The 60,315-nt window shown below is 45.0% G+C and overlaps 2 protein-coding genes across 3 annotated transcripts in view; one reads left to right on the plus strand and one right to left on the minus strand.

Moving 5' to 3' along the window:
- Positions 1-117, plus strand: part of LOC121272672 — an 8,713-nt gene extending 8,596 nt beyond the window's left edge. For both annotated transcript variants that reach the window (XM_041179389.1, XM_041179390.1), the window contains exon 5: positions 1-117. This exon is cut by the window's left edge and continues 463 nt beyond it. The gene's annotated coding sequence lies outside the window, so the exon portion shown is untranslated.
- Positions 118-12,334: 12,217 nt separating this feature from the next.
- paf1 (PAF1 homolog, Paf1/RNA polymerase II complex component) lies at positions 12,335-54,978 on the minus strand. The gene is made up of 14 exons (XM_041179505.1): positions 54,850-54,978; positions 44,396-44,425; positions 42,299-42,391; positions 38,184-38,305; positions 37,147-37,213; positions 36,618-36,719; positions 35,826-35,931; positions 34,777-34,845; positions 30,645-30,748; positions 28,020-28,136; positions 23,300-23,428; positions 22,683-22,794; positions 16,476-16,557; positions 12,335-13,370 (listed from the first exon to the last, which is right to left on the minus strand). Exons 1-14 carry the CDS (start codon positions 54,891-54,893, stop codon positions 12,952-12,954), a joined length of 1,596 nt encoding a protein of 531 aa, XP_041035439.1. The 5' UTR covers positions 54,894-54,978; the 3' UTR covers positions 12,335-12,951.
- Between the last annotated feature and the right edge of the window lie 5,337 nt (positions 54,979-60,315).

The raw sequence follows: 60,315 nt of genomic DNA on the forward strand, positions 1-60,315 counted from the left end.
TATGAACAGCGAAGAACTGACAGCAGCTCAGGGAGGGATTTGCATTGGCACTTCCAACTGAACTGTTAATTAAACAGGCCACAATGTAATTTTAATTGCAGTAAAATTGTTTGATGATCTGTGCCAGCTGTTTAATACTCTGATTACTTCTTTATAGTTCCCTGAAACTCTCATCAGCACTTGCTACCAGCTTCCTCATCCATTTCTGTTTGTGGTGCTTTTGTCTCTGCTTTCCTCCTCAAGAAATTGACCCTGCAGCTGTCTTCCACGGCTCTTGGGGCTGGAATTACAGCTTGCTTTTTGTGTTCTGTATATTTTGGGATGTTGGCAGGCAGCTTGATTCTTCTCGTGAGCACTCACCTACTGGAATGAGAAACCTGGTGAGGTCTGGCCCAGCCCCCTCGGAAAAATGACAGAACGATACTGTCATTCCAGGAGCAAATTCAAGGAGCCTCTTACCCCAAGGAAATAGAGCCTGGTGGGTTTGTGCTGATCTCTACATAACCAGCAGGAGGCAATTACAGTTTAGTGCTCGAAATATTTCCATAACCTTTTCTAAAAATAAAACTGGTTAGTATAAATAAAAACATTCCAATTTGTTTTATACATAGTACACAGATGTCAAATCAATTTGATGACAGAAAACTGGAGGAACTGAGCAATGACTTTGAAAAAAAAACAGGAGCAGGAATGGAAGTAGAGATGCAACTGAGTCGGAGTGCACCACAGCGTGGCTAGGTTTGAAGAACCAGGTGCTGAAAGCAGAAGCTGAGCAGAGAAAACATACTGGGAGTTGTTTGGCTGGGACCATCCAGGGGAGCTCGAGGCAATATAGTGCTTTGGAACATCTGCAAGCTTAACCAGGACGGGCTTGGAGATAGAGAAGTCAGCAAGCAGTCTGGGGGAAGGTGGGATGGATGGGGGAGAGATCTGAACAAAGCCAGGGCCTAGTCCGCAGAGGGGAGTGACTATATCCCAAAATGAACAGTTGAGTGTTTAATCTGTTTATATGGCATGGTACTGGATCGGGGGGAGAATGCCGACCAGGCTATCTACTGAACTCCCTGCTCTTTAAAGAGTGCTGTGGGATCTTCCATCTGAGCCATGTAAAATTCAGTCAAATGCTTCACACTAAGAATACTAGCTGAGCAAGGCCCCAAGAGTGACACAACAATCTGTAGGTTGTTGTGAACAGTTGAGTGTCACTATATTGGGCGGACAGAGTTCCGAGAAAATAGGGTTCTGATACAGCTACCAACTACGGTTGACCACATTCAACACATGACCGCCTGTCTCCAACTGCCCCACCCTATCGTCCCATTGAGCACCCGACATGTCCAACCTCATGGCACATTGCCTTCCTATGGCCAATCAAAAAGCAGACAGTCTCATCATCCGAAATAAAAACAAAATGGTGGAAAAAAAAGCCCAGCAGGTCAGGCAGCATCTTTGTAGAGAGAGAGAAACAGAGTGAATGTTTCAGACATGTGACCTTTCATCAGGACTGGGAAAAGTTCGACATGTAACAGGTTTTGAGCCAGGGGTGGGTGGGATAAGGACAAAAGGAAGGTCTGCGATAGGGTGAAAGTCAGGAGAGATTGAATGACGGAAGAGTTCGTCTTCCAGGGCCAAAGGGAAGGTGATGGGGCAAGAAAAGAAATAGCGAAATAAAAGATAAGCCTAGAGCAGGTGTGCTGCTGTCTGAAAGGGAAAAAAAAAACCGAAACAAGCAAAGAAAAGGAAATAAATTGGAGGAGAGAGTTTCTGGTCTGAAGTTGTTGAACTCAATGTTGATTCCAGAAGACCGTAAAGTGCCTAATCGGAAGATGAGGCGCTGTTCCTCAAGCTTACGTTGAGCCTCACTAGAACAGTGCAGCAGGCCGAGGACAGAGATGTCAGCGTCAGAGCAAGGTGGAGAATTAAAATGGCAGGCCCCTGTGAAGCTTGGGATCGTGCTTGCAAACTGAACGGAGGTGTTCCGCAAAGCAGTAATCCAATATGCATTTAATATAGAGGAGCCCACACTGTGAGCAGTGAACACAGTAGACTAGATTGAAGGAAGGGTCATGTTGAAGGGTCATGAGGACTCGAAACGTCAGCTTTGCTCTTCTTGGCCGATGCTGCCAGACCTGCTGAGTTTTTCCAGGTATTTCTGTTTTTGTTTTGGATTTCCAGCATCCGCAGTTTTTGTTTTTATATAGCTTGAAAGAAGTTCAGCTAAGGAATGTTTGGGGGCCTTGGATGGTGAGGAGAGAGGAGGTAAAAGGGCAGGTTTCATTATCTGATTGGCTGACGGTCAGTAAAACAGCCTTTATCCCATCACAGATATTTTTATAATTAAGAAGCAGAAGTATTGTTTAATGCCCACTGATCTTCTCCAGGTTGTTCATAGGCCAATCTTGGTGGGCTGGTAATCCTGTTGGGGATCATCGCCACTAATGAAAGATTCCAGCTACATCAGGCAAGATGCTGCTTTAAGATACAGGGTGAGTGATCAGTCAGATGGTCCGTTTGCCTTAGCGCTTTGCTACTAGGACAGAGCTAACCCTGACAGAACAGATACAATGAGAAATGTGCCCGTAGTTGGTTACAAACGTATTGACGCTGGAACAAGTTCATCAGTCTTGTGCTAAGCAGGGCCCTGTTAACTTAATGGCAAAAAGGAACATGTTTAGTGAAAGCAGCACTTGAGACCTTTTTGGAGCAATTAAAACCTGACACAAGGGTAGATTATGATACACAGGATGCATGGTGAAGCCGGGAGGGGCATCACAGTACTGAATGAGGGCCAGTGAATTGTATCAATAGGTAAATAATCAGTTGATTAAGGTGTAAAGTCATGCTCCCCATGTCGGTGGCAACTGTCCTGTGCACCCCACGAGCCCCAAAAAGGCAACGATAGCAGCAGGTAGAAGGGAAAACCTAAACATGCGTGGACGGGAGGGAGTGTGACGCTGGGCAAGGGGAAGAAAGGTGATGCTGGGCAAAGGGAGGGAGGGAGGGAGCAAACATGGGCAGTGGGACGGATGATGCTGCTAGACACCGTGGATCCTGACCACAAGGGGTTAGGGGAGCAAAGTTGGAGAGTGACAAACTGGGATGAAAGAAGGGGAGATTGAAGAAAGCTGAAATGGGGAGGGTACGAGTGTTCCAGTGGGAGACACATCTACTTCAGCAGCAAAAAAAAAGTGCATAAAAGAGACTTTTTTTTCAGTTGCCTTTTTAAAAAAAAAAGTATATTTCTAGATTCAGTTTGTAGGGAATTAACTGCACACAAGACCAACAAGTCTGCTAGAATCCTGAAAGCTCACTGGGCTCAAATAATGATGACTTGAGTGGTAATCTTGGCATAATGTTGCTTATTTAAGTGAATTAAGCTGAGAAACCCACCCAATTACCTGTAGCAGTCCCATCCACACACTTTCTCGGTCTTTAATTTTACAAATGCCTCTATTTAATGCTAGTGCAATCCCATTCTGGCCGAATTAAATCCTGAGGGTATATTACCTATCCATGGTACTGGGAGCTGTTCTAAGACTGCGCTGAGAAGAGGTTTCCCTCTCTCTCGCTCTCTTACACACAGTGGCCTCTCCGCCAGCAGAAAAGGACTGTATATTTTCTGATTATAACCCTTGGAGCATCTTGAGACATTTTCCTACATGTCAAGGTGCTACATAAATGCAAGTCATTGTTGTTGTAAAGTCTAACAACATTTGCTACCATAATTCTTTGAAATTAAGCTAAGTCTTCTGCCTTGGAACACACATTTGGATGAAACATGTTACACACATACACACTTCTATAAGCAGTGGTGTGTTATGGCCTGGATTACCTTCCCCAGTACACCCCACTAACCCCATCCCCTTCCCACCATCCCGCCCCTCACTAGAGAAGGGATTGTTGGGCAGATGGTCTGCCTATCTGTCCATCTCACTCCAGCTTCCCCCCTTAGGTCTCACTTAATGTGCAGGGTTGGCTTAAGAGCATTCCACCCAAAGGATGGCTGCCAGTGCAAAGAAGGGAAATGCAGGGATAAATGCTGAGGGTCACCCATGGCAGCACCAGTGGGAGTTGTGTAGGAGGGAGAGCAGCTGGAGTGTGGCAGCTGCAGAAACAAGGCTGCTCGGTTTCCAACATAAAATCAATTTTGTTCAAGATGTTTTCAACCAGGCTCCAACTAAATGTGCCCAAAAGCCTTTGAGAGTTGAATTGATTTGAATCAAACTCAGTGTGAAACCATGTATGCTTCCTCTTTTACGATCAGCCAACTTGACCTTCTTTATAACTTTCAGAGTGTAAATGTTTCCGTGTTGTTCACCTTTGCAAGATTAAATTTCCAAAGCAAGTGCTTGTCCTGCAAATGGAAACTCTTAATCTCTCCTGTGCCTTTCACACTCCAATCACCTTCCACCGCCCACACCCCCACCCCCACCAACAGCACAGGGTAACAAGCATCTCTTTTGGTCTCACCTCCTTTCACACAGCTGTCCCTTACTGATCAACTGGAACCTAGAGTCAGGGGCTGCCCATCGAGTGTCAAACTTGACCCAGTCACCTCCAGACTTATCACTGCTCTCGAAACTCCCCCTACCTTCACAGTCTAGACCTACTACTTTTTGGGTCATTTTAACAGAGAGCAGGAATAACACCAGGCTCCTGCAGAACCAGTCATCTCCAGACACCAGGCTCCTGCACAACCAGTCATCTCCAGACACCAGACACAAAGAGCATAACGTTTTCCTTGTCCTTTAAATATTTTCAAAACCTAGGGCATCAGCTCTGCTGTTACTGTATCCTCCAATCCTTCTCAATCGGTCATGTAGCACTCCATCCAATCCCTTACTCCACAGATTCCCGTCAAACTTCACACCTACCAATCACTGCTCTCATTCAACTTAAGCCAGGATTTACCACCGATGTGCTGGCTACACCTCTACAAGTGAAAGGCTCATGAGGGAAATAGTTCACCAGGGAGACAGCAACGCTGGTGTGCGCCTCGCACGGGGTTGCTAACAAAGTGGAGGCTCGTGGCTTTAGTAATTGTAATGGCTGCCTCAGCCTACATTAGATGCCAAGGCTCGAGTGCAAACCTAGGCCACTGCTTCACGCTACATGTTCACCATGACTCAAGGCTTCACTGCCCAGAATCCTGCTCCATGCAGATTATTGCATATGCTGTGATTGCCCGGCAGGGCATACCCTGGTAAACTGCTGTAGAAACACCAGCAGCTGCTCCCTCCCCCCACCAAACCCCAGCTGTTCAGATAACGCAGGCCAGAAAGCGGGCACAGCGAGAATGAGGCAGCATGCTTATCTCCTTCTCCAGCACAAGTATAAGGCCACTTCAATCCCTGGCAGCTTGAATTGAGATCTGCCATCAGACTCTCTGTTCCTGCTACAGGTAGTATGCCAATTAGCAAGAGTAATTAAATAGCAAGGGCACAAAGTGTATCCGAGGGCCAAGAAGCTGATATGGCTCCTGTAGGAGAATAAACTGATCTCATTTCATTGCGGCTTGAGTGTCTGCTTGATGATGCTGTGTAGGCCATAGCACAGCAAAGGATGGGCATGCAGTGGTGGCTCTGCAGAGGGCAATGGTGGCAGGCTATGAGATTGTGTACATGGATATGAGGATTAAAGGGTAACTTGCAGATAACCGAATGCCTTGTGTACTGAAGTGTTGCAGCAATATCCTCTTGGTTTATGTCATCCTTCTTCAGGGCTCTTATTATTTCATAGATTTGTAGCCTTCAGTAGATTGTCCTCTGAGATGATAGGGTGAGGTGATGAGAGGCTGAGTAAATTGGGCCAATACTCTCTGCAGTTTAGATGAATAAGAGCTGATTTCATTGTAACACACGAGGTTCTGAAGGGGCTTGACAAGGTAGACTCAAAGGTTGTTTCCTCTGGCTGGGGAACCTGGAACATGGGGGCAGAGTCTCAGAATAAGGGGGCGATCATTTAGGACTGAGGTGAGTCTTCACTCAAGAAGTTTGTAAATTGTTGGAATTTTCTACCCCAGAGGGTTGCAGATGCTCTAACGTCAAGTGTATTCAAGATTGAGATAGGCAGAGTTTAGGTCTCTCAGGGAATCAAGGGATATGGAAGTGGCAGGGAAAGAGGAGCTGAGACAGAAGATTGGCCATGATTGTAGTGAATGGCAGAGCAGGCTCCTACTCCTATTTCTTAAGTTCTTATGAATATGGAAAGCTGAGCAGGGTTGCTCAGTCCCTGATTGGTTGAAATAGATGATTCTCTGAAAATAAGGCAGGATCTGGCCAAGATAGACTACTGGGAACAGCTACTTGTCGGGAAATCTACAGAGGAGCAGTGGGTGAGGGAGGGGGGGTGTTCAAAAAGGAAATGGGGAGGCTACAGGTTCAACATGTTCCCTCTAGGGTGATTGGAAGGAGTAACAAGCCTAGAGAACCATGGATGACCAGAAATATTCAGGATACGATGAGAAGGAGAAGAGAGGCTTTTAGCAGATACAAGGGAAGCAAATCAGCAGAGGCATTAGTGGAGTACAGAATGTGAAGGGTGGAGCTTAAGAAAGCAATTAGCAGAGCAAAGAGGGGATATGAGAAAGCTCTGGCTGGTAAAAGCAGGGAAAATCCCAAGATATTCTACAAGTATATCAATGGGAAGAGGATAACCAGGGAAAGAGTAGGGCCCATTAGGGACCAAGGAGGCAATCTATGGGTGGAGCCAGAAGACATCGGTAGAGCGTTGAACGAATACCTCACATCCATCTTCACCCAAGAGAATGAGGATGAAGGTATCGAACTCAGGGAGAGAGATTGAGAGGTTCTTGAGCAAATTGATATAGGGAGTGACAAGGTATCGGAGGTGTTGGCAGGCTTAAAAGTGGACAAATCTCTAGGTCCGGATGATTTGTGTCCCAGACTGCTGAAGGAGGCAAGTGAGGAGATCATGTGGGTTCTGACGCAAATTTTTAATTCCTCTCTGGCCATGGGGAAGGTGCCAGAGGACTGGAGAACAGCTAATGTGGTTCCGCTATTTAAGAAGGGCTGTAGAGATAAGCCAGGGAACTACAGGCCAGTGAGTCTCACGTCAGTGGTAGGGAAACTATTGGAGAAAATTCTGAAGGAGAGAATCTATCTCCACTTGGAGAGGCAAGGTTTGATCAGGGATAGTCAGCATGGCTTTGTCAGAGGGAGGTCATGCCTAACAAATTTGATTGAATTTTTTTGAGGAAGTGACCAGGTGTGTAGATGAGGGTAGTGCAGTTGACGTAGTTTATATGGATTTCAGCAAAGCCTTTGACAAGGTCCCACATGGGAGACTTATAAAGAAGGCAAATGCACATGGGATACAGGGTAATTTTGATAAGGTGGATTCAAAATTGGCTTAGTTGTAGGAGACAGAGGGTGATGACAGAAGGAAGCTTTAGTGACTGGAAGCCAGTGTCTAGTGGCGTACTATAGGGATCTGTGCTGGGTCCCCTATTATTCGTCATTTATATAAACGACATTGATGACTATGCGGGGGGTAGGATTAGTAAGTTTGCGGTTGACACAAAGATTGGCTGGGCGGTTAACAGTGAGGTTGTGTCTTGGGCTACAGGAAGATGTAGACGGGATGGTCAAATAGGCAGAGAAGTGGCAGATGGAATTTAACCCTGAAAAGTGAGAGGTGATACACTTTGGAAGGAGTAATCTGATAATGAAGTACTCAATGAACGGCATAACAGTTCATTATGAGGAACAAAGGGACCTTGGCGTGTGTGTCCATAGATCTCTGAAGGCAGAGGGGCATGTTAGTGGGGTGGTGAAAAAGGCATATGGGACACTTGCCTTTATCAATCGAGGCATAGATTACAAAAGTAGGGAGATCATGTTGGAGTTGCACAGAACCTTGGTGAAGCCACAGCTGGAGTATCGTGTGCAGTTCTGGTCGCCACATTATAGGAAGGATGTGATAGCACTGGAGGGGGTGCAGAGGAGATTCACCAGGATGTTGCCTGGGATAAAACATTTAAGTTTTGAAGAGAGGTTGGATAGACTTGGGTTGTTTTCGTTGGAGCAGAGAAGACTGAGGGGTCAACCTGATGGAGTTGTACAAGATTATGAGGGGCATGGACAGGGTGGATAGGGAGCAGCTGTTCCCCTTAGTTGAAGGGTCAGTCACGAGGAGACATAAGTTCAAGGTGAGGGGCAGGAGGTTTAGGGGGGATGCGAGGAAAAACATTTTTACCCAGAGGGTGGTGACGGTCTGGAATGAGCTGCCTGGGAGGGTGGTGGAGGCGGGTTGCCTCTCATCCTTTAGAAAGTACCAGGATGAGCACTAGGCATGTCATAACATTCAAGGCTATGGGCCAAGTGCTGATAAACGGGATTAGGTAGGTAGGTCAGGTGTTTCTCAAGTGTTGGGGCAGACTCGATGGGCCGAAGGGCCTCTTCTGCACTGTGCGATTCTGTGAATCTCTGTTTTGTGATCCAATGATGGGACTCTCTAATGATCGCCACTGTACAGCAGGAATACTGGCCAACTGTGTCATGCTGCTATTGCCATTCAGCAAGGAAGGGGTTGTGAATGATGAATCAGTCACTGGGTCAATGAAGATGTAGCATTGTCCATTATTGTGGATAACCCCTGTGCCAGTGTGGAAGGAGGCAATGTCATAACAGTTGAGGGAAGAGTTAGTCACTGACAGCACCCTCACTGTTTTGGTAGCTGTTTGCAGTGCCTTAGCGCCAGGTCCCAGTGTGACAGTAGTCTGCAAGCTACCACTGAGTTACTGCCATGAAGAGTAACAGCTCCTGCAGATACAGCTAAAAGCATAAAGGTGAGTGCATGCTTAGCTATTTGGACACCATTTTCACAGTAAAGATGGTGCCCGTTCTCCCTCCCTACATTCAGTACTGTCCAACCATTTCACCTACTGTTTAAGCTCTTTACATATGTTATCTAACTCAGTCCATGTCTCTTTGAATTCACTGCCCCTGCTACTTTATCATCTCTAAACTTAATCATTCAACCCGGTTTCTGAATCCAAAATACTGGTGTAAGTTTGAAAAAGCAATGGCCCCAGCACCGAGCCTTGGAGACCACACTCAATACTCTGACCCATTCCTCCTCTAATGACTTTCTACCCTTTGGATAGTTTCTGATCCACTCCCAAAGTTTTCTCCAACTCCCTATGACTTTTAAGTTCAACTAACATGTTTCAAACATGGACAAAACATCTGAACTCCTGAGGTGGGTTGACAGTGACTGCCCTTGACATCAAGGCTGCATTTGGTCGAGAGTGGCATCAAGGAGCCCTAGCAAAACAGGAGTCAATGGGAATAAGGGGGGAAACTCTCCACTGGTTGGAGTCATACCTAGCACAAAGGAAGATGGTTGTGGTTGTTAAAGGTCAGTCATCTCAGCTCTAGGACATCACCGGAGGAGGTCCTCAGGCTAGTGTCCTCCAACCATCTTCAGCTGCTTCATCAATGACCTCCCTTCCATCATGAGGTCAGAAGTGGGGATGTTCGCTGATGATTGCAGAATGTTCAGCACCATTCGCAACTCCTTGAATCTGAAGCAGTCCATGTCCAAATGCAACAAGACCTGGACAATATCCAGGCTTGGGCTGTCAAGCGGCAAGTAACATTCGCACCACGCATGTGCCAGGCAATGGCCATCTCCAACAAGAGAGAATCTAAACATTTCCCCTTGACGTTCAACGGTATTACCATCACTGAATCCCCCATTATCACATCCTGGGGGTTACCATGACCAAACACTGGACTGGACTAGCCATATAAATACTGTGGCTACAAGAGCAGGTCAGAGGCTAGGAATCCTGCGATGAGTAACTCACCTTCTGACTCCCCAAAGCCTGTCTACAAGGCACAAGTCAAGAGTGTGATGGAATACTCACCACTCGCCTGGATGAGTGCAGCTCCAACAACACTCAAGAAGCTGGACACCGTCCAGGACAAAGCAGCCCGCTTGATTGGCACCACATCCACAAACATTCACTCCCTCCACCACTGATGCACAGTAGCAGCAGCGTGTACCATCTACAAGATGCACTGCAGGAATTCACCAAGGGTGACAGCACCTTCCAAACCCACAACCACTACTATCTAGAAGGATAAGGGCAGCAGATAGATGGGGACACCACCATCTGGAGGTTCCCCTCCAAGACACTCACCATCCTGACTTAGAAATATATCACCGTTCCTTCACTGTTGCTGGGTCAAAATCCTGGAACTCCCTCCCTAACAGCACTGTGGATATACCTACAACACATAGACTGCAATGGTTCAAGAAGGCAGTTCACTATCACCTTCTCAAGAGCAACTAGGAATGGGCAATAAATGCTGACCCAGCCAGCAAACCCCACATCCCATGAATGAATAATAAAAAAAAACAGCCTTTCACATGGGACTTTATCAAATGTCTTTTGAAAAATCGAGGTTCAGCAGGTTGCACATTCTAATTGGGTTATCCCAGAAACAGAATTGTTAAAGCACAGACGAAGGCCATTCAGCCCATAATGCCTGCACCAGCTCCCTGAATGAGCAATTGACTTAGTGCCATTATCCCGCTTTCTCCTCGTAGCCCTGCACATTCTTCCTTTTCAGATAACAATCTAATTCCCTTTTGAATGCCTAGATTGAACCTGCCTCCACCACACTCTCAGGCAGTGCATTCCAGACCTTAACCATTCACTGCGTGAAAACATTCCTCCTCATGTTGTTTTTGCTTCTTTTACCAATCACTTTTAATCTGTGCCCTCTCGTTCTTGACCCGTTCATGAGTGGGAACAGTTTCGCCCTATCTACTCTGTCCAGAACCCTCATGATTTTGAACACCTCCATCTAATCTCCTCTCAGCCTTCTTTTCTCCAAAGAAAAAAATCCCAACTTCTTCAATCTATCTTCATAACTGAAGTTTCTCATCTCTGAAACCATTCTCGTGAATCTAATCACTTCCTGATACAAGTTATTTGTACAACGCGCTGAAGGAGAGCAGTCAACATGGATTGAGACCTGACTTTGACCAAGTGGACAGTGCTATACCCCAATCCCCAATGGGCATTTTATGAAGTTCCACATGAAAGGCTATTAGTAAAACCCAAAGCTGTGGGGCATCAGGATAAATCCTGAGGATAGGTAAGAAATTGGGTGAACAGGGGAAGTGAATGCTTGTTACAGAGGTTACAGTGGTGAGCCAACAAGTGGGGTGCAACAAGGCTTAGAGTTAGTGCTAGTATGGTTTCCAATTTCTATGAATGACCTGAGCCGAGAAACTCGGCATAAAGTAATCAAATTTGTATGGCAAATTGTTGGACAAAATATGTAAGCGGGTCGAACAGTGGCAGATGGAATTTAATTGAGAAAATGACAGGTACTAAACATAGGAAAGATAGGCAATCCACATGCTGCATGAATGGGGTCAGAACAGCAGTGGATGGAGCTGAAAGAGACCTTGGAGTCTTAGCATTCAAAACTCAACATGTTCAAAAAAATGCAGCAGAAACCAATAGACCCAATACAACACTGAACAAGAATCAGCACAGCATAGTAAAAGCCAAGGCAAAGTGAAACTATCTACAGCGCACTTGCCAGACCACATAGAGCACTGTGTCACTTGCTGGTCTCCAGGACCAGGAAGGAAATGAACATTGCAAGCAATGCAGGCATGAGCCATGGGGGTTGGTCCCTTGTTGCAGAGATATCAATCATGATGAAAGATTAGAGAAACTCAGGATTTTCAGCCCAGAAATTTGGCATAGGATTTGTAGAAATATTGGAGCTAGCTAATGGAATGGAAAGAGCAAATTCAGAACTTTACTTTAAAGCAAATTAAAAGTATGGGACATGGAGATATAGAGTAAAATATGCAAAAGACGTATGTGGAGTCGAAGTCAGGAAGTTCATCACTCCAAGAGTAACCAACATGTCAAATCATTAACTGATACAGCAAAAGAGAAACGTTTAGGCTACTTATGGTTGCATGAACTATGATGGGCTGAATGGCCCCAGGCCTCTGTAATTATCTTGTGATTTGGTGGTTACTATCCTCTAGGGATGCTGCAATTTTAATTTCATTTACATTTACATGAACTGGGATATTAACAAATAACAGGTCTAGATGAGCGCCACTTTTTGCACCTTCAACATTGCATAGAACACATAAACAATGGAATGAAGGGCTGGCTGGTAAAGTTCCCATTCATAGCAGGGGCATCTCTCTCTGTAACATGAACTCACGCAGCTCATGGTGTCTAACCTTCAACTGTCAAAACTCTTTCAAACTCTCCCAACCTCACTGAAGAGCTGGAAAAGATGCAGAGATCACACAAAACCATGAATAAATGGAGCATTCTTTTTAACCCAATCATAAAACGTAACAATCAGGTCAAGCCCGGAACCTGCGACAAGTATGTTCCAATCACATCCAGAATTGGAATCAGCACTAAAACTGTTCCACAAAGTTCCATACTGTACAAATTTCAGAAAATTTAGTACAAAAGTAGATGAGCTTCTTGCCAACAGGAATATTTCAATTCTCAAATGCAGTGTCTGGTCTGAAACTGGGAACTCAGGTCCCCAAATGTCTCCTTTTGTATTTTAACTGTGCACATTCCGCTGTCACCCCGCCCCCACAGTGTCAGGTTTAACACAATGGGTTTTTATTCTCTATTTAAGGATGTCACAGAATGTTGCAATTTTATACAAATGCTTATAAAAATGAGCTTAAACAACAGCAGTTAGCCAAGTGTTAAAATCTTGCACATCTGCTATGTACCTGGGTCAGTGCTCGAGGCTTCAACATACAGAACTGTGCTATCTTTACTCACCAAGTGCATAAACAGATAGAGAGGGGAGGGGAGGGTCACTGATATCCCAAATTATCAGTGAATCTATAAGATGATGTCCCAATCCATTCGAACCCACCACAGCCAGCCAGTAGAGGGCTGAACTCTTTTCAGTCACTCTCGCTGCCACTCCCCTCATTCTCGCTCGAATCCGTACCCTGCTCACTGCCACTTTGTGCAGCATGTTGGTTCTCATTGTCAGACTGCTCGCTGCCGCTATTGGATGCGCTCCTGCTGCGGCTTCTGCGCTCTTCCTCCTCACTCTGCTGCTCATCGTCACTGCCACTCTCCTCCCGACCACTCTCATTCTGCTGATCCTCGTTGTCACTGTCATCGTCACTACCAAAGATTTCCTCCTCATCACGGGCCTCGCGAGCCTGCCGCTCGTCCCCACTGTTGCTTTCCGCATCGCTCCCACTCTTGTTGCTAGCTTTTTCCTCCTTGTCCTCTTCCCGTTCACTTTCACTTGCTGAGTGCTCGTCCGCACTGTCTGCCTTCTCACTGCCACTCTCCTTGTCTTTTTCATCTTCTAATGAGAAAAAAAGAAAGACTTGCAGTTATATAGTGCCTTTCATAACCACTGGACATCGCAAAGTACTTTACAGTCAACGAGGTACTTTAGAAGCAAGCTCCCACAAACAGCAATGCGATAATGTGATGTTAATCGAGGGATAAATATTGGCCAGGACACCAGAGAGAACTCCCCAGCTCTTCTTGGAAATAGTGCCATGGGATCTTTTACTTCCACCTGAGAGAGAGCAGACAGGGCTCAGTTTAACGTCTCATTTGAAAGACAGTGCTGCATTCCCTCAGTACTAAACTGGAGCGTCAGCCTAAATTTTGTGCTCAAGTCCTGGAGTGGAATTTGAACCCAGAACCTTGGGTCCGAGGTGAGAGTGGTATCCATTGAGCCACAGCTGACAAAGTATCAGTCAGGCAGAGAATTCAGATCCCACGACATTACTCCATCCTCCCACATTGAACTGAAGCAATATACTCCTGCAGGGGCACAGCTTATTACACAAAATACTCAAAGCAAGTTTGTTGCAACCATCAAAATATTAATAAAAGTAACATAAGTCCACAAATGCTTAGGGGCTTGGTGCATGTGAGCAGTCAGTGATTTACATTAACTTTTCAGGAAGTTGACACACTGAAAGGTGGAAGTCATCAGGTGAATTGATGACCATCAGCTCCTCATTAGCTTAGTCGCAACAGGCACTGTGGACCCAAGCCATACACCAGAAGGTGCACCATTGATACTGGGAGAGCTCATATCAGGCAGGACAGCCACACTCCACCAGCTAATTATTGTCCTACCAAATCACACCTACGTACCTCAGGCAACACCTTCAGGGGAGGAGGGGGAAAAAGAACCATAACCGGGAGGGAGCTTCACAACCTCTAGCCTGGGCCTGAAGCCAGACACCAGGGTCCCACAGACTGGGGGCTGGGGGTGGCAGCAGAAAGTAGCAGCCCAAACTAGGATTGTCAACAGGAGATAGGTCGAGTGTAATGGAAGCAGTGCTAAAGTTACACATTGAACTGCATCATGATGTGCAGAGCAACTTCAATGAAGTGCAGGAGATAGGACAGTGACAAGTTAGTCAGTAACCATGGGATGAGCCAGCATAGTGAATGCCAATACACCATACACCAGTGCAGGGAATCACTGTCAAATCCCATCCCATCCTCAAGCAACATCTCCTTCACAAACTTCTGACCACCACACTTTAAAGCTAAGGTTGTTCTCCTTGGAGCAAAGGAGATCGAGGGGAGATCTGATAGAGGCATAGGGAAGTATGACAGGTTTCGATAAGGTGTGCAACGTTGACATCAGCTGTTGGTACAAGAACGAATGTAAGGCTTTTGGCAAGAAGTAAGGGGCAGGGGTAGGTGAGGAAGAATTTGTTTTACCATTGAGTGGTGACGACCTGGAACTGACTGCATGCCAAGGTGGTGAATGGTGAATTAATGTTTTCAAAAGGAAATTGGATAGGCAATTGAGGGAAATAAACTTACAGGGTTAGGTGATAGAGCAGGGGAATAGGACTGACTGGTTTGCTCTAGTAAGCTGGCATGGACTCAATGAATAGCCTTCTCCTGTGTCTATAGATACTTTCCAACTGCTATTAGCATAGTTGCAGAAAGAACACAAGAATTAGGAGCAGAAGGAGGCCATTCAGCCCCTCAAGCCTATTCCACCTTTCGATAAGATCATGGCTGATCTGACTGTGGCCTTAACTCCACTTTTCTGTCTTCCCCACATAACCCTTGACTTCCTCGCTGATCAAAAATCTGTCTAACTCAGTCTTGAATATATTCAATGACCCAGCCTCCACTGCTCTCTGTGGAAGAGAATTCCACAGACATTCTACAATTCCAATGACCCTCCAAGAGAAAATATTCCTTCTTATCTCAGTCTTAAATGGAAGATCCCTGGTTCTAGATTCCACCACAAGATGAAACATCCTCTCAGTATCCACTCTGTCAAGTCCCCTCAGGGGACTTATATGTTTTGATCTGATCACCTCTCGTTACTCTAAACTCCAATGAGTATAGGCCTGACCTGCTCAACTTTTCCCTCATAAAATAACCTATTCACCCCAGGAATGTATTGAGTGAACCTTCTCTGAACTGCTTCTAATGCAACTGTATCCTTTGTTAAGTAAGAAGACTAAAGCTATACACAGTACTCAAGATGTGGTCTTACCAACTATAGCATAGCTTCCCTACTTTTATATTCCATTCCACTTGTAATAAACAACACCATTCCATTTGCCTTCTTAACCGCATTCCAATATTTTGTAATTCATGTACCAGGACAACCAGAACCCTGCATAACGTAGAGTTCCACAGTCTCCCTCTATTCAAATAATATACTGCTTTTCTATTTTTCATACCAAAGTGGACAAGTTCACATTTTCCCACATTATACTCCATTCACCAATTTTTTGCCCATCCCCTGTGGTGCTCCACTAGTAACTGCCTGCCAACTGAAAAATGACCCATTTATTCCTTGTCTCTGCCTTCTGTTTAACTAACCAACCCTCTCTATCCATGCTAATATGTTACCCCCTACACCACAAGCTCTTATTTTGTGAAGTAAGCTTTTATGTAGCAACTTGTCAAATGCCTTTTGGAAATCCAAGTACACCACATCTACAGGTTCCCCTCTGTCCATGTTGATTGTTACTTCCTCAAAGAATTCTAATAAATTAGTCATATACAATTTCCCTTTCAGAAATCCTTGTTGACTCTGTCTGATTGCTTTATGATTTTCTAAATGTCCTATTTCCTCCTTAATAATAGATTCTAGCATTTTCCCTATGACATGTTATGTTAATTTGCCTATAGTTTCCTACTTTTGGTCTCCCTCCTTTCTTGAATAAATGTGTTACATTTTCCAATCTGATGGGCCCCTTCTAGAATCTAGGGCCAAACTGATAGCCAGCAATGGTACAGGAGTGGCCTAATCCAGGGATGGAGGGGTGGTGGAATGGTCAGCGGACAGGAGACTTGGAGACAGATTATTGTGGGGGAGAGCTGCAAGTTGCAAATTTCATTGCAAGGAGTGCGCACCCTTTGCCTGCACCTTCACTGATCAATGAAAGGAAACTCCATCTGGACAAACCTGATCCCGGGATCTCTGTTCCATGGTCCATTTCCTCTTCATCCTCTGGCTCGTGATTCTCCAGCTGAGCCCGCCTGGCTTCCTGTGGGATAAGAGCACAAGGTATTCAGGCAACGATCTCCAGCCTCTGACTTCTGGATCCTCAGCAAGGCTGCACATTATCTCCACCCTCCTCCCCCTGCTCTAAAGTTTACCGCTGTGCAACTGCATCAGCTTTGAATTAACCCCAATTTGATTTTACAGATCTCACTGGGCATCATGACATCCTAACACTGAAACAGGCCATACAGCCCAACCAGTCCTTATCAGTGTTTGCCCTCAACATGAGCAAGTTGTCCCACTCCATTCCTATATCCCCTTTACTCTTCATCCATCTATCCAATTCGTTATGGAATGCTGAGTTTTTGCCTCAACCACTTGCAAGTGAATTCCAAAGCTTCACAACACTCTGTAAAGAAGATTTTCCTGCCTTAAATCTCCACATTTAATCCTGTATTATTAAAAAAAGATTTGTATTTATATAGTGCCTTTCACGACTGCCGTGCATCTCAAAGCGCTTTATGGCCAATAAAATACTATTGAAGCATAGCCACAGCTGTAATGTAGGAAACATTAGAGGATGTCATCCTAACCCTTCAACTGCCAGAAACAATTTACTTCTACCTCAAATAATTTTAAACATAGGATTTAGAAGCCAGAGTAGGCCATTCAGACTTTCGATCATGAAATACAAAATCTATCACATGATATTGTTCTCATTGGTGGAAGGGTCGAGAACTAGAGGACACCAATTTAAAGTGATGACAAAAAAAGCAATGGCAACATGAGGAAATGCTCTTACATAGCAACTGGTTAGGTCTGGAATACACAGCATAAGAATGTGGTGGAGGCAGATTCAAAAGGGTATTAGGTAATTAACTGTCACATGATTTGGGACATGTCCATCACTTTTAATCAAACTTTTATTAAATTTTTTAAAAACCCTCATGAAACCTCATCCCGCCCGTGGGTGAGGTTTCATGCTTTCTCTGAAGCCTGCCAGGGCTCCCGGCCTGCCCGCTGACCTTAAGGCTGGACGGGCAGGTCCGTTAATTACTTCAATTAGTTTTTAAATGGCCTCAATTGGCTGTTGACAAGTCAGCGGGCGCACAGCTGATTCAGCTGCGCTCCCGCCGACCTGAGAATTGAAATGAGGCGGGGTGATGTCGGGAGTTCCGCCTGATGTCATCACGTGTCAGTGAGCAGGCCCCGCTCCCCTGACCTAAATATCGTGGCCACGGAGTCATGCACCAATCAAATATATCACTGTTAGGCCAAGATATTCTCAGTTATACATGGGGATATTGTCTACGGTGTTTGAGAGGGTCAAGTCTTTTGAATGTTGCTGTCCGGATATTGCTTTGGGCCAGGTTCAAAGAAGCAGGGCTGGTTATATAACATGAACAGCCAAGTTGTGCAATTGTCTGACAAAGCCATGGTGCATCACATTGAAACCTGAGCCTTCAATGGGTTTCACAAATAGATGCACAGAGTGCAAAAGACAAGAAGTTTTGCTAAACTTATATAAAACACTTCAACCCCACAGTGACGATGGTTCCCAGTTCTGGACACTGGAAAGATGTGAGGAGGGAGGATTAAAGGGGGAGGGGGAGGGGGGAGTGGGGGGGAAGAGAAATAGGGGGCCCGGAAAAAGGTGCAGCACCACAGCCAAAATTTTTAATCCTGGCTCTGGCTATTTTACCCTGGAATCTGTGTTGTTCTTGCAAAATCTTGCATAAAAATCTTGTCCTGCTGGCACAATGTATCTACATGTTTGGATCCACCATCCACTGAAATGCTGGTCTACCCTCATCCCAGCTTGCCAGCATTTGCTGATGGCAGTTGTAGTGAAGGCCAAGGGGTTGCAAGCAGCAGAGAGGTGAGGTACTGTTTCTGAAGCTTGCACTGAGCTTCTGTGTAACAGTGTAGGAGACCATGGATAGAGGGGGAGTGGGGGGCAGAATTAAAGTAATGAGTTTAAGGAAGCCTGGGGTCACACTTGCAGACAGGGAGGAGCAACCGCCCAATTTCTCCAGTGTAGAGGTCACACTGTGAGCAGCGAACACAGTGTACTGAGGGGGAAGACCTACTACATCACACTGTGAGCAGCAAACACAGTGTACTGAGGGGGAGGACCTACTAGATCACACTGTGAGCAGCGAACACAGTGTACTGAGGGGGAGGACCTACTAGATCAAGGTCTTACCTGAAAGGAATGTAGGGGCCCTGGACAATGGTGCGGGTGGGCTGGGGGGTTGGTAGGGGTGGGGGAGATGGATGGGGTGGGGTGGAAAGTGGAGTCTGAGCTAAGTGTTTTATCTCCTGTACTTACCTGGGAAGACATCGGGGAGAGGTGTTGGGGTGATGTAAAAAGGATCGGTACTTTTGTGATTCTGAAAAGGGAGGGGAAGGCATGTTTGGTGACGGCAATATTATCGGAAATGTCGGAAGGATGAAGTGCCAAAAGCAGGGGCTTGTGGTGTGGAAGATGAGGACAAGTGTGACACCAGCACTGTGGGGGAAAATGGTGATGAGGGTGGAAGCATAGGGAACACGTTCTTGGTCGAGGGTCTGAACCTTCGGGGAGGGTAACTTTGGCTGAGGAGGAAGCTCAGGTGTGGAAGGTGGAATTGTCGGCAGAGATCCAATGGAGACAGGAGCAGGGTGGGAAGAATAAGGTAGATGAGGAAATTGATGGATCCAGTAATAGATGTCAGTGGACAGTCCATCCCTTCCTGGGGATAAAAGTTCAAGAAGGGAAGGGAAGAATTAGGGACCATGTAAATGTAAGAGAGAGGTGAAGATGAAGAGGCATTCTACATCAGTTTGAGATCTTGAAGCAACAATGACGGTTATTGATATACAGGGGAAAGCGATCAATGAAGAAACTGAATAGAATTGGCCCTTAACCCCTTTTAATATCAATTAGTTCTGAGAAAAGTTTTACACCAGACAAATGAACTGTCTTGTGCTCCCTCTTTCAACAGAGGCTGCCTGGCCTGCGCAGTGTCCCAACATTTCATGTTTTTGTTTCAGATTCCCAGCATCTGCAGTATTTTGTTTCTTTGGTCGGTGACACACAGTTAACCATAGGTCACCAATGTGGGGACACCTGGGGCAGAATACTGCGCTTGTCGGGCAGGCGCACACCTGACCCGAACGAGCGTAAAATGACGCACGATGGCGTCGGGCGAGCGTCCTGACATCATCGCGCACTCGCGTGATATTTCGGTCGGCGGGTGTGTGGGGGAGTCGGCAGTGCGCCAGCTGGCAATTAAGCAGCCTATTAAGGCCCTTAATCAACTAATTGTTTGGAACTTTTCACTGCCCGTCCAACTGTTTGGCCGGCAGGTGGGCGAAAAGGCCAGGCAGCCTTTGCATTGTTGGCGAAACCCCATCCAAGGGCAGGATGAGGTTTGTCCAGTGATTAAAAAGATAAAAACTTTTTGCGCTCATACTTTACATGCCTCTGCTCAAGTGACAGAGTCACATGAGGGGACGTTTTCATTATTTAAAAATTCTTTGTATCGATAAAAATCTTCAGCTCCCTGAGGCAGCTCTGTGCCTCAGGAGGCTTTTACTGTGCGCACCCACTAACTTCAGCGCTCTCACTCCTGCCACCCTCACCCCGGCAGTGCTGGGTGCTGCAGTGCGTGTTTCATGCTGGCTGGCTGTTAATTGGCCAACCAGCGTGAAATCCATGTCGGGGCCCGATCGTGGGCGGCGGTCAGCTTCGTGGCCGCTCCCAGGCCCATCTGCCGCGCCTCCCCGACGAGGGCAAAATTCTTCCCCTGGAGTGCTGAACACAGTTCTGCTTTCCAGATCGAAGGGAGGATATACTTGCATTGGAGGCAGTACAGTGAAGACCCACTAGATTGGTTCCTGGGATTACAGGGTTGACCTATGATGAGAAGCTGGGCAAGCTGGGTCTATACTCCCTGGAGTTTGGAAGAATGAGAGGCGATCTCATTGAAACATGGGGCGGAATTTTGCCCTCGTTGGGGGAAGCGGTCAGGAAGCTGACCGCCATCCACAATTGGGGCCGGAACGCGATTTCAGGCTGGCAGGCCAATTAAGGCCCCGCCCAGTGCGAAACATGTGCTTCAGCGATCAGCGCTGCCTGTGGGGGAGGGAGGGGGAGAAGGAGGGCGAGAGTGCAAGTTCGCACATGCGCGCGGGTGTGCGCTGGAAAAGCTCCCTAAGGCACAGAGGTGCCTCAGGGAGATGATGATATGCAAAATCAAAAATAAAGATTTTTAAAGCGTTATAAAACATGTCCCTGCTCTGAGATGCTAACATTTTTATTTTGTTTTTATTTGCTTTTGGAAGCCTCACCCTGCCAGTTTCCTAAAAAATGCAAAGGCTGCTTGGCCTTTTTGCCAACCCGCCAACCATAACGTTGGACGGGCAGCAAAAAATTTCTTTCAATTATAACTTTAATGGCCTTAATCGGCATTTTCATTGTGGGCAGGCATGCTGCCGACTCCAATGCACGCCCGCCGACCAAAATATCGTGCGAATGCTCAATGACGGCAGGAAGCTTACCCGATGTCATCGCGCATCACTTTACGCTCGTTCGGGTTGGGTACGCGCCTGCCCGATGAGCGTTACATTCTGGCCAGAGTGTTCTGAGGGGGCTTGAGAGGGTAGACACACAGGGTATTTCCCTTGCCTAGGGAGCCTAGAACACAAGTGCACAATCTTCAGTAAGGGGTTGAGGCTGCTGCCTCACAGCTCCAGGGACCCGGGTTCAATTCTGACCTCGGTGTGGAATTTGCACCTTCTCCCCATGTCCATGTGGGTTTCCGCCAGGTGTTCTGGCTTCCTCCCAACATCCAAAGACCTGCTGGTTAGGTGTACTGGCTACAGTTAAATTGCCCCTTAGTGTGTGTGTGTATCTGCGTCTGTGCACGTGCCCTGTGATGGACTGGGTGTACCCCGCCTAGTGCCCACCACTTGTCGGGATAGACTCCGACTTCCTGCGACCCCTGAGTTGAATAAAGCGGTTCTGGAAAAGTGATGCGAGTGATTATTTAGGACTGAGTTGAGGAGAAATTCCTTCACCCAAAGGTTTGTGAATCTTTGGAATTCTCCATGCCAGAGTGGTTGTTCCACCATTGAATAACTTTAAGGTTGAGATGGACATACTTTAGTACCTTCAAGAATCAAGGGATATGGGGAGTGGGCGGGAAAGTGGATTTGAGGCAGTAGATCAGACATGATCATACTGAATGGCGTATTAGCTTGAGGGGCCATATGGTCTACTCCTGCTCCTGTTTCTTATGCTCTTATGAATAGGGGGAAAGAACGTTCCCCCAGCATAAATATACAGGTAGATCAGAGACGGGCAAGAATAAGGTGAAGGGAAGGGAGGTATTGAACAGGTCTGGAGAATATAAAAGAGGCTAAGGTGATGAGAATAAAAAGTACATTGGGAAATGCTTTCCAAAAATATTTGCTGACATCCTGTGACATTTCTCACTCGGTCAGATGAGGGACTGGAGTTCAGAATGGGGAAAGTAGACATACTGTTCACGACTTAAACACAGGGGATTGTGGAGCAAACTGCCCTGGGGCAGTGAAGGCAGATAGCGTCAGTCAAGATGGAACAAGACATGATTTGCAGGGGAAAGTGATCCTAGGGGTGGGAGACAGACTGACCTCAAGGGTTTTGGCGGTGGGGGGGACGGGACGGGATGGACATCCATCCTGTACATTTCAACATAATCTTCACAAGCTGATAAATCATACCCTGTGAGACGGTGTATGGGAGGACATCAGGTCAGTGAGGAGAACGTATTTACCACTGGGAACCCCCTCACTTCATGATGGTATAACAGAGACTGCAGCTCCTCACTGACCTCCATCTCCCATGGACGCTGATCTGTGCCCACTGCGCCGTGCTGAAAGACTGCTGCTTTATGTGTTGAAGAATCAAACTGGGGCTGGTCAGCCATTCCAGGACAGGAATCTAAGCTAACGTCAGGACCCCATCATTTTGTTTCATCAGCGAACATGATCCCCAGGTAACAAGTGGGAGCTGACAGGAAGGTGCGGGTCAGGCATTACTGAACACAGTCAGCACTGTCATTAGCTGCATTTCAGGAATCACACCCGTATTACAGAATGGCTGAACTGATTTGCCAGCATGCAGCCGATTTCACCTACCTGTGCTTCCAGCTCTTTCTCATTCATGTCTCTATGTTTTACCACCAACACCGCGTTGGTGTTTGACTGAACTCCGTGACCTCCCTTCGCACGACGCTTGCTCAGGCGCACTCTGTAGAAACAAACAACAGTCAGCTGGCTGGAAGCTAAACCATGGGGAACTTCACCAATCAGTGGGGTGTAGACGAGGGGAAATGCTCCCGACTTTGAAACCTGCCATGGGAGTGCGATCACTGGGGAAAGGCACTGGAGGTTGCAGTGGCTGATGAGGTTAAAGGGCAGCCCCCTGCAGCTGGCAAGGTCAAAGGGCAGCCTGTGGGCTTGGCTGGGGGAATTGATGTGCAGGAAGGCAATGGAAGGGTGGAGGGCAAGAGGAATTGGAGGGTAGGTTAAAATCACCAGAAATGAGGAGCTCCTCAGTGTAGAAGGTGTGTGAGAGATGAGCAAATTACCGTTAACTGGATGCTTTGAGGAGGACGCAAGGGAAGGAAGGAAGCAGGTGTGAGTAAATTAACTAAGGTCCAAGTGACTCTTGCTAGATGCTGAACTCTGGGATAGAAGTTGTCCCCATGCCTGGCTGTGACATTGCAGTGAGGGATTGTTTGCTCTCAGCTCACCTGGTCTCAAGCTCATTGTAGTAAACTCCATCTCCATCGCGGAAGATGAAGAAATAGTTTTCCTCGTAACCTTTGCTGGCTTTGTTCTTCACGTTCCAGTTATACTCTCTGGATATTTTATACTCGTACCTGTAAAAGAAAAAACGCATTGAGTACGGGACGGAGAACTATCTTATCTCACACCCAAACCCTTTACGCTGTACACTGTAACTAACCCCGTGCTGTACCTGTCCTGGCAGTGTTTGATAAGGACAGTGTGGAGGGAGCTTTACTCTGTATCTAATCCCATGCTGTGTGTGGTCAGGGAATGCTTCAACTAGCCATTTACTTATTTCAATGCCCTCCATGTATAACCGTGCTCAAATCAGTGCAGGCCCTAGTTCATATTTAGAGAATTACTCTTTGTCAGAATTGTTGCAATTCAGTCTTATTCTGAATTCTAATCATAAGATGACCGTTCTGTACCTGAACTGTGCTGGGACCAGTGTTCTGGTGAATCCTATATCTAGGGGTGTAGAGAGGGCTTTAAACTAAATAGTGTGATGGTGGGGTGGGTGTTCACATGAAGGGAGATTTGGAAAGTGAAAGGACAAGGCAATAATTTAGGGTAATAATAATTAGAGTGTGACAGGAAGAGACAGTGTGTACAAACATAAGAGTGCATCAACAAATAAGGTCAGAATAGAAAAAAAAACAATGAAATGCTCTTTATCTGAATGCTCACAGCATTCATAATAAGATGGATGAATTGATAGCGTAAATAGAAAAAAATGAATATATGATATGATTGCAATCACGTTTCTGTAATATGGCTAAGTGACCAAGGCTGGGACCTGAATATTCAGGGGTATTTGACATTTTGGAAGAACAGGAGGAAAAGAAAAAGGAGGTGGGGTAGCTCTGTTAATGAAGGATGAGATCAGTACAATAGTGAGAAATTATCTTGGTTCAGGAGTTCGAGATGTAGAATCAGTTTGGGTGGAGATAAGAAATAGCCAGGGAGTAGTTTATAGGCTCCCTAACAGTGGCTACACAGCAGGACACTGTAGACATCAGAAATAATGGGAGCTTCGAAGAAAGGTACTGCAATAATCTTGGGTGACTTTAACCTTTACATCAATTACATAAATCAAATGAGAAAAAGGAAGCCTGGAATCCGTAGAGTGTATTTGGTACAGTTTCTTAGAATACATTCTGGAACCCACCAGTTGTAGTATATAGGATTAATGTTAAATATGTAAATAGATAATCTACATCACATGGCAGAGTATGCTAAGCGATAGTTCTATGTCAAGTCTTGTGCTAATCCATGTACTGTACATGTAGAGTGTTCAATAAGAGGTAAAATTTACCAACAGCCTTGCTTCGAGCAGTCTCTATCAATCTTGACTAAGGACAATTGCATCTAAGACCCACAACGGTGATAAAAGGCCAAAGACCAGGCTATTTTGGACCCGGTAGTGTGTAACGAGACAGGGTTAATTAAAGTAAAGGATGCTCTAGGCTAGTGTGATCACAACAAGATAGAATTTCACATTTAGTTTAAGTGAGAAATGAGGGTTCAGAACGATTGTCTTAAACTTAAAGACAATTACAAGGGTATGAAGACAGAGTTGGCTAAAGCAGGCTGAATAAATAGGTTAAATGGTAACACAATAGAGAAGCAGTGGCAGACGTTTAAGGAAATATTTCATAATCCTCAGCAAAGATATCTGCCACTGAGGACGAAAGGCTCTACCAGAAGATGCACCATTAAGAAAGTAGAGGGTGGCAGTAAATTGAAAGAAAAAGTGTACAATGCTGAAAAGATGAGTGGTAGGCCAGAAGATTGAGAGTTTTAGAAACCAGCAAAAGATAGCTAATAATATTAATAAAGGGCAAGAAATGAGACAAAACTAGCAAGAAATATAAAAAGATAGTAAAAGCTCCCACAGGTATATATAAAGAAAAAGAATAGCTAAGTGTGCATTGATCCCTTAGGGGATGAGACTGGGGAATTAATAATGGAAACGAGGAAATGGCAGAGACTTTGAAGAAGTATTTTGTATCCGTCTTCACCTTGGAAGACACAAAAAACATCCCAAGAATAGCAGAGGAACAATCGCCATCACTAGAGAAAACACAATGGGGATACTAATGGGACTTTAGGCTGACAAGTCCCCTGGACTTGATGGCCTCCATTCTGGGATCTTAAAAGAAGTGGCTGCAGAAACAGTAGATGCATAGATTGAGATCTTCCAAAATTCCCTAGATTCTGGAATGGTCCCAGCAGATTGGAAATCTGCAAAATAAAAAAAAACACCTCTGCTCAAGAAAGGAGGGAGATGGAAGCAGGAAATTATGGATCAGTTAGCCTAATGTCTGTCATTAGGAAAATGCTAGAATCTATTATTAAAGAGGTAGTAGCAGGACATTTAGAAAATCATAATACAATCAGGCAGAGGCAACATGGCTTTACGAAAGGAAAATTGTGTTTGACAAACTTATTGGAGTTGCTTGAGGATGTAATGAGCCGAACAGATAAAAGTAGATGTAGTGTATTTGGATTTACAAGTAGGGTTCTGTAAGGTGCCACATGAAGTGTTACTACACAAAATAAGAGTTCATGGTGTTAGGGATGATATACTAGCGTGGCTAGAAGACTGGCTAACTAACAGGAAACAGAGAGTCAGGATAAATGGGTCTTTTTCAGGATGGCAAACAGTATTTTACTGGAGTGCCACAGGGATCAAGGCTGGGGCCTCAATTATTTACGATCTATATTAATGACTTGGATGAAGGGACCAACTGTATCATAGCCAAATTTGCTGACGATATGAGGATAGGTAGGAAAGCTCCTTGTGAGGAGGATACAAAGGGTCTGCAAAGGGATATAGATAGGTTAAGTGAGTGGGTAAAAATTTGGCAGATAAAATGTATTGTGGGAAAATGTGAGGTTATCCACGCCGGCAGGAAGAATAGAAAAGCAGAATATCATTTAAATGGATCGAGGCTGCAGAATGCTGAGGTACTTAGGTGTCCTTGTACATGAATCACAAAAAATCAGCATGCAGGTACAGCAATAATTATGAAGGCAAATGGAATGTTGGCTTTATTGCAAGGGGGATAGAGTATAAAAGTGCAGAGTATTGGTGAAACCACAATTAGAGTACTGTGTAGAGCTTTGGTCACCTTACTTAAAGAAGGACATATGCATACTTGCATTGGAAACAGTTCAGATAAGGCTCACTAGGCTGATTCCATGAAGGGGTTGTCTTATGAGAAAAGGTAGAGCAGGTTAGGCCTATACCCATTGGAGTTTAGAAGAATGAGAGGTGATCTTATTGAAACATATAAGATTCTGAAGGGGCTTGACAGGGTGGATGCTGAGAGGATGTTTCCCTCATGGGGGAATCTAGAACTAGGTGGCACAGTTTTAAAACAAGGGGCTTCCCTTTAAGATGAAGATGAGGAGGAATGTCTTGTCTCAGAGAGCTGTTAGTGTTTGGAATTCCCTTCCCCAGCGAACAATGGAGGCTGGGTCATTGAATATATTCAAAGATGGGTTAGACAGTTTTGTGATTGACAAGGGAGTCAAGAGTTATGGGAAGCAGACAGGAGAGTGGAGTTAAGGCCACAATCAGATCAGCCATGATCTTATTAGATGGTGGAGCAGGCTTGATGGGCCGAGTGGCCTATTCCTGCTCCTAGTTCTAAAGCTCTTATGTTCTACCACATGCTGTATCTGCCCTGAGAGGGTTTGATAAGGATGGTGTAGATGGAGCTTTACTCTGTATCTAACCCAATGCTGTACCTGCCCTGGGAGTGTTTGATGGGGAGTGTAGAGGGAGCTTTACTCTGTATCTAACCCCATGCTGTACCTGTTCTGGGAGTGTTTGATGGGGAGTGTAGAGGGAGCTTTACTCTGTATCTAACCCCGTGCTGTACCTGCCCTAGGAGTGTTTGATAGGGACGGTGTAGAGGGAGATTTACTTTGTATCTAACCCAGTGCTGTACCTGCCCTGGGAGTGTTTGATGGGGACAGTGTAGAGGAAGCTTTACTCTGTATCTAACCCTGTGCTGTACCTGTCCTGGGAGTGTTTGATGGGGACAGTGTAGAGGGAGTTTTACTCTGTATCTAACCCTGTGCTGTACCTGTCCTGGGAGTGTTTGATGGGGACAGTGTAGAGGAAGCTTTACTCTGTATCTAACCCCGTGCTGTACCTGTCCTGGGAGTGTTTGATGGGGACAGTGTAGAGGGAGCTTTACTCTGTATCTAACCCCGTGCTGTACCTGTCCTGGGAGTGTTTGATGGGGACAGTGTAGAGGGAGCTTTACTCTGTATCTAACCCCGTACTGTACCTGTCTTGGGAGTGTTTGATGGGGACGGTGTAGAGGGAGCTTTACTCTGTATCTAACCTCGTGCTGTACCTGTCCTGGGAGTGTTTGATGGGGACAGTGTAGAGGGAACTTTACTCTGTATCTAACCCCGTGCTGTACCTGTCCTGGGAGTGTTTGATGGGGACAGTGTAGAGGGAACTTTACTCTGTATCTAACCCGGTGCTGTACCTGCCCTGGGAATTTTTCAAGCAGCCGGTTACTTATTTCAACACCTTCCCTGTATGACTGTGCTCAAGCCCCAGTTCATTTTTAGGGACTTCCTCATTTTCAAAATTCTCGTTGTTACAATGCAGCGTAATGTCTTACTTTACCACAAGGACATAGTAACCTGCAGACTTACACATCCTCAGGCATGTAATCAATGCATTCCTCATTGTCTCTCTTCCGTTTCCGTATGGTGTCCTCATTTGGAAGGAAGTAAGCCACAAACTGGTTTCCTTCTTCGTCCATCATACCCCTGGGGGAGAGAGAGAGAGAAACAGTTCCACTTCAACTTGATCCACATCAGACAATCTTAACAATGAGTTCAACAATTACAGATCTTAACCACTGCTCCCATTTGCTAGGACAGCAGCTGAGCTAACAATTCTGCTATTCCCATTTACAACTCCTCAAGACACATCTTTTGCTTCCTTACTTGCAATAGAACATAATCTCTTCTACCTTGCATTATCATCGCTTTCATTAGCTACACTTCACTGTAACTCTTGTCACCACTGGAATGTCTAGTCGTGGCTATCATGGGGAGGCGGAGGGGGTGGGGGGGGGAGACTTGCCTGGCTGGCAGGAGATAATGAGTGGTGTGCCACAGGGATCAGTGCTCGGGCCTCAACTTTTTACAATAATATCAATGACTTGGATGAAGGGACAGATGGAATGGTTGCTAAATTTGCTGATGACACAAAGATAGGTAGGAAAGTAAGTTGTGAAAAGGACATAAGGAGGCTACGAAGTGACACGGATAGGTTGAGTTAGTGGGCAAAGGTCTGGCAAATGGAGTATAATGTGGACAAATGTGAAATAGTCAATTTTGGCAGGAAGAATCAAAAAGAAGCATATTAGCTAAATGGTGAGAGATTGCAGAGCTCTGAGATTCAGAGGAATCTGGGTGTCGTAGTATATGAATCACAAAAGGCTAGTATGCAGGTACAGCAAGTAATTAGGAAAGCTAATAGAATGTTATCGTTTATTGCAAGAGGAATTGAGTACAAAAGTAGGGAGATTATGCATCAGTTGTACAGAGCACTGATGAGACCACATCTGGAGTACTGTGTACAGTATTGGTCACCTTACTAAAGGAAAGATTAAAATGCATTAGAAACAGTTCAGAGAAGGTTTACTTGTATCCACTGGAGTTTAGAAGAGTAAGAGGTGACTTGATTGAAACCTTTAAGATCCTGAAGGGTCTTGACAGAGTTAGACGCGGAGAGGATGTTTCCCCTTGTGGGAGAATCTAGAACTAGGTGTCATGGTTTAAAAATAAGGGATCGCTCATTTAAGATAGAGATGAGAAGAAATGTTTTCTCTCAGAGGGTCGTGAGTCTTTGGAACTCTCTTCCTCAAAAGGCAGTGGAAGCAGGGTCTTTGAATATTTTTAGAGCAGAGTTAGATAGATTCTTGATTAACAAGGGGGTGAAAGGTTATCGGAAGCAGGCGGGAGGTTACAATCAGATAAGCCATGATCTTATTGAATGGCAGAGCAGGCTTGAAGGGCTGAGTGGCCTACTCCTGCTCCTGGTTCGAATGTTCATATGAGACGAAGAGAGAGTGGCGGGCGATGGAGACAGGGTGGCAGGTAACCTAGAGAGGGTGGCAGGTGATGGCGGGGAGCAGTGGTGAATGGGAGACTGTATCCTCTTGCCACAGAGAATGTGTCAAGAGGTGCCCTCTCAGTCCTTCCAGCTCCTTCGTGCCAACCTGGGAGGGCTCTTTGAAGACGGAGGCCATTTTTGACGCTGACAGCTTTCTCAGAAGTCATTGACTGTGATGTTACTGACGGCATCAGTACATGTGATGGGAAAACTCCCTCTAGTGTTGTGGTATCAATAAATGCTGCCTTCCTGGATATCTCCTGTCGTCTGCACTCCCAGGGTGCACAGTCCCTCCATTGTACTTGCAGACTGTGAGATTATAGACTCAACCTGGTTTTTAAACTCACACTGAAATGGCCTGTCATTTTAAACCTTTCTGATGATTTCCCCTCTGCACTCTTCCAGCTCAGCCCGTGGGGGAACATCACTGCCTCTCATCTGTGCAGAGGACACCTCCCTCCCAGACTGCCCTTTTCATCTACCTGACTGGAACCACAAAATGGGACTGGAAGATAGATACAAGCAATTCACCATACTTAATCTTCCTGTCACCCATGCCCGGCCACGTGTAGTACCAGTAGAACACCTGGTATTCCTATACTGTATTTCAAATGTTATGTTCTGAAAGAAATCTATCCGATTTACATCTGAATGAATCAATTTCCAACATAGTTTCCAACATCTCACTAGGGAATTCATTCCGTAGATGGACCACTCGGTCACTGAAATATTGCTTCTGCAGATAAGTTTTGAATTTACCCTCTTCAAGTGCAGGCCATATTCTCTGATTCTATTGTTCTGGACACAATGAAACACGTCATTGTAGCTGATGTTGTCTGGTTTCTTTAGAATCCTAAGAATATCATCTGCCAACCTTGTTTTACACCCCTGGAATGTCTTGAGCTATTGAATCCATCTTAATTCTGTGCTATTTTCCTTCATGGCCTTAAATGGTTTCTCCCTGGTTTCTTTTGCAGCCTTGCTCCATCAGGCACCTATAAGAATCAATACGCTTCCATCTTTTGACAGCCAATCATTGTGTATTTAATAGCTTTAGTGAGGTAAGCTCACAGTTTGAACCCGCGAGGCTCTGAATGCACATTAAACCCAACATCCTGACCTTTAACTCCCAGCAGCGGGTCAGAGCACCTCACCTGATCATAGCTTGGGACATCATTTCCACAGCACCTGGGCCTGCGATCTCTTTAGGTGCTGGGTCGGAGTCGAATATGACCTGTGCACATGGGTTAATCCACATCTATGGAAAGGAGAAGGATATAGAGATTTGAAATTATCCTCTACAATCTCAAGCAGTGGCAGACATTTAAGGGGATATTTCAGAGTATTCAGAATAAGTACATTCCTATTATAAAGAAAAATTCTAAGAGGAGGACCCACCGTCCGTGATTAACTAAAGAAGTTAAGGAAAACATCAAACTTAAGGAAAAAGCATACAACTCCACAAAGATGAGTGGCAGGACAGATGATTGGTCAGAATATAAAGAACGGTAGAGAATGACTTAACCAGGAGAAAGAAATTAGAGTATGAGAGGAAGCTAGCTAGAAATGTAAAAACGCATAGCAATAGTTTCTACAGGTATTTAAAAAGGAAAAGAGGAAGTAAATTGAGTGTTGGTCCTCTAGAGAGTGACGGTGGGGAGTTAATAGTAGATAATAAGGAAATGGTGGAAGAAATGAACAAATATTTTGCTTCTGTGTTCACTACAGAGGATATAAAAACACTCCAGTAATACCTGCAAATCAGGAAGTGAAAGAGAGAGAGGAACTTGATGAAACTGAAGTCACTAGGGAAATGGTACTGAGCAAATTGATGGCGCTGTAGGCTGGCAAGTCTCCAGGTCCCGATAGACTACATCCTAGGTTCTTAAAAGAGATGGCTAATGAGGTAGACGATGCACTGGTGTTAATTTTCCAAAATACCCTAGATTCTGGAACGGTTCCATCAGACTGGAAATTAGCAAATATAACCCCTCTATTCAAAAAGGGAGAGAGGCAGAAACAGGAAACTATAGGCCAGTTAGCTGGACGTCTGTCGTGGGAAGTTGTTAGAATCGATCATTAAGGAGGTTATAGCTGGGCACTTAGAACATCTCAAGGCAATCGGGAAGAGTCAGCATGGTTTTGTGAAAGAAAATCATGCTTAACCAATTTATTGGAGTTTTTTTGAAGGAGTAACACGTGCTGTGGACAAAGGGAAGTCTATAGTTGGATTTCCAGAAGGCATTTGATAAGGTGCCACATCAAAGATTATTACTGAAAATAAAAGCACATGGTATGGGGGTAACATATTAGCATGGATAGAAGATTGGCTGGCTGACAGAAAACAGAGAGTGTGTATAAATGGGTCTTTTTCGGATTGGCAGGATGTGACGAGTGGAGTCCCACAGGGGTCTATACTGGGGCCTCAACTTTTTATGATTTACATCAATGGCTTAGATGAGGAGAGTGATGGCACGGTAGCTAAATTTGCAGATGACACAAAGATAGGTAGGAAAGTATGTTGTCAAGAGGACATGAGGAAGTTGCAGGTGGATATAGATAGGTTGAGTGAGTAGGCATCTGGCAAATGGAGTTTAATGTGGGAAAATGTGAAGTTGTTCACTTTGGCATAAGAACAAAAAAGCAGAGTATTACTTAAATGGAGTACAGCTGCAGAATTCTGAGGTGCAGATGGATCTAGGTGTTCTAGTGCACGAGTCACAAAAAGTTAGTATGCAGGTACAGCAAGTAATTAAGAAGGCTAATGGAATGCTATATTTTATTATGAGAAGGATTGAACATAAAAGTAAGAATGTTATGCTTCAGTTACCCAGGGCATTGATGAGATTGCACCTTGAATACTGTGTGCAGTTTTGGTCTCCTTATTTAAGGAAGGATGTAAATGCATTGGAGGAGGTTCAGAGGAGGTTTACTACATTGCTACCTAGAATGAGTGGGTTGTCTTATGAGGAAAGGTTGGACAGATTGGGCTTGTTTCCACTGGAGTTTAGAAGACTGATGGGTGATTCAATTGAAGTATATAAGATCCTGAATGGTCTTGACAAGGTGGACGTGGAAAGGATGTTTCCTCTTGTGGGCGAGTCCAGAACTAGGGGGCACTGTTTTTAAAATTAGGGGTTGCCCTTTTAGGACAGAGATGAGGAGAATTTTTTTTCTCTTAGAAGGTTGTGCAACTTTGGAACTCTCTGCCTCAGAAAGCGATAGAGGCAAGGTCATTGAATACTTTTAAGACAGAGGTAGATTCTTGTTAGGCAAGGGAATAAAAAGTTACCAAGGGTAGGTGAGAATTTGGAAATCGAAACACAAGATGATCAGCCATAATCTTATTGAAAGGTGGAGCAGGCTGAAGGGGCCGAATGGTCTTCTCCTGTTCCTATTTCTTGTGCTCTTAATCCTAATGGAACACAGCAGGATTACTAGCATTCCATAGCCGTGAGTTTCAATCCCTGTGTGAAGTGCTGATGGGGATCTGACTGGGTGTTTCCGCAGTCGGTTCTCAGGTTTCCAGACTTCCTGCTTGGAGTGACAGACTGAAAACATTCACATCTGGTGTTCACTCCAGATCACAGCTTCTCACGCAATGTGCTCTGAGAGACCAAGTCTCAGTTTAACTCAATGGATATCACTCTCCCCTTTGTATTAGGAGTTTGTGTGTTCAAATGTCATTCTGGGACCTTAACACAAAATCTTAGCTGGGAGGTGGTTGGGATGGCGAAGGAAAAGTGGTACACAAAGGATTAATATAGGTTGCAGAGTAATTAAAATAGAAATAATGTGAAGCTAAATCTCCAAGTTAATGGGGAGAAAGGAGGCTAGGGATACACAGCTTAAAAAAAAGACCACAGTAACAAGATGGGCCCGGGATTTTTAAAAATTCATTTATGGGATGTGGGCATCACTGGCTAAGCCAGCATTTATTGCCCATCCCTAATTGCTCTTGAGAAGGTGGTGGTGGGTGAGCTGCCTTCTTGAACTGCTGCAGTCCCTGTGGTGTAGGCACATACACAGTTCTTTTAAAGGGGGGTGGGGGGCGGTAGTTCCAGGATTTTGACCCAGCTGCAGTGAAGGAATGGCGATATAGTTCCATGGTGAGTGGATTCATTAAAGGGCAAGTTTTATTTGACGAATTAATTTGCTTTTGAGAAGCAGCTGACTGGATAGACAAAGGGAATGCAGCTCAGAAATAGATTCTTAGAACCATCAGTGTACAGCATGGAAGGAGGCCATTCAGCCCTTCATATCTGTAAGCTCTTTGTTAAAGGATTCGCAAACTAATTCTATTACCATTCTCTTCCCACAGTTGCGTGTTTATGATGTAGTGAATGTGGATTTTCAAAACGTGATCAGCAAAATTCAGGCATGTGGAACAAGAGGAAACATAGCTGCAGGGATAGGAAGTTGGCTGTTTAACAAGAAACAGAGTTAAGGAAAATAGGATTTGCCTGTGAATCAGTATACCCCATAGCCTTGTATCAAACCCAAACTAGTCCCACTGTCCTGGGCTCTCCTCGTAGCCCTACCTTAATACCAAAACCAATCACACTACTTCCACTCTCTCCTAATGGACCTGTTTTCCTCTGCTTCAAATACTTATTCAACTTTCCCTGAAAAGGTGTAGTTCTACACGGACTTTCAGAAAGCAATCAGGAAAATTTTCTCACGAGAAAGTTGCCAGAAAAATTCAGGCTTATGAAACAAGAGGAAACATAGCCTCAGGGACAGAAAGCTGGTTGTTGAACAGAAAATAAGGGTTTATTGTAAATAGGTACTGCTCACAGGAAGACGCAGCGAGTGGTATTGACCTGGAACTCATTGCCTATGAGGGTGGTGGAAGCGGAGATGATCAATGATTTCAAAAGAAAATTGGATGGGCACCTGAGGGAAATAAACCTACAGGACTACAGAGATAGAGCAGGGGAACAGGACCGACTGGATTTTTCCAGAGAGTTGGCCTGGGCTTTATGGGTTAAATGGCCTCCTTCTGTACTGTAATTCACTCAATGGCCCCAGGTGTCAACTCTGGGTCCAATTACTCTGTGTATTCTGCTGTCTTGGGTGTCGATACATGGAGAACAATCTCAAAAGTTGTTGATGAGAGATAAATGCTGGCATCATTTAACATTTGCCGATAAGCTCTGTCACATCCCCACCGTACCAGCCTACTCCCAATCTCAACAAGGTCACAAAATGGGACATTTCACTGGGATACAATGATGTGCCAAGGTCATGCAACTTCCGCTGATTAAGCGTGTCCATAGCGCTTACCTTAAAATCAGGGAACACGGGCATGACTTCCACAGGGGTAACCCGAGGCTTACTGTAATGTTGGGTGACCTGGAGGATGTAGACGGAGACACTCGAGTAAACAACAGTCCACATGCAAATCACCTCTCCAGGTACAAAGGCTGACAGAGACTAGTTTCACCCTCAGTTAGAATGCCAGCACCTAACTGACGAAAGGAAGGCTCAGAATTGAACCGTTAATCTGACCTTTCTTCATTCAGCTGCTGCTGGCTTGGGGCCTCTAGCTGTGATCTGGTTTGGTAGAATCTTTTTATTCATTCACGGGATGTAGGTGTCGCTAGCAAGACCCAGCATTTATCGCCCAGCCCTAATTGCCCTTGAGGAGGTGGTAGTGGGTCACATTCTCAAATACAACTAGCTGGTTTGTTGTTGATGGGCCATTTCGGAGGGCAGTTATGAGTCAACCATAATGCCGTTGGTCTGGAGCCACATGTAGACCAGGCCGGGTTAGGACGGCAGATTTCCTTCTCTAAAAGACACTGGTAAGCCAGGTGGGTTTGCACAACAATCTGGTAATTTTATGCTCATCATTACTGAGTGGAGCTTTTCATTCCAGAATTAATGAATTGAATTTAAATTCCCTCGCTGCCTTGGTGGAATCTGAACCCATGACTCTGCAGCATTAGATCCACTTGGATTACCAGTCCAGTAACATAACCACTATGTTATAACCACTCCTTCACAGGCCAAGGAGGCTGTAGAACTCGCTCAGGAGTAGTTTGGAACAGGCCCTTTACAGATGGTTTAACCCCCAAGGAGTATAGTCCCATGGAAAATACAAGTTAGAGTGTGGGCACTCCTTAATAAGGGAGGTGGTTTTAATCTGGTTTACTCCTAAGCAGGGAAAAGAATTAGGGCATCGTTTAGTAAACTTTCTGGAGGGATATAATTTGATGGTCATGAAGGGAGGTGTAATATGATACCCTCCCTCAGAATGGAGGGGACTGGGGCTTGAGGGGGTGGTCTAACACTCTCAAGATTATCCTATCGGTTTGAATATTTTTTTCTACCTCTTTATTCGCGTCCACAAAGGTCTTTTCAATTGCTGCGATTTGGCTGTCTCGGTCCTTGTAAATCTCCTCCTCTGTGAACTGCTGTTTGACAGACACACCAATCCTGGTTTTGGGGGAGGAGTGAAAACAAAACAGTAACAGAACTGGTGCAAGTTACACCCCGAAACAGAAAAGCAATATCAAGAGTAACCACATAACTCTCGCTAAAAATATACAGCAGGCAAGAACTCTTGTGGTTCAGCTGAAACTGCAAGTGGGTTTGCAATAATCGGCAGCATAGTGGGACATGCTGCCTCGGATTGATTAGCTTTAGAAATTGTCGGTCAGAATGATAACTTTCAGAGTTGAACTCAGTCCCTAATATCCTCTGCCCAGAACTTGACGTAGAGGCAGTGATTCTGAAAAGAAAACTTGGGTTTGGGAACTAAACAACCTCAGGAGGGAGCTGCTTCATGTCTTACTGGAGAAAGAAACCAGCAGTCATTGGAAAATTAGGAGGGTTATGCAGCCACCTGGGATCAGCTGAGCATGTTCACTATGTCCAAGAGGCCTCCATCTGTCATTAGCTCCAAGTTCCTCAATTCCATCTTCCCAGTGAATTTTAACGCTCACCTTAAAATGGTTTTAAGACGACATTTCAATTAATAGCACTTGGCACGTGGCCAGTTGCTTTGCATTCAAAGACATTGTCTCGATCCCAGAAGGATCAGTTTAACAGGATGAGATTTAAACACACACCCAATGTACCTCTCAAATAATCCACAGGAGTTTCAGTCCCATGTCACTTACTTGACTTCAGGTTTCTCATTAGAGATGCCATATCGGTTGAACTCTGTGGAGATATATTCAGTCTTTCTCATCCATGGCACCACCTTCGCGTGCTGCTGCGACCTGAACAAAAAGGTGCTCAGTTACACAACTGCTCAATTATAACTGTTCCCCTAAGGGCTTTCAGCCAGCACCAACTGGACTCTGGTCACTCCTGGGCAGTGACTACTGACCCTCTCCACAGCTGCTCCTGACCAGCGCCAGCTGAGCTCTGGTCACTCTTGACCAGTGCCAACGGTCTCTCTCCGCCACCCTTCCCCACCGCCCCCCACCCCAGTCACTCCCAGCTAGCACCAACTGGGTCCTGGTCATTCCTGGCCAGTGCCGGCTGTCACCACCCTAAGTCACTTCCAGCCAGCAGTGACTGTCCCTCAGCCACTCCCAGCCAGCATCGACTGGCCCCTAGTCACTCCCGGCTGGTGCCAACTGTCACCCCCAAGTCACTTCCAGCCACCCTGGTCACTCCAAAGATAGACCTCTGACCTCTCACCTTTTTGAACTGGATGGTGCCTGAATTTCTTCTTCTAGTAACTTCTCATCTGCAATATCGAGGATGACTGTGGAGAGGTAAAGACACAATCAGAGGGCAGCAGTGCTCACTACAAGCACTAGGGAGCACGATCATTCACAACAACAAGGGGAAACAAGTGCTGTATTTAAATTTGCCGACGCTTGATGTTTAGGTGGAAAGAGGGTGGGGCTCCCAATTGGTTGCGGTCATTCGACTCAGAATGTGAAGCAAAGGTGAACGTCACCATTGTGCAGGGTCAGACTCTGATAAAGCATTTGAGGTCAAGGCTGGGTGACTGAGAATGGCCCGGGACTGTCCAAGAACAACATGGCTTTGATCTGATAACTCATAACTGGAAAACATGTTTTCTTTTCTGTTACAAAGAAACAAAGTGGTTATCAGTAAAATCTATTCAAATTCCTTAGCTCTTACTGAACATTGTTCATGTAAGAGTTCTATCAAAGTATTGCTTGAAGACATGAAATTCCCAAGGGACATGACCTTAAGAGAATAAGAGGAGAGCCTTTTGAACTTCACCAAGACAGCTCTGCTGAAATGCCCTGTACCCATTTAGTCTAATCCTCTGTAGTTTATAACAGACTTGAGCTTGTGTAATTAAGTTTGGTCACTGTCTTAGCCTACTGGCACCAGCTCAGAAACTAAGTCTACAGAGGTGTTGGGAATCTTATGCACAATTTATCACCATTGGGGTGACAATGAATTATCAGCTCCAGGGACAGAAAAGGACCAGATTTCAGATCACAAGGGATGCAATCTGGTTATGAGAATGTTTTTGGGGCTGTTAAATGTGGAAACAGTTCAGAAGAATCTGAAGTGGAACATTGCAGCTGGTCCTGGTGCTGCACCGGAGCACAGGAACCAGGGACTAAAGTGTGGGAGCAGGGGACGGGACACAAGAGCATGAGGACAGGGATAGCTCACAATCCTATCAGCAGATCCACAAGGAGCAGAGGCACGCAGAACATCATGTTGCTGCAGCCTGGCCAGGGTCTTACCATTGTTATCGATCCGGTACGTATCAGGGTTGATGAGATCAATCACGACTCCAAGATCTGGCTCAGTTAACAGCTCATGTTTGTGCTGTTTTTCAAGAGAGGTAGCTTTATACTGTACAAACCTGGGAAATACACAGGATAAAATATTCAGTGCTGTTGGACAATTATACAATAATACAGCACAGGAGGCAGCCATTTGGTCCATCAAGTCTGCACTGGTTCTTTCAAAGATAAATCCAGTTAGTCCCACTTCTCCAATCTTTCTTTATATCCCTACAATTTTCCTTCAATTATTTATCCAATTCCTTTTGGACACTACGATTGAATTTGCATCCACCACCCTATCAGGCAGTGCATTCCAGGTCCTAATCACTGTTTTCTTTGTTCTTTTGCCAATTACCCTAAATCTGTGCCCTCTGATTGTCAGTTCTTCAGCCATTGGAACTCAGGCTTGGGCTGGTAAGTGGCAAGTAACATTCATGCCACACAAGTGCCAGACAATGACCGTCGCCAAAAAGAGAGAATCTAACCATTTCCCCATGACATTCAAGGGGAATGGAATATAAAAGTTAAGAAAGTTTTACTGCAGTTGTACAGGGTCTTGGTGAGACCAAATGGTCTCATTTGAAAAAAGCATATAAATGCATTAGAAGCAGTTCAGAGAGAGTTCACTTGACTAATTCCTGGGATGAAGGGCTTATCTTATGGAGAAAGATTAAGCAGGTTGGGCCTCTACCCATTGGAGTTTAGAAGGATGAGAAGTGATCTTATTGAAACATGTAAGATCCTGAGGGGATTTGGTAGGGTGGATACCAAAGAGATGTTTCCTCGTGTGGAAGAGACTAGAAATAAGGGACACAGTTTACAAATAAGAGATCTCCCTTTTAAGTTGGAGATGAGGAGGATTTTTTTCTCTCTCAGAGGGTCATTACTCTGTGCAATTCTCTTCCCCAGAGAGCAGTGGAAGCTGGGTCATTGACTTTATTCAAGGCTGAGTTAGATAGATTTTTGATAGACAAGGGAGTCAAGGGTTATGGGGGGTCAAACAGGAAAGTGGAGTTGAGACTACAATCAGATCAGCCATGATCTTATCGCATGGTGTAGCAGGCTTGAAGGGCTGAATGGCCTATTCCTGCTTCTAAGTCTTATATTCCTAATCACAGAGATTAAAATGCCAACATGGATAGTGAGCCTATACTGGCTATTGGGGAAGTTGGGGAGTATTTTGCGGAACGTGTGAAGTGTGCTCCCGCTTTGATTTTTGGAAATGATGGTAAGGTCTGGGTCTTTGCATTACCAGCAATAGAGTGAACGTTTCTCACTGTTTAGTCATGGGTGATGCATCCTTCTCAGAGACTTTCTTTCTCACTGGGATGAATCTTTGCTGAGAGTTATTAAATACCTCCTTAAAAGTCTGCCACTGCATCTCTGCTATTTTTAACTTTTAACCTAGTTTGCCAGTTCACTTTGGCCAACTCTGCCTTCATACCCTTATAACCACCTTTTAAAACACTGGTCTCAGACCCACACATCTCCCCTTCAAACTGAATGCAAAATTTTATCATGTTATAATGGTCGCCTAGTAGTTCCTTTTCTATGATGTTGTTGATTAATGCGGTCTCATTGCACATTACCAGGTCTAGAACAGTCTCCTCCTTGGTTGGCTCTAGAACATACTGCTCTATGATCTAATCTTCCAAGCTACCTTTGACAATCTGATTTGCTTAATCCACATACAGATTAAAGTCACCCATGATTATGGTGGTATCTTTCTTAAACATTCTATTTATTTCCTCCTGTATACTCTGGCCTATAAACTACTTCCACAATTGACTTGTTACCTTTCCTATTTCTCTCTAATGTCTATCAGGTCACACATATTTATTTCTATCTGTGCTAACAATTCACCCATTTTGTTATGAATGCTGCGCACATTCAGATACAGAACCTTTAACTCTGTCTTTTTACTGTTTTTTCAATCTCTGGCCTTATCTGCTGGTGCACTCGTAAGTGTGTGCGCTCTGTCCTTTCCTGCCACACTCTGGTTATCATTACCCAAATTGCTACCCTGCTCTCTTCCTCATTGTTTCCCTTTGATTTACCACATCTCCTCTCACATGATCCCTTCCCTGCACTACTTAGTATAAAGCCCCCTTTACCGCCCTAGTTACATGACTCACAAAACACTGGTCCCAGCACGGCTCAGGTGGAGACTGTCCCAACGGTATAGCGCCCAATTTCCCCAGCACTGGTGCTAGTGCCCCATGATTTGAAACCCATTTCTCCCACACCAGTCTTTGATCCATTCTTCCATCTCTGTAATCTTATTTATCCTATGCCAATTTGCTCATGGCTCAGATAACAATACAGAGGTAATTATCTTTGAGGTTCTGCTATTTAATTTGGCCCCTAGCTGCTCATATTCCCTAAGCAGAACCTCTTTTCTAGTCCTATCTTATCATTGGTATCCACGTGGACCATGACAACTGGATCTTTCCCCTCCCACTGCAAGTTCCTCTCCAACTCCAAGCAGATGTTCTGAACCTGGCAACGGGCAGTCAACACAGACCTCAAAAGTCCAGCCCAACTTTATAATCTATAAAGTGGTGGAGAGCATAAAAGGACCTCTCAACAAAAGCACCAAGTGAAAGATTCATCGCCAGCTACATCAGACAATGATCTCGGTCCCTCCACAAGATCACACTGCCACCAGCACAGATGAAGCAAAGGTTTTAGTTGCAATGAAGAAAGGGAGGCAACTGGCAGAGATGGTAACCCCCTGGAATCTCTTCATCAATTAGGCCCCAAGGAACTCCAATGGCAAGTGAAAATGTACATCACTGAATCTGGATGCATCCCAAAAACATGGCGCAGGTGATGGTGATTGCCATGCTCCAACCAGGCAAGCTGATGACCCAGAAGCTATAGACCAATATACTCTTGCGTACACCCTATTAACTACTGGAATGCATGATCTTACAGAGAAGCAACTGCTCATCAAGCCAGTGATCCCCAAAACCAAGCAGGATAATAGTCTAATCATAGCATCTGCAACCAAATTTTGACCCTCACAACACTGAGGCCAGGTTCCAGAAGAAATCAAAGACCAGAGCATTTTTTGTCGACCTGTCATCGGCCTGCTACACAGTCTGGACTAAAGGACCATTGCTGAAGCTCACAAGGATCATCCTCTGCCTCAAAATGCTAGCCTGCAGTAGATGGCTAGGTGTCCGTTTAGGTGTCCAATCCTTTGTCGTGATGCTGCACCTCTCCAGGTAGTCCGGTGAACTGAGGAAAACAAAACATCTCCCCAGTCATCAGAACCTCAACAACGTCCCTCAATGCTGCTTTAAGTCACACAAGCCCTTTTGGACACATGCACTTGACCTTTGACCATGTTACTTCAGTCCAGATAAAGTTTGGAAAAGCAAATGGAATTCACAAAAAAAAATCGCAAATATCTCACAAAAGACCCAGTGCAAAAAATTGGTGATTTCCATCTTCAAGGGCAACCCTAAACCACATCCGTACAAATCATGGATACTGGGTGACGGAGCATGGAACATATAACGACTCAATGCCTGATACAAAGGCGGCACCACAGCAATTGTCTTCCACTACTCCTGGGACAATTAACCACCTGAATGTGAAGTTACAGACAGCTACTAGAGAATGAGAGACATTACACTTCCAAACTTGGTGCCATCTGCAAACCTCAAAATTGTGATTTCAAGCCCAGGTTACTTAATTATGTTTTTTCATTCTTTCATGGAGTGTGGGTGTCGCTGGCAAGGCCAGCATTTGCTGCCCATCCCTGGTTGCCCTTGAACTGAGTGGCTTACTTTCAGAGGGTGGTTTTTGGATGTCGTTACTTGCCCTACTCTTCTAGCTGAGGGAGCAACTTTCTCTCGCTAATGGGCAGAGGATGCATCAAGTTCTTTGCTCTTTTCTCTGAAATGACCAAGCCTCGTTCTTCCCTCTCCCCTCCAACAGGTTGTTGCCCTGGAACTGTCCTTAGTTCCACTATAGTAAATACTGTGCAGGAAGGGAGGCATCATCAGTGAGGATAGAGAACAGTTAAACCTGCAGGCTGATTGAAACAGCCTTTGCCTTACCTGTTGGGATCAAATGGATACGTCACAAACTTTGGGTCAAAGGGAATGTCTGGCAGAGAATTGCAATACTTCACCCTGCACACAACGCCGGATCTGAAGAAAGAAAGAGAAACAGCACTCAGTCACAGAAACTTTCGCGACTGCACCTTCCAGGCTCAGGCTCCTCAGCTGTGAGTCCCCCACCCGACCACCTTCCGCCCATTAGACTGCCACCTCAAATCCAGCAGGCAACTTAAAAATAGCTTACAGCGGCAAAGCATGACCAACAACTGATTGAGATGGGAATCTGGGCTTACAGCACAGAGAGCAAAGGGGAAACTGGACTGAAACACTCCACCATGCCTTCATGACGCCACCCCCCCCACCCCCCCAAACCCTCGCCACCCAACACTACCTCACCTCCTGCCAAACCAATCAGAAACTGTAAGGGGCGTGGCGATATCTGGAACATTACAAGATCTGTCAACACAGGCAGTTCCCGCATCGTGTGAACAGTGGGGGGAAAGATAGGCTGTCTCAAGCTGCACTCAAGTCAGTAGCCCTTGGTTAGCTGACAGTCTCTCTCAAAAGTTTGAGGCTCCTGGGTGTGAGAGTATGTTTACAGAAGTCTCTAGCATAGAAAGGTGCTCCAACCAGCCTCTTCTCCATAGCTCTTCTCCTGATTGAGGAAGGGGTCACTGACACTGACAACACACAAGGATCGCCAGGTTTTCAGCTTGGAGATTCGGAAAGCCATGGCTGCAGGGGAAATGATGGCCCTAGTGGGAACGTCACTGGACTAGTAATCCAGAGGCCCAGACTAATGCTCTGGGCACCCAGGTTCAAATCCCACCATGGCAGCTGGTGGAATTTAAATTCAATTAATAAAGTCTGATATTGAAAGCTAGTCTCAGTAATGGTGACCATGAAAATATCATTTGTAAATGAAAAAAAAAATCTGGTTCACTAATGTCACTTAGGGAAGGAAATCTGCTATTCTCACCCATTCTGGCCTACATGTGACAACAGACCCACTGCAATGTGGTTGACTCTTAATTGCCCTCTGACATGGACTAGTAAGCCACTCAGTTCAAGGGAAATTAGGGATGGGCAACAAATGCTGGCCTTGTCAGCGATGCCTGCATCCCATGAAAGGATAAAAAAAACAAAAAAAAACTACAGACCACCACCCGGTGATCAAACAATATCAATTTCAGGCCACTGAAAGTGAGAAGAGCTATGGAGAAGAGGCTGGTTGGAGCAACTTTCTATGCTGGAGACCTCTGTAAACATACTCACCTAGGAGCCTCAAAATTTTGAGGGAGACTGTCAGCTAACCACCAGTTACTCTGAATTATTTAGAATTTGCAGCGCACAAACAGGACATTTGGCCCATGCCAGTGTTTATGCTCCACATGAAGATCCTCCCACCCCTTTTCATATCTTTCCATTCTTTTCTCCCTCATTCCTAGCTTTGCCTTAATTTATGCTATTTGCCTCAACCATTCCCTGCGGTAGTGAGTTCCACATTCCCACCACTCTCTGGGTATTGAAGTTTTTCCTGAATTCCCTCCTGGATTTATTAGTGACTATCTTATATTCATGGCCCTCGCTTTTGGTCTCCCCAACAAGCAGGATGGCCAACTCTCATAGGGAAAATTAAGGGGCACTCTGGCATGGGGGGTCTTTTCAGGTGGTGGTGGGCAGTGTGGGGGATGGGTTGGTGGGGGTGAGGTTAGGTGCTGCCAAAGCTATGAGAATCCTTCGGGAGCAAGCAGAGCTGTGAGGGCGCGCAAACCAGTGCAGAGCAGGTACTGCGCATGCGCGGGATTTAGAGGTCTGAAATATGGGAAGAACAGCATCCCAATAATATGCGACCTGGAACATGGGAAAGCAGGCTCAGTTACAGGACAAACCCGTAAAATGAGGGACGGTTGGTCACCCTGCCCACGAGAGGGGACACCTACTCTACATCTACCCTATCGCACCCCTTCATAATCTCAAAGGCCTCCATCTGGATAAAACAAGACCAAGCTGTTCAGCCTTTGTGCAGAACGTGCAGGCTTGATGCCTGTGCTTCATAAGCGAAAGGCTTAGAGCCTCCATAGGATCACTTACCTTTCAGGTGCTGCTCGATGTGCATTGGACCTGAAACAATACAAAAAACAATGAGGATTCCTGTACAAGTAGCAAGCAAATCTTCAGTTTGTCAACAGTCACTGCTGCTCTGGCCCAGGAAACAGCCATGTAAACAGTTATCCAGCCTTCTGCAAAGCACAATCATTCACTCAACCTCATTTAAAGTTTGTCACTCGCTCAGATGTGCCATGGTGTGAACTTCTAGTTCACCAAGATCACGGTATTTTTCACACATGATTTCATCGGGAGCATTAGCATTGACACATCCTAGCCACATCACAGAGGTTTCCGGCACAGAGGACCATCCGACCCATCGTGCTTGTGCTATCTACTACAGCTCTCTGAAACGAATGCCACTTGCCCACTTTCCCCAAAGCCTGCCTCATATATGAAACTTTAACCAATTTTAAAAGCTGTCATGCTCTGTGTCTCAGACTCTCGACCTGTCCGTTCTGTAATAAGGCTCCCAGAACTGTACTCAATCCCAAACTGCTGTGTAACCAATACTTTGGAGAAATTCATCATTTGTTTAATATTGAATTCTGTGCCCCAATTTATAAAACCAAACTCAGTCCATTTTCTGGATTGAGATGTAACACTGACCATGTATTAAAATATATATTCTGCTACCTTAATTAATCGGAAAATTATACAGCCAACTGCACTTGCACTTTCAGCGAGAAATTACATCTGCCCTTCCCCCCTTCACTCCTCCAAATTCACCCCAGCCGAGTGTGAAGGGCAAAAAAGGGGGAGGAGTTCCTGAAATCCATACAAGAGAACCTTCTTGATCAATATGTTTTTAATCTGAGGAAGGAAGCAGAGCTGGATCTAGCCCCGAGGAGCATTTCAGTGCGAGAACATCTGGGAAACAGTGATCACAACATCATCAGGTTATGGAGAAGAACAAGTAAAGATCAGACATAAGAGGACTCAACTGGAGGAACGCTAACTTCAGAAAATTGAACATGGTTCTGGCCCAGGTAGATTGGAGATTAGCCACATCCTCCAATTTCATTACATACCCACTACCGCCTACCTCATTACCAACACTACCTATATCAACCAGTTACCTCCAATCCTATGAGCTCTTATTTTGTCAATCCTATGAGCTCTTATTTTGTCATCAGTTTCTTATGTAGAACAATGTTGAATTCCTCCTGAAAGTCCATATAAATTATGTCCGTAGCCACATGCTTATCTTCCACATTAGTGACATCGTCCAAAAACGTAACCAGGCTCATTCGACATGACTTGCCTTTTACAAATTCACATTGGCTCTCTTGGATCAGCTCTCATTTGTCCATATGCTCAGACACTCTGTCCTTAATAACAGATTCCTGTAACTTTCCCACAACAGATGTTGTACTAAATGGTCTGGAAATTTACGAGTTTATCTGGAATAATGGAGTGTCGTTGGCTACTTTACAATTCTGAATCAAGTGCGTTTTGGAATAGAAGCAGGAGCAGGCCATTCAGCCCCTTGAGTCTGCTCCGCCTTTCAGCTGGATCATGACTGATCATTATCTTAACACCATTTTCCCACACTATCCCCATGACCCTTGATGTCATTAGTGTGCAGAAATCTATTGATCTCTGTCTTGAACATACTCAATGACCGAGCTTCCACAGCCCTCTGGGGTAGAGAATTCCAAAGATTCACCACCCCCTAAGTGAAGAAATTCCTCCTTATTCAGTCATAAATGATAACAATAACTGATAATAACAACTAATAATAATAACTAGAGCATCTACAATTCCACCATGGCAGATGGTGGAATTTGAATTCAGTAAAAAATCTGGAATTAAAAGTCTGATGATGACCATGAAACCATTTGTTGTAAAAACACATCTGGTTCACTAATGTGCTGTATGGAAGGAAATCTGTCATCTTTAGCTGGTCTGGCATACATGTGACTCCAGACCCACAGCAATGTGGTTGACTCTGAAATGGCCTAGCAAGCTACTCAGTTGTATCAAACTGCTACAAAGTCAGAAAAAAGGAAGAAACCGGACGAACCACCTAGGTACCGGAAACGACAACAGCAATCTCAGCCCTGTCGACCCTGCAAAGTCCTCCTTACTAACATCTGGGGGCTAGTGCCAAATTTGGGAAGGCTGTCTCACAGACTAGTCAAGCAACAGCCTGACACAGTCATCCTCCCAGAATCATACCTTACAGATAATGTCTCAGACACCACCATCACCATCCCTGGGTGCGTCCTGTCCCACCAACAGAACAGACCCAGCAGAGGTGGCGACACAGTGGTATACAGTCAGGAGGGAGTTGCTTGGGAGTCCTCAACATCGACTCTGGACCCCATGAAGTCTCATGGCATCAGGTCAAACAGGGGCAAGGAAAGCTCCTGCTGATTACCATGTACTGCCCTCCCTCAGCTGATGAAATCGGTGCTTCTCCATGTTGAACACCACTTGGAGGAAGCACTGAAGGTGGCAAGGGCACAGAATGTACTCTGGGTGGGGGACTTCAATGTCCATCACCAAGAATGGCTCAGTAGCACCACTACTGATGAGTCCTAAATGACATAGCTGCTGGACTGGGTCTGCAGCAGGTGGTGAGGGAACCAACAAAAGGGTAAAACATACTTGACCTCATCCTCATCAACCTGTCTGCCACAGATGCATCTGTCCATGACAGTATCGGTAGGAGTGACCACCACACAGTCATTGTGGAGACGAAGTCCTGCTTTCACATTGAGGATACCCTCCATCATGTTATGTGGCACTACCACTGTGATAAATGGGATAAATTTCGAACAGATCTGGCAACTCAAGATTGGGCATCCATGAGGCGCTGTGGGTCGTCAGCAGCAGCAGAATTGTATATTACCACAATCTGTAGCCTCATGACCCAGCATATCCCCCATTCTACCATTACCATTAAGCCAAAGGATCAACTCTGGTTCAATTAGGAGTGCAGGAGGGCATGCCAGGAGCAGCACCAGGCATACCTAAAAATTAGGTGTCAACCTGGTGAAGCTATAACATAGAACTACTTGCATGCCAACTAGTATAAGCAGCAAGTGATAGAGCTAAGCGATCCCACAACCAATGGATCAGATCTAAGCTCTGCACTCCTGCCACATCTAGTCATGAATTGTGGTGGACAATTAAACAACTCACTGGAGGAGGAGGCTCCACAAATATCCCCATCCTCAATGATGGAAGAGCCCAGCCAATCAGTGCAAAAGAAAAGGCTGAAGTATTTGCTACAATCTTCAGCCAGAAGTGGATGATCCATCTCGGCCTCCTCCGGAGGACCCAGCATCACAGATGCCAATTTTCAGCCAATTTGATTCACTCCACGTGATATCAAGAAATGGCTGAATGCACTGGATACTGCAAAGCCTACGGGCCCTGACAATATTCCAGCAATAGTACTGAAGACTTGTGCTCCAGAATTTGACGCACCCCTAGCTAAGCTGTTCCAGTACAGCTCCAAGACTGGCATCTACCCGGCTATGTGGAAAATTGCCCAGGTATGTCCTGTACACAAAAAGCAGGACAAATTCAACCAGGCCAAGTACCATCTCATCAGTCTACTCTCCATCATCAGTAAAGTAATGGAAGGGGTCATCAACAGTGCGATCAAGCGGCACTTGCTTAGCAATAACCTGCTCACTGACGCCCAGTTTGGGTCCCGCAAGGGCCACTCAGCTCCTGATCTCATTACAGCCCTGGTTCAAACATGGACAAAACAGCTTAACTTCCGAGGTGAGGTGAGATGAGAGTGACTGCCCTTGACATCAAGGCCGTATTTGACAGAGCATCAAGGAGCCCTAGCAAATCTGGAGTCAATGGGAATCAGGGGAAAAGCTCTTCGCTGGTTGGAGTCATACCTAGCACAAAGGAAGATGGTTGTGGTTGTTGGAGGTCAGTCATCTCAGCTCCAGGACATCACCGCAGGAGTTCCTCAAGGTAGTGTTCTCGGCCCAACCATCTTCAGCTGCTTCATCAATGACCTTCCTTCCATCATAAGGTCAGAAGTGGGGATGTTCGCTGATGATTGCACAATGTTCAGCACCATTTGTGACTCCTCCGATACTGAAGCAGTCTATGTCCAAATGCAGCAAGACCTGGACAACATCCAGGCTTGGGCTGACAAGTGGCAAGTGACATTCGTGCCACACAAGTGCCAGGCATGACCATCCCCAACAAGAGAGAATCCAACATCGCCCCTTGATGTTCAATGGCATTACCATCAATGAATCCCCCACTATCAACATCCTGGGGGTTGTCATTGACCAGAAACTAAACTGGACTAGCCATATAAATACTCTGGCTACAAAAGCAGGTCAGAGGCTAGGAAGCATGCGACGAGTAACCCACTTCCTGACTCCCCAAAGCTTGTCCACCATCTACAAGGCACAAGTCAGGAGTGTGATGGAATACTCCACACTTGCCTAGCTGAGTGCAGCTCCCACAACACTCAAGAAGCTTGACACCATCCAGGACAAAGTACCATGCTTGACTGGCACCACATCCACAAACATTCAATTCCTCCACCATCGATGCACAGTAGCAGCAGTGTGTACCATCTACAAGATGCATTGCAGGAATCCACCAAGGCTCCTTAGGCAACACCTTCCAAACCCACGACCACTACCATCTAGAAGGACAAAGGCAGCATATAGATGGGAACACCACCACCTGGAAGTTCCCCTCCAAGTCACTCACCATCCTGACTTGGAAATATATTGCGGTTCCTTTACTGTTGCTGGGTCAAAATCCTGGGACTCCCTTCCTAACAGCACTGTGACTGTATCTACACCACATGGACTGCAGCGGTTCAAGAAACTTTCTCAAGGACAATTAGGGTGGGCAATAAATGCTCGCCCAGCCAACGAAACCCACATCCCATGAATTAATTAAAAAAAACCTACTTGGGAATAGGAACAGGATTAGGATTTGGTTATTTGGCACCTCAAGCATGCTCTGCCATTCAATAAGTTCATGAATGATATTCTACCTCAGCAACATCTTTCCCCACTAATCCATACCCTTTATTCCCTTAGTATCCAAAAATCTGTCCATCTTTGATTTAAATAGATTCAATGACTGAGCACCCACAGCTGTGATTTCCAAAGACTCAACCCTTTTTTGGGTGAAGAAATCTCTCATCTCAATCCGAAATAGCCGACTCCTCATTCAGAGCCTGTGGCTCTCAGTTCTAGACTTTAGTGCTGGGGTAAAGATCCTTTCAGCATCTGCTCTGTCAAGCACCCAAAAGAATTTCATGTTTCAGTCAGATAACTCTCATTTTCCTAAATTCCAGGGAATATGGGCCTAGTCTACTCAATCTCTCCAAATAGGACAGTCCCCTCATCCCAGGAATCAGTCCAATGAACCTTGGTTGCACTTCCTCCAAATCAAGTATAGCCTTCATTAGCTAAGGCGGCCAAAACTGCACACAACATTCCAAGTGTGGTATCCAAGGCCCTAAATAATTGCAGTAAGGCTTCTTTACTCTTAATACTCCAATCCCTTTAATATAGGGCAACATACCAATTTAGTTCCAAAGTCTGTAATTAAGGATAGGGTGACTGAACACCTTGAAATTTTTCAGCTGATCAGGGGGAGCCAGCTTGAATTTGTGTAGGGTGGGTCATGCCTAATAACCTGATTGAACTTTTTGAAGTGGAGACTAAAGTATTGGATCTGGTGGGGAGAGGTGGTGAAGTCTATCAATCTTATTTATATGGATTTCCAGAATACTGTTGGCTAAAGTTGATGCTCATGGATTGAAGGCAAATTATTGACCTGGTTAGGAAATTGGTCGAGCGGCAGGAGACAGCGAGTAGGGATAACCAGCAGACACTCCCATTGACAGAGTGTGACTAGCAATGTTTTGCAAGGATTTGTGTGGGGGTCCAAAAACTTAAAGCTGTTGTGATAGAAACCTACATATCCAATTATATCAATGACACTTTGTAAGCATTGTAGATGGAAGTTTAACATTACAAAAAGATATTGATGAATTAAGTGACTGGGCAAAACTGTGGCAAATGAATTGTAAATGTGTGGCCCTGTTTCTAGCTTTTCACCAAAGAGACTTGGGAGGTCCAGGTACACAGATCATTAAAATGTCATTAACAGATACAGAAAATAATCAAAAAGGCTGACAGAGTGCTGACCTTTACGTTTCAAGGACGAGAATGCAAGGGGATAAAGGTCATGCTTCAGATATAAAAAGCCCTGGTTAGACCACACTTGGAGAACTCTTAGTAGTTCTGAGCTCTACATGTTAGGAAGGATATAATGACCTAGGAGGGAATGCAGTGTAGATATATCAGAATGATACCTGGACACCAAGGGTTAAATTTCAAGGAGAGACCAAGGTGTATTCCCTGGAATTTAGAAGATTAACGGATGAAATGATCAAAGTTTTCAGGATATTAAGGGGAACAGAGAGGGTAGATGGAGACCAACTATTTCCACTGATTGGGGAGTCTAGGATTGGGACCATAGTGTAGAAATGATGCCACCTTTGTTACTAACACCCCATTATATGTGTTAAGCTCTCTGTCCCTTCCTGTTCCACTCTTTTACCCAAATTATTTCTCTGCTCTCAGCCTTTACATTTCTCACTGCTTTTGAATTTACCCTGTCCTGAATCCTCCCAACCCTAATTCATTAGTTTAAAGCCCGCGTTACCACCCTAATTATTCAGGTCGCCAAGATCATGGTCCCAGTCTGCTTGAAGTGGAGGCATTTCATTGGTACAGCTCCTTTCCCCATGTCAGTGCCCCATGAGTCAAAACCCCTGCCTTCCACACCACTCACTCAGTCATGCATTGAGCCATTCAATCTGTTTGTCCCTAGGTTGCTTTGCACACGGCTCAAGTAACAATCCAGAGATCATTACCCATGAGGTTCTGCATTTTAATTTTGGCCTTCACACTCTCTCAGCAGAATATCATTCCTAGTTCAATCTAACTGGATCCTCCCCTCTCCCGCTCCAAGTTCCTCTTCAGTCATGAAGGAGATGTCCTGAACCATAGCACTGGGCTGGCAACACAACCTTCACAACTCCTTCTCGCAGAAGCAGAGAACTGAATCTATCCCCCTGACTATACCGTCCCCTATCACTACAACATTCCTTTTCATTCACTCCATTTGAATGGCCCTCCTATAACATGGTGCCAGAGTGGGAAGGGGGTATCCTGGAGTGGATTCCATGGGATCCTGCAAATTCGTCAATTTTTGTCTCTTTAGTTTCTCCGTTACCATTTTCTCACTTGTATTGAATCTAATTAGTTAGCCAGCTTCTTTCTTTTAACATATTTGTAGAAACCTTCAGTGTTGTCCCTGATACCTTTGCCGATTTTTGCTCATATTTCCCTTTTTTGCTTCACTTCCTTTGTATCCCTTTGCAGTTTTTATATCTCTCCCAGGCACGACTGTTTGCTTTTATCTAAGTTTTTCTTGTGGTTTTATACTAACTCTCAGCTCTCTTGCTGAGCAGTGTTGTTGACTTACTCTTGCCTTTAGAAGTAAATAAAAGTCTTTCGCTGAACCAAATACTTTTGGAACAGTTCCCAATGTCAATGTGCAGTTTTATCCACAAATAGTTGCAGTCTACTGTACCCAATTCCTGCTCCTTACTTCCAAAGTCAGCCTTAATTAAATTTAAAGCCTTACTTCTCCCTCTCAAATTCTATTATATTATGATCACTGTTAGTCCAGTGCTCCCTTACTGTGAGATTGTCAACTAATTCAGGCTCATTGCTCATCGCTAAAGGAGGTCTTGTGACGCAGATGACACAGTGGGTAGTGACCCTGCCTCTGAGTCAGAAGCTTTGGGTTCGAGTCTCAGCTGTGTTGCTTCCCTCCCTCCCAATCTGTCAGAAAATTGAAATCTCCTGTTTTGCAACAACCCGCTCTGATTTCTTCATTTATGTATCTTATCACAGGCATCTATAATATCAACAAATGGCTACCAAAGTCTTAACCTATTCCTCAATTCTACTGTTCTGTCTCTGTCGACTGCTTGCCCATACTGATATCCCTCCTTTCTAAAGCTGTCATATGTTCCTTAACAAAATTGCTAGCCATCATCCTTTTCCAAATTTTCTCTTCTTTCTAAAGGCCTTCTAGCCTCCAATTCTGTCTTCTTGTACATCCCCAATTTGAATTGCTCCACCACTGACAGCCATGTCTTCAACTGCCTAGGTAGTAATCTCTGAAGCTCCCTCGCTAAACCTCTCTTTCCTCCCTCTTCAACCAAGATTTCGGCCACCCCTCTTAGCATCTCCTCGGTCTCCGTTCCACATTGTATTCGATAACAGTTCTGTGAAATGACCTGGAATGTTCTATTGCATTGTGAGTGCTATGTAAATGCAAGTTGTTGTTAAATATTTAACTCCCAGTCAGGTCCAGTTCGTAGCCAGGTCTCAATGATGAACACTTGTTCCATACCCTGTAAGTTGAACTTGCACTAAGGAGAAACTGCTTCCACAGGCAGAAAGGTCAGTAAGCAGAGGAGACAGGTGTAAGACAATTAGCAAAACAATCCAAGTACACCTGAGGGGAATCTATTTTATGCAAATATGACGGTGGTTTTTATTTATTCACGGGGATGGAGGTATCGCTGGCTAGGCCAGGATTTACTATCTCTCCTAATTGCCCTTGAGAAGGTGGTGATGAGCTGCTTTCTTGAACCGCTTCAGTCCACGTGTTGTAAGTACATCCACGTTGCTGTTAGGTAGGTAGTTCCAGGATTTTGACTGTGACAGTGAAGGAACGATGATATATTTCCAAATCAGGATAGTGAGTGGCTTGGAGGGGGACTTCCAGGTGGAGGTGTTCCCAAGTGTCTGCTGCCCTTGTCCTTCTAGATGGTAGCAGTCATGGATTTGGAAGTTGCTGTCTAAGGAGCCTTGGTGAGTTTCTGCAATGCATCTTGTAGATGGTACACCCTGCTGCCACTATGCGTTGGTGGTGGAGGGTGTGTATGTTTGTGGAAGGGGTGCCAATCAAGTGGGCTGCTTTGTCCTGCATGGTGTCAAGTTTCTTTAGTGTAGTTGGAGCTACACTCATTCAGGCAAGCGTAGAGTATTCCATCATACTCCTGATTTGTGCCTTGTAAAATGGTGGACAGGTTTTGGGGAGTCAGGAGGTGAGTCACTTGCTACAGGATACCTAGTCTCTGGCCTGCTCTTGTAGCCACAGCATTTATATAGCTAGTCCAGTATGTTGATTGTGGGGATTCAGTGATGATAATGCCACTGAATGTCAAGGGGTGATCCTCTCATTGGAGATGGTCATTGCCTGGCATTTCTGTGGAATTCGCTGCCTGAAAAGGGGGCGGAACCAGATTCAATAGGAACTTTCAGAAGGGAATTTAATAAGCACTTGAAGGGTAAAAATTTCAAAGCTAGAGAAAAAGCAGGGATGTAGGACTCAGGTGTTCTGATGAAGAGTCACATGGACTCGTAACGTTAACTCAGTCTTCCTCTCCACAGATGCAGTCAGACCTGCTGAGTTTTTCCAGCCATTTTTGCTTTTGTTAGGGATGTAGGAATAATTGGCTACCTCTTTAAAAGTGCTTTAACAAGTATGATGGCCCATATGGCCTCTTTCTCTGCTAAATCAATTAATTTTAGCAGTTGTTTTGTTGCTTTTTCTTTGTCCCCTTTTCCGTATCAATTCAGGGATGAGGAACTTCAGTTATGTAGTCAGATTTGAGAAGTTAGATCGGTTTTCCTTGGAGAAGAAAATGTTGAGAGAGCATTACACAGGGTTCTGGGGAGAAGAACCAGGTACACTGCTCAGAGAGCAGGCACAGACATGATGGGCCGAATGGCTTCCATGTGTGCTGTAACAATTCTGTGATTCTGAGTAGAAGGGTAGGATTAATTGAGTTGCTCTTTCAAGGAACTGCACAGGCTTGATGTGCCAAATGACCTTCCTATACTGTAGTGAGCTCCCTATTGGGGATCAGTAGCTCAGGGAGCTGGGTGGGTTCTGGGATCCAGTGAGTTTCTTATTGGGGGTCAGTAGCTCAGGGTGGGCTCTGGGACCTAGTGAGTTTCCTATTGGGGGTCAGTAGCTCAGAGAGCTGGGTGGGCTCTGGGACCTAGTGAATTCCCTATTGGGGGATAGTATATCAAAGAGTGGTGGGCACTAGGACCCAGTGTGTTCCCTATTAAGGGTCAGTAGCTCAGAAAACTGAGTGGGCACGAGGACCTAGTGAATTCCCTACTGGGGTTCAGTAGTAAATCTTGGAGGGCACTAGGACCTAGTGAATTCCCTGCCGGTTATCAGCTGCTGTTGATCGGGCTGAGCTGAAATCGAACTCGGGAAAATCGAGTTTAGGAAAAGGAATCTTCGATCGTGAAAAACAACAGCTTACATTGATATAGAAATATAAAATAGCCCTCTCCCTCACTCCCCTCCATTCCCCGGCCTACCGGTGCCCGTCGTCCCGCTGCGCATTCTGGATTGTCGGCGCCATAGTCCCGCACCGCGCGAGGGCTGTTGGGAACTAGAGGCCCGGAACTACAGCTCCCACAATATACCGCGCTGCTCCCAACCACCACTGCGGCAACCTGAGGCTGAAGGAACAACATCCGGCACTGACCCCGCCCCACCTCATTGTCCCCGCCCCCTGACTGACCCGCCCCCTCACTGACTCTGTTCCCCAGACACTATCGCCGCTCCCACCTTTGACCCCGCCCCTCACTGAGACCGCCCCTCGCTGTCCCCGCCCCCTCACACAGGTGCGCACAGGTGTGCACTGCAAAGGCCAAGCTGCTCCTGGTCAGCAAATCCAGGCTGTGCTGTGCAGCCAGACTTGACTTTGTTGACCCCAAGCATCTACAGTAAACTTTTTTTACTCAGGTTGATTTGGTTATTTTGCAATGAAGCTTCAGGTTCAGGCTCTCTCTCAAGCTCTCGGATGCTCTTCCCCAACACAGGACAGCAGTCATGGCCTAAAAGGAGCTGTTCTTCCCATTTCCCATAGCTGCCTTTCTGGGTGGAACTGTCTGCACCAAGTTGGGTTCCCTGCCCCACCAACCCATGGTTTATGTAGTAATTATGGTTTTATTTAGTGTGTAATGTATCTCTAAGAATAATGCTTAAGGAAGATCACATGATCTGTGGTAGTCAATAGCAGAGTAGTGCAGGCTACCTCAGTAGTTAGTAGTATAGAGTTGGAGTTGAAACCACATGTGGTCGCTGCTGAGTACCTTGTAAATAAACTTAATGTTTCCACCCAAGTAGTGTCTGCAGATCAACTCTAAAAATAGTACCAACCTGGCCACCACTCACAACAAACTGGTGCAAGGGTAAAACAAGATTAAACAGAAGAAATCAAGTTGAAAAGAAGTCGGCACTGTACCTCTCCCCAGTGATTATAAGTAGAAAGCTCCATTAAAATTGAAGATATCCCTTCTCAAAATGCCACAATTTGGAAGAATTAATCCTTTTGATTCAGCCATAGACAATTGGTCTCATTACATAGAACGCCTCACGTTTTTTTTCAAGCGAATGAGATTACAGGGGAAGAGGCGAGCGATCCTCTTAAGTACATGTGGGAACAAAACCTATAGTTTGATTTGAAGTTCAACTGCACCCAGTGCCCTAGATTTGAAAAATTTTGACGAATTGGTGGACCTCTTGAAGGGTCATTATCAACCAAAGCCCTCAGTAATGAGGTAGAGGCTCAAGTTTAATTTGGGAAATAGAGCCCTGGGTGAGACAGTTGCATGCTATGTGGCAAATTTGAAGCAGCTAATGGAACATTGTGAGTTTGGGACGTCTCTAGACGATATGCTCAGAGATCGTTTAGTGTGTGGTATGAATGAAGACACAATTCAGAAAAGATTATTGTCTGAAGTGAATTTGAATTTCAAGGTGCTGGAGATAGCGCTGGCCATTGCAGTTTAAAAAAACCGAATATTATTATTGTCACAAATGGACATATAATGAGACCAGTGTAAGGAAAGATTCAGGCAGACTTGTAAAGAAAATAAGAAGCCCAATGAAATCTACAATGCATAACAGCCTGAAGCAAATTCAGGCATTCACTCATTGTTTAATCTGAAAGTTGGAAAGACAGAACCAATATTTTTCACAGTGAAAGTAAATGGCAAACCTGTTAGAATGGAAGTGGACACGGGAGCTTCCACTACAGTAATTGGGGAACATACCTTCAGATATCTGAATAATAGTGAACATCAATTAAGTTTAGAAGAAACAGCTGCCAAACTAAAAACATATATGGGTGAAGATATTCAAGTAAAAGGTATAAGTAGAGTAACTCCATTATGGCAGCCAATTGGCAAAGCTGCCAGTGTTGGTATTGAGAGGCAAAGGACCAAGCCTCCTAGGGCAAAATTGGCTCAGGGAAATCAACCTTGAGTGGCCACTGAGATTCCAAAGGGAAGCTGGAAGTGTTCCTGTTTTGAAAAAGGAGTGTGCAAGGACTCAACAACCTGAAGAAATGCAGGCTGTCTTAAACCAAAACCTGGATGAGCAGCAGAAGGAACTTGAAGAAACCCTGCTTGATGATAGAGTTCAAGACGAGGTGAGCGACCTTCGAAGGGAAAAAGAAAACCTGCTGGAAGACCTTCACACACAACAGGATTCCCTCAGGTCAAAGTTTGTATCTCTGGAAAAATATGAAGAGAAACAGAAAGAATTCAGCACTTCTTTGAATAAACTGAAGGATGAGTTGGCAGGGAAGACACAACAATGTTCAATTTTCCAGGAGGCAGCAAACAAATACAAAAAAGAGACAGAAGAGCTGAAGAATCAGCTAAATGAAGCCAAAGAGGCTTTGGAAGCAAAAGCTGCAGAATTTTCTAAGATGCAGGCAGATGATGAAATTCTGGGAGACTCAACCATTGAGCTCAGACAAGTTGAGCTTACATCTGAGAGAAGCCTGGTCAATGGTGAAGTTGAAAAGAAGGCCAAGATTAAAGTCTGTGCTAGAAAGAAGAAGGCGCGTAGAAAGAAGATACGGAAATACTAATAGGACTTTAATACTGGCAGCATGCAAGTATTCTTTCATACAGACACCTGGCAATCAAATCACAAATACCAATGCCCTTAGTCATTTGCCTTTACAAGAAAATGATGAGCACGTCCCAGTTCCACAGGAACCTATTTTACTGTTAAATTTCTTAGATTCCTCACCAGTATGTGCTCGACAGATCAGAGACTGGGCAAGTCGGGACCCAGTCCTATCTCAAGTACGAGAACAACTGCTACATGGTTGGTCACAGGAGCCCGTATCTGATGAAATGAAATCGTACTTCCACAGAAGACATGAAATAACCAGCCAGAATGGCATCTTATTGTGGGGAGCAAGAGTGGCAGTACCTCCAAAGGGAAGGGAACCACTTTTCGTTGAACTACACAGCGCACATCCAGGATTTTCCTGAATGAAGACCATAGCACACAGCTATCTATGGTGGCCTGGGATGGATGGTGAAATAGAGACTTTAGTGAAGAATTGTGTGCAATATCAGCAACTGCAAAAGTTGCCATCAACAGCTCCATTATACTCTTGGGAGTGGCCAGGTAGACCCTGGATGCGGTTACGCATTGATTATTTGGGACCTCTCTTGGAAGCAATGTTTCTGCTTATTGTCGATGTCCAATCAAAATGGTTGGATATATATGAGGTGAAGTCACCAACATGGACTACTATAATTGAGAAGCTACGTCAAAGTCTTGCCTTTCACGGACTACCAGAAGTAGTCATTTCTGATAAAGGCACCGCATTTACGATTGCTGAGTTTTAATGGTTTATCAGCCTCAACAGTATCACTCATGTAAAAACTTCACTGTACCACACTTCCTCAAATGGACTGGCCGAAAGGGCGGTTCAAACGTTCAAGGCAGGTATGAAGAAGCTAACTGGTGATTCCTTAGCAACCAAGCCAGCACGCTTTCATTTCCATTATAGGACCACACCCCTCCCCCACAACAACAGGTGTCACACCTGCGAAGTTATTATTGAAACACACGTCTCAGGTCGAGATTGAGCTTAATAATGCCAAATTTAGAGGGGAAGGTAGAAAGGAGTCAGGGAAGCCAAAAAAACTAAACAAGACTGGCATAGTCTTGAGAGGAAATTTACCGTGGTAGAGACAGTATACATTAAGAACTTCAGAGAAGGACCAAAGTGGTTACTGGGTAAAATAAGTGCAGTGACTGGACCTCTATCTTACCACGTGGAGGTGAAAGGGTAGATCATATGGAAACATGTGGACTATTTAAGGAAGAGGGAGACAAACCACCAAGATTTGGTTCCACCCGTGATCATGACCGGGTCTGCATTTCCTGTTGAAGATACTCAACCCAGGACTGACATGTCTGATGTTCCTGTAAGAGTTGAGGATGCAGAACTGAAAGTGTCCACCGAAGCACCTGATGTTCAGACAACTCCAGAAAAGGAGGTTCCTGACAAAGAATCTGAAGTTGTGGAGCTGTGACATTCCACACGGACCAAGAAACCATCTGAAAAACTGAACTTGTAAGTTCCTTATACAGTGTAAATATTATGTCGTCTTGAAAAATTTGTACTTGTAAATATATGTATAGCTGAGTTAAAAGGCGAGGAATGTAATGTGAGTCTTTGGATCTCTCTTCCTCAAAAGGTGGTGGAAGCAGAGTCTTTGAATATTTTTAAGTCGAGTTAGTAGATTCTTGATTAACAAGGGGGGTGAAAGGCAATATGGAGTAGGCAGGAATGTGAGGTTGAGGTTACATTCAGATCAGCCATGATCTTATTGAATGGCGGACCAGGCTTGAGGGGCACAGGATCTTTTACATCCACCTGAGAGGCTAGACAGGATCACAGTTTAACATCTCATCAAAGACAGCACCTCTGACAGTACAGCAGTCCCTCAGTACTGTACTGGAGTGTCAGCCTGGACATTTGTGCTCAAGCCCTGGACTTGAACCTTATGATTCAGAGATGACAGTGACAGCCACAGCTGATACATTAATGTTTTGAAGCAAGGATTCCTCTGGATCTGGAGAAGCCTGTCGTAAAGATAAGGGATTATGGGCTAGACTTTTGCTCCCGAGGTGGGCAGCTCGAGTTGGGAAATTTCCCAGCTTGCTGCACCCGCCTTGGAAAAAATGTGCACTGAATAGAGTAGTTTTCACTCTGGGGTTGTGGGGGGCACAGAAGAAATAAAATAAAAAGCTAAATATCTATTAAAACCTTAACTATAATTAACAAACATTCCCATTCATGAAAGCCCATTCAAGGTATTTAAATCTCATAAAGAACTTAATCCCTTATAAAAATAAATATTTGTATTCATAACCCCACATCAAAAATAGCAAATCCTTTAATAACCTCTTTAAGCTGTCAATCAAACTGTGAACTTAGAAACCCCACAGTAATAATGATAGGTTGTGGAAAGCAGCCAAGAATTAATAATGCTATAATGATAATACTTTGGGTAATATCAACAAACAGATATTAGAACTGCTAGAACATTTTTTTTTCAACTGTTACAGACCGACCCAGACCTTTTGTTTGTAAATTTTTAAAGTGCTGGTCATTTAAATAGCTTGACAGTTCTACAGGCCTTATCTGTCCTTCAAAAGCATTTTAAGGCCCTTGCTCCAGAGAAAATGGGATCTGTTTGAACTGAGCACTGAGTTCCAATGGTCCTTCTGAGCTGGGTTTCCCACAAGTGGGAGTCAAATCCCGTCCCTGTTCACTCCCTCGTTATGGACCAAGGTGGGAGGAGTGCGCAGTTAATTCTAGCCCCACTTCCCCACAGGTTGTAACAATAGTTTAAATGTTTAATTCACCCATAAAACTGGCCAATCGTTAACCTTTGATGCTGTTGTTCCCCTGCATAAAAAGACTTTAAACAGGCTTCATTCAGTAAACACGAAAAAAT

The sequence above is a fragment of the Carcharodon carcharias genome, chromosome 34 (genome assembly GCF_017639515.1).
Source record: "Carcharodon carcharias isolate sCarCar2 chromosome 34, sCarCar2.pri, whole genome shotgun sequence".
NCBI lineage: Eukaryota > Metazoa > Chordata > Chondrichthyes > Lamniformes > Lamnidae > Carcharodon > Carcharodon carcharias.

Bases quoted from the DNA above. Each gene is read 5' to 3' on its own strand.
- paf1 (XM_041179505.1), bottom strand. From the start codon at position 54,893: ATGGCGCCGACAATCCAGAATGCGCAGCGGGACGACGGGCACCG. The intron at 44,426-54,849 runs GTAGGCCGGGGA...GTATTGTTTCAG, and splicing joins CAGCGGGACGACGGGCACCG to GTCCAATGCACATCGAGCAG. The intron at 35,932-36,617 runs GTAAGTGACATG...CCCCAAAACCAG, and splicing joins AATGAGAAACCTGAAGTCAA to GATTGGTGTGTCTGTCAAAC.